A 72,089-nucleotide genomic window follows, 5' to 3' on the forward strand; every position below is an offset into this window, starting at 1 on the left:
GTAAGTACCATGATTTCACTGAGAATTTCCAGAAAAAACTCACAAGTTAGCAAAATTATATACAACAGGAAGTATTTTCATACTTTAAAGCTTTTCTTCTGTAACTTTTGAAGTTTTTTAATCTATTTGATGGGCAACCATGCTTATGTAACACGATGACTTGCAAGAATCTGTGATTACTTCTGTCTTGGATGTAGCGGCAGTTGACACAAAAGCTTCCCTTTGCACCCCGCTCCTGGGTGCGAGAAAAGAGGAAACGCAATTTGGTTTAAATCTGGGGCCCTTTCACTAGCCCATGCTTCCAGGGATGATTAAACATCAGTAGGACGTAGATCAACAAGCAAGTTAATTTGAAGTTGGATTTTTGAGTAGATAACCACATACATACTGCAACAAGGGGACCTGTCTTCCATAACTTCCAAACTACAGGTAATTGAGAATTTGAGATTCCTTTTTTTTGTTTCTTTGGGGGTTTTTTTTGGTCAAATACACTGACATGTAAATCATATTGTCCTGAAATTTAAGATGTTGTGTTGATGTGTAGTTTATAAAAGCTGCCCTTGCTGATATCAAAATGAGGGATAAAGAAGCCCATCACCTCATTTCTTCACAAGAAACATCCTGTTTTAACAGGATGTTGCTTAGTTAGTGTCTGGTTGGAATATTTCTGGACATAAAGAACACATCTTTGGCTCTTAAATGCCTCTATTTCTTGTTCATGCAAATGTAGATATAATAAAAAAAAATTAAGAATGTATATAGTGTGGATAAGGACACATACTTCTCTGTGTGATTCCTCAGATGGAAATTTTGGAGATGACAGAGAATGTTATCATTTTGTTACTATATAAACTGTAAGACATCTGAAATAATTATTTTTTAATTTGCTTTCCTAACATAATTTTTGTGAAATAGTTTTTACAGTCAGTGTCATGTAATTTCTCTTAATTTCTCTATGCATGTTTATAAAATGTACTTAAGTGTATAAACAGTCAATGGGCTCTTGCTCCTCTCTACACTCGTATTATTTCATGAAAATGCCTTCGTAAAAGATTACCACGCTACATTATGTCTTGTCTGTTTCATAGTGTCACTCTGACAACATTGTGTCCTAACGTGGGCACGTTGTATGTTTGTTTGAGCTCAGCTTTTAGAGATGAGGATGACACAGCGGGAAAATCTTTGAAGTTCCTCATGGGATACTTCCTCATTTTTAGTCACATGATATTATTTACAATATATTAAGAAAAAAAAACCCTATGAACTTCTCCAATCTTGCATCACGGGAATATTGTTTTCAGAGCTGTGCGTGTGCAGGTTCGGGGCTGGGGAGGGGGAAAACCGTGTGTACATGATGAGCTATAGGGCAAAGAGGGTGGACGTGTGTAAAGGCCTCATGGGACGATGAGTCACAACCATGATTAATAAGTAGTATTTTCTCCCCCAAAGTAACTTGAATATCTGTCAGAAATGATCCTAGAAAGGAAATATGCTCAAGTGAGGAATTACTTTTATTTTCTTTTCTTTTTTATGAGAAAATTAGTGTGCAATAGCAGAGATGTGTGCATACACAGCCACACAGCTGTTTGTATGTTCAGAGGACGGGGTGCAAACTTGGTGCAGTGCGCAACATAATGGAAGTGTGCAGCTTTATTTTGACTTTGAGGTTTGTGCACAGGGCACTTCAAGACTTTTGCAATTTTGAGAGATCATTCTAGTCTGAGTCATGGCTTGACAGAAATGTCATTTAGAAACTGCTGATGACACACACGCCTTCTCAAATATTTGAGGACTTTTTTTTTTATTATTATACTTCTGCGGGGGCTTAAGTTGCAGTTTCAAGAAGGAAATAATAAAAATGTCTTTATTTTTAAAAAGTTGAATGGATGCATACAGCACCATCTTGTGGTTACTCTGGAAATGACAACTTGGATTTGCATTAGTGTGTTTAGTTATGCCCTGTCCATGTTACCCTTAAAATGAATTGTCTGGGCTTTTGTAATAATTGTAGTAGTAGTAATAAAAATAATAATAATAATGAAAACTGTTTTTTACATTTTTTATTTAGCATTTCAGTCGTGAGATGTGTGTGCAGCACTGGGCGGGGGGGGGGGGGGGGGGGGGGGGGGGGGCGTAATGTACTGGAGGAATGTAAACATTGTCTGCTCTGAGGGCTAACTTCAAAGTCAGACTGCGGTAACCTCCTCTCAGCGGTGGCACACACCCTTGACCAATGAAAAGTGAAAGTGAATGTTCATCCACGGTCTACAGCCTCTTCCTGAAACCAGTCTTTGAAGTCACAGAATGGATCTGATTGACTTGTGAACTAGACACATATAGAATCTCTCTGTTTTCCTCGTCTGTGTTTTGCAGAAGAACACCACACCTGTGTGTCTTCCACATTTTAAGAATAATGTCAGAAGCTCCTCTGTGCTCTCTTTCCTGCACATATTGGTTTCTAACAATGTCCAAAAATTAACTAGAGTGGATAAAGACTACAACAAATGATCTTTGGTCTCTCTAGGTGACTGGTGAGAGCATAAGGTGTTTAATGAGAGATTATAACTTCAGTATATGATCATGGGGCCTTGTATGTTACAGTTTCTGTTGTAAAGATTTTTAAAATGACATATAAAAGCAATAAGTTCATCTTTGGAATGCTATTTCATACCTGCTTGCGTCAGTAGACCACATGGATATTCACTAGATCTTGCAAGCACCAGCAACCTTTACGAATTAAGATGCAAATTTGTCTTATGAGCATCTACATTAGATATTCATAAAGTTCTGGGACAGCTTTACACTTTCACCTTCACACTAGTATAATGGACAAATTATTACTAGAAACTTGATTTCCAACACATTAATTCACCTCAGTCAGTTCAAGAAGAAAATTAACTGTTACTGTGTCTAGTATTGTTTATTTATGTCACATGGCACTGGTTTAAGCTGCTCCAGACATATCTATCTGTTTACTTTCCAGCTTTCCTCACAGTTTGCATTTCTCAAGATCAAGAGTCTGTTTATGTTATCATTGTATATGAGATTAGTTGCTATAATATTATTATCATCAGTGAGGTAAATGTTATGGGTTTTAAATCCACTAATTCTCAAAATAGCAAGTCTAATGCAGTTATAGCTGTACAGAGGCTACATGTTGAGAGGTAATTAATGTATGATGTATAATCCTACACACAGTGATGATAGTAGAAGTTCAACATCCCTGTATTTCAACATCCCCAGTGCAGCTTATTAAGTTTAGAAGGAACTAAAATAGAGTCAAACTATTGGGACATAGTGCAAAATATTTTTTCTCCTACACATTTTGCATGGCTTCTTTAACAAGTTAGGTCACATCAAAGTCCCATTTTAGCAATGGGAATCAGAACAAAACAGTTGAGGAACAGCTGAACCACACAGGTTTAAAACACAACTCTAAATGGTGACCTCAGCTCTTCACACAAACTGAATGCTCTCTGGAATAATGACCTTGTCCAAGGGGTGTATGTTAAGAAGACTTTGCTGGTGTGATCAGTGATAGAGGCTGGATCTCCTGTGTGTCTGAGCTCTTCATCATTATCTTGGCTCACTGACTCATATCTTGAGCGCAGGGTGCAAAACTCTTGCAGCGGCCTTGTTCCCGACGCGATGGGACGCCGGGCAGGACAATAAGAGAGAATTAGCGGTGAAAAAAGCAAATAAATAGGTGCTTCAATACATGACAGCCCAGCAACAAAGTCTGCTGTGGATGAGAGGGAGAGCGAGAGACATAGAGAGAAAGTAGGAGAGAGAGAGAGGCCTTGATGAAAATAAATAGTGGAGCTCAAAGGGAGGCAAGGGTTGAGCGGATTGGAGGTGATGATGAGTGGAGAGCTGTACAAAGTAGTACATCTATGGGAAAGGTTTTAATGAGGCAAACGTCAGTGTGTGTGTGTGCTTTCTCATCTGTGACACAGACACTCAGAAAATCCTCAGCAATGATACTCCAAACTTCCTGTCTCCATGTGGGTGGGTGAGGATTTGCGTTAGCCTGTAACACAGACACATGGATGGAGAGATGGATAGACAGACAGACTTCTTACTGGTTTTAATTAAGATAATAAGCATACCTTTGCACATGTCATAGGGACTCACAAGTAAAGTACCGTCGTATCAACATTACCAGCCTAGCGACTCCTTCACCATTTTACTTCCACAAGTAAATTGGATTTACACTCAAGCACGAGGCTTAGAAAGTTTATGACTATTTTCAAAGTTAGTACAGCAACGCTCTTTGCTGTGTCACGGTGATGCTAGTTCTGTTCAAGCTGATAACTATCAGCAGTCAGCACACACCTGTAACTCTGACCCATTGAAGTGACGCAACACACACACACGCACACACACAATTGACTGGAGGTATGACTCACATTTTATGAGTTTACAACTCAAGTCTTTGAAGATTGTGGGTTAATATATTTCTAATTGATTAAATTACTGATGGTGATTAACTGATAACTGATTACTCACTGACAAACTGCACCCAGTGGACAGATAGACAGACACACAGGAAGACAGACACACTGGGCTTACTAACAGTTTTTTTTTTTTTTTATTGGTTTTTACTGTACTATGTTACTCATGTAGAGAAAATTTTGCCACTGACAAAAAAGTCAGATCCTAGAGACTGGAACCACGCCTGAAGCCTAAGCAGCGTAGCATTGTTGTCTATTGTCTTTCAGCAACAACAAGGCTTTGTGTATCTGTAAATCCTACCTGCAGAGCAGCAGGACGCCTTTAGTTAATTGTCAGCTCTCAGTTGGAATAAAAGGAAGTCAAACAGGGGTAACACTTGCTGAACAACCAAGGGATCATAAGGTGCTGGTCTCATGAGTTAAGGACATGACAGTCACACACTGTTTATAGCTTTACGTGGCCATTTAGCAAACAATCAATAATGAGCTATGCTGGCTAAGGTAAGCTAATTAAAGAGGAGAGGACTCTCAGGACCAGCTTCCCAGTCAGGATTTACATTAAGCTAGATGTGGAGATTGTGTCTTAGAAAAGTGGCTTCCTAGATTTTGCTCAGCGACTTCTTGACTTTGGAGTCCTGGACTAAGTTAAATTAAATTAATTTAATTACAACAACCAATGTTAGTCGCTTGTGATGAGAGTATGAGAATGCTGCTGTGGTCTGAGGGTGCTCATGACAGGAACACGTCACAGACAGTCCATAGTTTGATGGAAATGGAGAAGTAAAGACAGACAAATCTATGGAAATAGAAAAAAAACACACATTCACAAGCACACTACTGAAAACATAACACACGCAACAAAAAAAAGTACTACAAGTATTATTCTGATCAAGAACAACACAAAATGACTATCGTTCAGAAAATAGTGACGTATAATCAGTATCAATCCTCTGTATAAGAAACATTGAGATCATGGACAAGGTAGAGGTTAATGCATGAGGATTAATGCTGCAGTAAATGGTAACTGTTAGTGCGGCTCCGTCTGTTATTTCAAAAATGCCCACTTAAGCCGTAGAGTCCATGAGTGTAGTTGACGCGTGCATCAATAAAAAACTCCGTTCTCAATTTGTTCCGGGTTTATCTTTTACTGAAGATTTTCTTTGTTGAACAAATACATAAAAACATAAACTTAAACAAGCACGGTCAAAAACTAGTCTGCTCTCCTGGCTCCACAGCTTCAACTAAAAAGTCAAATAAGCACACGCAAGCTATTACGTTTACAGCCAATCAGAGGCCAGCGCTGTGGAGACACTTGTTCTTAGCCAATACAATAGTTCTGTTATAAATGGCCCTAACAGTAACTGTATTTAAATTTGGCATGTGACTATTGTACCACTAAATAACAAGGTAAAATGCAGACTTAAAATCTGAATTTTAGAAACTAAAATTCAGATTCCAGAGACACTTCTTGTGAAAAAGGATTTTTATTTGCTGAATGACAGTCGGAAGGCAGTGCTGCAGACAGTGGATTAACATTCCTCACTTATAACACTTTCACACAGGAACCCTGTGCAGGACGTGAGATAATGAGCACAGGTTCAGTTAGCGATCTGCATTTAACCGTTCACACCAGACTGTTGTTTTTGGGTAAACAGGTATCTGTTAACTGTTAACTCAATTAAACCAAAGTAAACAGCAATGTTTTACACTGGAGATGATAAGATCAGAGTGTAGGATGAGGGGTTAAACCTATAGTCATTATAAAAAAGAACCTGGTCTTAAACCCAGGTTGGGATAAGTCCTCATTTAATAAAATGATTATTTTTCAGTCAAATGGTTCAGTACATTCACATACAGGCATTCACATTCAAATGTATGAAATTTAAATATAATCCCTAAGGGGATGTATTTCATTTCTGACCCTGGGCCATTTGACCTAACTATGCACATTATGGGCTAGTAATGGTGCAGGGTAACTGGGTGACAAAAGCCTGGTTGAGTGACATTCCCATACCCATAAAACACTCTTCGTGTGTTAAGCCACTTAATTGTTATTTAAGAAAGATGCCTTGCTCATGGGCTAACAGAGAACCTCACAAATCACAGACAAAGACTCAGGCTAAACCCACACAGACAACCACACAGTTGTTCCAAATGACCATTGTTGTAGGAATGCAGCTAGGTGGACAAAACCCCGTCTCTACGTTTACAAAAACCTGTTTTCTCACGCCTGGTACACGTCATACACATTTTTACAGATAGTGCCTAGAACTGCCTGGCAAATTCTGCAGTGGAAGGCATTCTGCAATGCTGGTGACAGAATAAAGGCAATTAAACACTGTTTGCACCATGCTTGGACAGCCAGGCGGCCATATGCCTTGCCAATTAACCTTCCACATCAGGAGAAAGAAGGAGAAAAAAGACACAGAGGCAGGAAATAGACACCAAGATTATAATCACACACATTCTTCTTTTTTTTTTACCTACATTCTCTTTGTGCTCAATCAGTTCTGCATTGTAGCAAAAAGTATAAGTCTCCTACTTTGCATGTATTCTCCATTAGTACTCCAGTGACAGTGACAGCTAATTTGCACTCAAATATTGTAATTTAGATATGAAGTACTAACTTACTTTCATACTTGCGCCCTTGGCTCCCCTTGGGACCATCGGCAGTTGATGACTTATCCCTTTCTAATGTAGTACTGGGCAAGTTTCCTTTGGAAAGTGGGTAATTTTCAAAGTTCTTAAATCTGACAGTAGACAGCAAAGCACCCAGGTAGAAAGTTAAAAAAGGAACTGAGGCAAAGTCAGCATAGTATCTGTACGTCTTCGGGTGTCCATTGATGGTAAATACATCAGATGGAGGCAGAAGACAGGGAACATTAGTAAGTAGTGCGGATATGGCAGACATACCATGATATGTGCTAATGTGGTTGAAAATCTGCAAAGTGTTCCTTTAATGCCTTTGTAAGAAACTGGCCAGCTTTCAAGATTAGTGACCAGACCAAACTATAGAGACCAGTGCAACACAGTGTGGAGCACAGTTATTACTACTGAACATACAGTAAATGCATACACACAACCACATCCACCCGTGCATGTCTCTCCTGCCCTCTCGTTTCCCTCTCCTGAACAAGTTGTCCACTGAGAAATTCAAGAACAAATCCTGATTTAATAAAGATAATATAACAATTTCATTACGTAATTGGTTAATTTACTGACTAATTGATATTTCCTTTTTTTTTTTTTGCTTAGAAACAGTTTTGGGTTGTCAGAAATGTTCCAGTCGTGCTCCGGTCCGAATAACCAGTGGGTGATTAGTCAGAGAGAAGACGGACAAGGCTTATTTAATTCTGGACCACATCCACATAGCTGGCCTCAGTTCCGTACCCCTCCTCCCAGCGGCACCATTCATCATACTCGCTCCCAGTGTCCATATGGTGGAGCCTACAGCAGAACACAACCCCCTGTTTGGTACCATTCCCAAAACACATGGAAGGTAAGTACACACAAGTAGTAACATTTTCCTAATTAGAGTGTTGAAAGCAAATTATTAAATCAGAATCAAACTCCCTTTGTTCCTCTCAATCTCTCCACATTACATTTCTATGACGAGTAAACAAAGAACTGTGATCACAATATAAACAACTAACACCTTCAGTTTAAAAGACCCACTATTAATGTGATGCTTTCTTGTCCACACACTTCCCCTAATAGTCCGCGTATTACCACAGTTAATTACTGAACTGTCAATGTTGTCACATGTTTAATTACAAAGCTGCATCAAATACATCAGCTGTCATAAATATGAAAGCCAACCAGGTCGTAAACACAGCAGGCCTCCTCTGATGAACCTCCTCCTGTCTGCTGCATGTAAACAACATCAGTGACGCATTGTAGTCTATTCATCACAGCTGTTTAGAGGCATTTGAGAATAAAAGGTTAATGAAGCAGGGATGTGATCACTGCTGTAGAGAAATAAATATTTTATTGCTGCTAGTCTTTTCCAAATGCTTCTTACAGTGGCAGCATGTGTCTTCTTACAGCATGTGTGTAACCATCTGCCACTAATACATACTAGGCTGATTGTGGCTATATTGCTGTTGTTCATGCATGTTGAGAACCAGTTGAATGAACTCTGTGTTTTAGGGGTCAATTCTTTGGAATTTGTCTCTGGGGATTGCACCACCATTGTCCAGGCAACTAAAAATCCCTCACACAATGTGCTGACAGATCACTGAGCCATAACTGGCCACTGCAATTACTGTATGCTATTCAATGTATGCATTGCTCTTGTATATGTGTGCTTTCTTTTTTTTTTCTTTTTTTTTTCTTTTTTTAGATTGCACAAAGATTGCAGGCCTCATCTGGGATTTTAGAAAATCTCGTTTATTTTCCTGTGTTGCTTTGATGCAAAAGTGAGACTGAATTTTGCATGTTTGGGATATGTTGGGGCCATTGTGAGAAGAGCCAAATAACTCCCAGATTGGCTGTCTTTTAGGCTTTAGGGAGGGAATCTCTGGAAGGGCGATATGAATCAGACTTTTAGAGAAGGAGGAACAGAAAACATCCCTACAGTAGATGGATGACTGATAGACTTCAAAGCATTGTTGCAGTATGTTTTTCACTTCTGTAGGAGGCCTTTCATGTGCTAAAGTTGGTCTTGTGTGTGATGTGTTTATGTGTATGTGCAAATGCATGTGAGTGTTTGTGAGTCGATATCTGCCTCAAGGTACAAGCTGCCCCCATTCAATACAAGAGGAAGAATGGTTTGGTAGATGCAGGTGGAGGTGCTGGTGTGAGGAGGGAGTAGATTTCCTCTCCAAATTAAAAGACCAAAACTTGCTAGAACTCAGCTCTGGCCTGGAGAACTGCCTCTATGGTCCTAGGATGACAAAAAAGTCCATGTGTTTCATGAACTCTGAAGTTTGACTGAACTCCAGATTTCACATACTAATTTCTTGTCTTCCCAGACATAGTGCACATAAAACTACCTGGAGTGGGGTCCAAAAGTCTGAGACCACATCTCTAATATTTTCACGGAAACCTGGAAATAATTGGACAGTCTGCACTATTTCTAGGTCAGCAATCTAATTTAACCAAATTTGCGGCATTGACCAACTTAGCTCCTTTGCACAAAAGGTCAAATTTCCTTGAGCTGTATCACTTTCATTGAAGCATGCATTCAGATTTGATCTACTCATCAGAGACTTGTTCAAGTACCTCAACTTGCAGCCAGTGTTCACCTGTTAGAAATAAGGCAGCACCTCAAGTTTCCAGCAGATCATTGCTCACTAAGTAGCATTGTGATAGCGGGATAAATGGCATCAGACCTAAGTGAAAGTGTCAGAAGTCAAATTATTATTCTAAGCAAAGCGGGACTCTCTCAGCGTCAACTCATGGCTAGACTAAGGGCTTCTGAGGGGACAGTGTCTGGAATTCTAAAACGCTTTTTGTAGAAACTGGATGAGTTGTATACAAAGCACGATCAGACAGAACAAAAGTGACCACACTATCAGAAGATCAATACATCAAGCTTAATATACTGAGATATAAAAAAGCAACTTCATCACAGATACAGAATTTGCTAAATAAAGACCGCAAGACTCCAATCAGCGAAATCACTGTCAAAAAAAGCTGCCTTGTTGTGGTTTCAGTGGAAGAATAGCAGTTCCTAAACCACTTCTCAGGAGGGGAAACAAGGTCAAACGCTTTGGATGGGCTAAGAAAAACCAGCATTTCACATTGGAAGAGTGGAAAAAGTCTAATTAACTTATGAATCCAAGTTTGAGATTTATGGCAGTAAGAAAAGGGTGTATGTAAGGAGAGGAAACGGAGAGAGAATAATACAACAGTGTATCAGACCACAGTGGGGTTTTTTGCCTTCTCTTGGGTTCAGTTCGGACACATGCACTGAACTGACTGCACCCTGACCAGGGAGAAGCTCCACCTCATTCCACTGCCCCCCAAACCAAACCAAACCAAACCAAACCAGATACTAAGGTATTCTGAAACTCATGTTTTTTCAAAGATTCAACTTTTCATTCAAATTGTTAAGTTGATATCATTTGTATTTAAAGTAATAGTATTACATTCAAAACAGATGCAAAATAGAAGTCTCCTGAAACACTTTTCGACCCCACTGTATGGGTGTATTTGCCTCTATACACACTACAACTCATGGTTTGTTTGTCTAATATCTATGGCAAAGCCTGTGAGTCATGGTGGAAACAGACACGTAACTTCACTGTGTTGTTGGGAAAATTTCCAAAAATGCATCTGGCCAACTTGTACACTGTTGAAATCAAAGGCAAATACAACGGTTTGACAAATTCAATTTGCCTGTAAATCTTATTACAACAAAACATCATTAAAAACAAATTAACTGTGAGGAACCATTGTTTTGCAGTGTGGAATTTTTGATTGTAGATTTCAAAGTGTGGTCAAATGACTGATTCACACTGGAAAACCATTTCTCGGTCCATACACAAGGTCAACTACAGCTCAGTGGCAGGGACAAAAACTATTCAAAAACCGGTGAGAAATAGGAGCCAATGCTGTTGCTAATGCACGGGCGGAACTGGAAGGAGAGAATCTGAGATATTAAGGGGAATGGAGTAAAGACTTAGCCAAGACTGGTGTGAAGGAAAAGAGGGGAAAAAATAGGAGGAATGCATGAGACAGGGAGAAGGCAAAGAAAAAAAAAAGAGGAGGGTGTCAGGGCAGCAGGGACACTGGCAGGCCAAAGCATGGGAGAGCAGCGGTGATGGGTTTGGACCACCCATTTGGACTGGCTGAGCGCCTGGGCTGGCTGGACTGCTGCTTGCCTGCTGGACTGGGTGCTTGCATGAATGAGGGAATAGAGACAAACAGAAAGTCCTGTGTAATAATTCAGGCAGATGGAACAATGTGCTGGAAACATTAAATATAAAATCTGAACTACACATAGAAATGCACTGAAGTAAGGAAGCCAATGAATGCAGATTTTTTTTTTTAAAGCTGTTGGCATCGGACTGTTGTTACATGTGTAAAGGAAACATTGTTTTCTGATATTCAATAATGCTCTGAACAAGTACAGTGTGCTGGAAGATTAAAAAGAAAATACATACTAAACAGATCTTATTTTAAATTTGCAGCAATAAAAATTTATCCCTGTCTTCAACAACATAAAATATACATAAAAACCACTGAAATTATCTTTTGATGTTAGAAAGATAGATGTCACCCTTTTTTATGACTGGGTGATGGCATTGCTCATTTCAGAGAGATTTTTTACTGAGCTCTTTCCACTGACCCCTTCTGATATGAAAGGGCTATCTAAGACACTAATAGGATTAGACAGAATAGCCCTCTTAATGCTTCATGTTCATTTCTTTAGTGTCTCACACTGGACATAACTCCATCCTAACAACACACACATACACAAGCATCACCACCCCTCCAGCTCACCCCTGACCTCTTCCTACGCCGATTGTTCTTACAACAGTAGAGATCAAGCCATTAGACTGTCCCGATAATTGACACACAGAACAAAAACACAGAGCACTTCTGGATAAAACATATCATAATCCCTCGAGGTAGGGGTGCTGGGGGGTTTCAAGGCCACCAAGATAGCTATTCACAGCATCCAGAGACATGGAGAGACCTCCGGGACAGACATTGTGAGGTGTTGGTATGAGACTTGGTATGACACTCCTGGGAAGAGTGGTGATTAGTAACGAAGAGGATTGACTATGCTCTAGGGCATTTGTTACCATCTGGTAATACATTTGGAAACATATGCGTGGCATTGACTAATGCAGTCTTAATGCTGCTGGTGGTAGTGATAGATACGTGAAAAACATCTCTGCTGATTTCGACGTTAGCTAAGTCTGATTCTTTATTTGCATCATTTCCTTACCAACTGGTAGAGATACGGCCAGTGAGGGCCAGTGATTGTTACCAGAATTCACGTCATCAGCTGATGTGAAATGTGGCTGTTCCAAATTATTTTGAGCATTATGGCTTTATTCTGTATAGTGTAACCTCAGGAGCCTGTCTGGGGTCTCAGATTGGTCCTTAATTGACGTTCCAAGTTTAGATTGAAGACCTGATTGTATCTTTGCCATTTGGGCTCCTAGATTTTGTAACTGCTTCAGGATGTTTTTTGTTTTGTTTTTTGTTTTTTGTTCTAATATTTTTACTTCCTTTAAGTTAAATTTTGTTGTTCTGTTCTGTTGTTTTTAGGATGTGTTTGGCAAATCAACTCTTTCATCTTACATCTAACCCTAACCCTAACTTATTATATAGTCTGTGCGCACAACCGTATTCAGTGGCACACCTGCTTTATACAAAGATAAAAACTTAAAATTATTTTCCAAAATATTTCTTCATATCTCATGTAAGCGGACGGGATAAGTGAACAAGTGATTAGGTTTCGTGCGGATAAGATCAAACAGTAAAGCAATCAGTGACATGATAAATGACCACTTGTCTCCCTGTATTAAGAGACAATGACTGTTAGTAATTATCTTAACAACATGGGCCTCATCAAGTCCTTTACTCTCTACTCCCACTCTTATCTATCCCCATCTCTTTACATTTACATCTTCCTTCCCTTCAACCACCATCCCAAACATCTTCAGAATAGTTTTGTGTCCTGGGGCAGTGTTTTTGACCTCGGTCCTTCAGGCATTTCTCAGTTGCCACAGAGATTTGTTGGACCTGTGTGGAAAGATTTTGATGGTGACTGTATGGATAAATTGCTTGTATTATGAATCATTGACAGAAAATGGAAGCTAATGCTTTATTCATGCCATTTCAGCAGAATGGGAAGAGAGGGGAAACATCAGATTTTTCCATCTTGGGAGGGGTGACACATTACCCCAAAATGGTGGCCTCCTTTGCTAGCCATGTAGTCACACCAGGTTAATGGAATTTAAGCAAAAGATAGATATTTATTAATCATTTTGCACATTTGTAATGATTTGTTAATGAGTAATTATTGTTGTACAGTCTGTATGATATGATGTAAATGTGGCATTTTAAAACATTAATAAGGATTTTTTCTGACATTTAAATACATACAATATTAATAATAAATAATAATATTGTATTAAATTTTCTGCCATTTACTTTTACACATGACTGTGTGCCCTAAAGCAGATTCAGTGCCGATTTCAACAACATACAAACTGGCTAATGTACCTGCTGCCGTTCACTGATGCCCTGTTTCACCACTGGGCCACACTTCCTCTGGTACTAATGCCATCAGAACTGAAACCCAGTGCACCTAATACAGCCATTCATCCAACCATTCAACCCTGGGCATCACCGGGGCCCCTGCATACTCCATAGCCTTTATAAGATTAATGCAATGGATGGAGCAGGTGTCTGCCAAAATTCCATTCCTATTTAAACCTCCAGGCCCATACCAGCAACCTAATCCTATTAGGCCTAATTGAGTGAAGTCGACAGTCTTTTTCAGTTAAACAAAGTTCATGCACTAATAGGATTCAAAAGGGGACAAAAAAGGTACAATGTGTAGAGAATAGTAGCTGGGGAAGTGGACAGGGTGCATCAGGGAGCAGGTAAACAGGGACTGTGTGTTGGGGGACCAGCAGTGGCTTCCCGCTGGGTTTGGGGATCTGTGTTTAAGGAAGAGGGAGGGAGTGGGCTGGAGGTCTCCCCGGAGGCTAGATAAGCTCAGAGGGGGGAACAAGAACAACATAACTGGTATTTACAAACCCCTAGTGTGTTTGTGTGTGTCTGTGTGCATGTGTTTATGATCCATGTGTAATAAATTGTGTGATGTATGAGGAAACTCAGTGTGTACACCTGGGTAGTAGATCACAAAAGAACATAAAAATTTGATGTAAAGTCCAACTTATTGCATTTATGTGCATGTGTGTGTGTGTGAGTGTGAGTGGGACAGTACTGTATGCATGAATGCACCTAACTACATTGTCATATCGCACGAAACACTAATAGAACCATGTTCTGGCAAAGGAGCAGAGGAAGTGAAAACAAACTGTTTTAAACGCATTAGTGAAATTGATCTCAATCTAGAAAACATTCATTTGAATGTCAGCGCGTGCGGTTTGAAAAGTCATAATACATTGACATATTAGGCCATATTATAACCATTAAGCATATCATAGGGCTAAAGAGATTTTTTTTCAATGAAACTGCCATTGTAAAACCAGGAATGCAGCTTTAACTCTTTTTTTTCAACTGTAATTTGAAAGCTGGTATGTTCATACAGCAGATTCATGCAAACATAGGTAATAGTGCGCACTGCAAATATATCTAGCTTTCTTTGGCTTTTTATGGGGCAAAAAAAAAGGCCAAACCAGCACTTTCAGTTGCTTTACAAATATTTATACTTCCATCAAAAACTTCCTGGTAAGAAAGCAAACACAAGATATGATCTACAGCAAAACGTCCTCAAGCCAAAAGACAGTAGGAAGTGCTAGGCTAGGCCTTAAAAAATAAAAGTTTGTCACCTCATTGAATCCTTATTGTTTTTGTCTTGTGGCTACTACATGATCTTATCAAGGCCCTTTGTTAATGTCTCTCCCCCTTTGTTCCCTGCTGAAAGACAAGATGAGCAGTTGTGATAGGCAAAGCTTCACACAGTCACACACACACCAAATTAGGGAGATCAGAGAGGGACACAGTGTTTAGCCAGTGGCGTCAGTGACACAGACATGGCCTGAGGACGTAACCTTTCAGGGCTGCCCATAGCCAGAGGTGCTACATGGGACTCCCTTTGAAGAAAACACATCCAAAAGGACTTGAGAGACAAAAGGTTAGCATGGGCTTTCAGTGATCTTACATGGTCTCCTTTCTTGAAAGACAAATAGGCAACAAGGGGACTGAAGGGCCAGGTGACATCTAACTGGAAGTGATAAAACAGATGTAATCTAGGTTTATAAAGTAATAGCACTCAGTTAACAGATTAATAATTGTTTTATTATTCGAGGAGCCTGATTTCTCACGGCCGTGTTAATTTCAGCACATCATTTTGTTTTACATTTTGGTCACTTGATTGTTTTAGTTAGTTTTAGTATAGTTTTGGTAAACAAAACTATACGATACAAATACATTTTCACCAAATGCATTAGTTTTGGTTTTTACAGTGTAGTTTACTGTGGAGTCTACTTCAAGTGACCTTTTAAAAACAATTCATTTGGGATACAACCCTCCATATTTGTGGTTCATATAAAGGGACTAATAAACTGTCTGACAGATAATTAAACCATTATATGCTGTCAATTCTGCTAATCTTGTTAAAGAGGGGTTGCCTTCATAGACATTTCCTAATCTAATTACATCTCCCCTTTGGCTCTGTTATCACTTGCGGAATGGCATTGCCTCTATTTCCTGTACTTTCATAGAATGATGTGTAAATGCCAAAAACTTCCTCCTCTGAAGCTGACTGCACAACCAGTTCTTTTACATAGAAAATAAAGAAAACAGCAAAACCAAAACAAGAAGAATATGTGCAGTATATGCCTAAATTAAAATGCCATTAGTTGTATTTCCTGCCCCTATTCCCATATTAGAGATAAGAGCTGGGTACTTTGTAAAAATGTAGCTAGGAATAGTGATGTGACTCACAACAGTTCATCTTCATTCTAAACTGAGTAATGCGTTTCCAATGGCCCGTTAAAAGTGGCTCAGACTGTGAAAAATCCAGAGGCACAAACTCTTTTCAGCAGTTATGGGAACTCTGAAAACAAGACTTCATTCAGTTTGAAGACAAATGTTCAAAGGAATGCCTTTCTGGAAAAAAAACAAAACAAAAAAAACAAACAAAAAACAAAAGGACATTTTTCAAATGTCAAAGTTTCTATTAAAGCTATGATTTGACATTTTGGGAAATTTGCTTATTTGCTTTCTAGATGAGTGTTATATGACACGACTGATACCTCTCACCATTGTGGTTTTATGGAGGTTTATGTGCGGAACAATTTCTAAGCTGGCCTGCTGCAGGTTGTAGTTTTACATTAGAAGTAGAGACATGAAAGGGCTATCAAACTAATGCCAACTCTTATCGAGAATCTAACGTGCAAGACTTTAAAAAGTAAAACTGTGTCCTTATAGCACCTTATTATGTACAGATACATTGTAGTAAGGCTAATTTAATGTTTTTAACTGGCTTCATTGCAACATGTGAGCGCTGAGTGATTTACAGTACGAAAAAATTATTCACAATGTAAAGATAATAAATGATGTAAAATAGTGGCCTGAGGTCTGCAAAGATCTGACAGTGATCAGCTAGAGTTTAACCTCAGCTGTCCTGAGTCCACCTCCAATACCCCAGATCCTTGCCAAAATACTTGTATTTGTTTGTGTGTGGTGGGCGTGTGTGTGTGTGTGAGAGACTCCACTGGTGGAAAAGTCAGAAGTGGGGGGGGGGGGGGGGGGGGGTGTACAGCTTTGTACAATGATAGAACAGACAGAAGGAGGGGGAAAAAAATCAAAGAATTGGAATAATTGGCATAATTCAAGGTGGCTGGGCACAGTCAGGGGGAGTGTCAGTGTTGGGCGAATCTTTTGCCATCCTCAAAGAGAGACGGTCTGCACAATTAGCCACACGAACTCTGACCCCGCTCAGAATAATTAATGAATAACAGAGGGGATAAAGACAAAAGGCACAGAGCGGTCTGGTTGAGTGGCGAGCGAGGGTAATACATCAAAGAATGCCGTTAATTGGCCCTGTGGCTTTCATTCTTTGCCCTATTTCTTTCAATTCATTGACTCAAAATAATGGGTTCAGGTTCATTATCAACAGGTCGTAAGCCCTGGGAGTGCCAAAATTCAACAGGAGAGTCAGGGGTGTGTGTGTGTGAGTAAGTGTGTGCATGCTTGCCAATGCATGTGTACAAAAATGTGTGTAATGGCTTAGCTTTTTGCCTGGCCCCCCAAAGTTCTGACGACATCAATTCCACACAGGGGAAAGTAAAAGGTTGCATAGCTGTGTAGAGAAGAGAGCAACGGGCCACAATTTTTACGTTTTTTTTTTTGTTGTTGTGAAAAAAAAAAAAAAACTCAACAAGTACAGCTTTCATTGTGTCTGTGAATGCTGCAAGTGTCGTCACGATGCTGGAATATAACTGGTACGGACAGGTAAGTGAAACTGAATCCACCTACTGCTGTGGTGATGCTCTCAGAAGTAAACTGAGTGTAAATGTCTCCTGATTTGACAGAGCGATACTGAATGTAGTCAATGTCTGATATGGCCTCAGAGCCGCTTAAGTCAAGTGATGATATTGGCGCATACTATGAAACTGTATAATTAATGCTGATGATCACCAGCGATGGCTATATGATGCACAGCGTGCACTGTAACTTAATCAAATCATTTTCAAATATCACAGACTTCCAACTATGTTTCCATTACTTCAAATCAAATTTTCAAACAATACAGTATGTTTGTGTCATGTGCCTGTTTGAATGCTTCAGATAAAGAGGGGCCTTGTTTCAGATAGCTGGCACATCAGATAGCTTCTTTTCATATGTAACTGAGTCGTCACGGTCCCTCCGTAATGACTTAGTTACATACGAAAAGAAAAGAGGCACCTGGGTCATATTTAAAGCTGAATAATGTGGATTTAAATGGCATTAGTCTCAATCAAATTGAGAGTGGTATTAAAATAATTCAGCCCTGTTGGAATACTAATAACAGACTAAACAGAAACAAAGCACAGTACTTTGATATTTTATTCATGTCCAGTAAAAAGCATGTATCTTAGTATCAAATAGTCTTAAATTTGGTGAGTACAGGCTATGAAATATCTATTTTTATGTTATATAAACCATTTGAAAACTCACTGGTTTATCTGAAAAATGCATTGTTACACCACTGAAAACAGGGGTGTGTTTTTTTTTTAAATTCATGAAATTTTGGAGACAAAACATGACGACATGGTTTTCGTAGATTGTGAGTGTCAAATTAGTGTAATATTAGTGTAATATTAATATTAATTCATGGTGTACTGGAATTGAACAAAAGAAAGCAGACTCTTCAAATCATACATTTGGAAAAACTGTGAGAACTTATTAAAATCTAATATTGATACTGAAAAACTTTGGGCTTTCATTCACTCTTAATGAATCACAAAATTCAACAGTAATTCTTGTAACAGCACATTAGAGTCTCTGTAGTCTGTCTTTTCTCTGGCTGTGGTGGAGTTCACAATTTCACATGTCCAGGTGACATTTTCTGTGAAACAGCATGCAAATACAACTCCGGCACAAACTCAAGTAGCTACTCCTTGTGATTGTTGTAATGTTTCATGACTATGCTTCACCTTCAGTTCACTTCAGGGCACCTGTTTCGTTTTATCTGTATGCGGCTCTCATTCTTTTGACTTTTCTTGCAAACTTCATTTACTGATCACTGTCAAAGCCAAAGAGAGTGGTTTTGGAGCAAAAAACCCAGGTCATGTGAAATTACTCCCACTCACGTACAGAACCAGACACACCATGAAAGAGAGAGGGGTGAGGAGGGGTGGTTAACTCAATTACCGTAACTTTGTCTGCTCACGACACGTGATTTTGTTAGAAATACCTCGCCGCTTGTTACACTCTCTGAAATATTTCAGCTATCCTCTTGGCCGACCACAGCACGTTTTTTTCTCTCTTCTGGTCCTTTAATTGCCATACGAAAGGTTTCCCATACCTGGGTGAGCCATGTCAAGCAATTAATACCCTGAAATACGCCTTTTAAGTGAGTCTTTTGGTCTGTGGGGCTCCCCATTGTGATGAAAAGATTGGTGTCGTCTCACGTTAGCCTCGCACAGGTGCCTTCTCTGCCTGCACATCAGATTATTACGATAACCAGAGATGGAGAGAGAGACTGATATAGATAAACAGAGAGGGAATGGTATAAGGCCTAGAGAGAAGGAGACAGAAGGAGAGAGCAAAAAAGAGAGGGAAAAGGTGGAAGAATAAATCATGGTCCTTTGCTTGGGTGGGACTTGCTTTAAGTGTTTCCTAAGCACAGAAAGCACTCATGACCTCTGCAAAGTTCAGAATGCTAAAAACACACACACAAACAACAAAGGGTGTTAATGTAGGCTAACTCCACTCACACAGTTTGCCACAGCTTAAATGCATTAAGGAGCAAAGGATTATCACGTTTAAGCCCAGTAACTACAAATCACGTTTACTTAAACGTATACTGACACACGTGTGCTACTATGCCCCCCCCCCCCCCCCAAAAAAAAAAGACCAGCAGCATTTTGAGACTTATTGCTTGGTGGCGTGTTTAAGGACAGTCTGAGATTGTCCTGAGATTTTAGAGTATTAAATTCAAAAGCTACAGTATATCATAAAAAAAAATTGAATCCCTCACACATTTGTTGAAAACTGTGCACACTTTGGATTGTGTTGCTGGATGAACATGATCAGACATAATTAGAGAATTACAACAGTTTCACTGCTTTTTGGTTCACTGATGTCTATCAATGTGAAAACTTTACAGACTGGAGGAAAAAAAAAACAGTAAAGCAAAATTTGTTTTAGTTCATGCATGCATTATCAATGCACAAATAGAATAAATGGAACTAATGCTTGAACACTGGCACTGGTGGGAGCAGAGGAGAGTGAGCAGCGCTCAGAGAGCTTCAGTTGGATTTAGTCAAAAACATTTGTGTTAGAGAGGCTTAAAAATGCCCCATTTCTTAAATGTAATTTAGTGAACTGAAATGACAATATGTAAGTCAAAGAAACGCCAAATGTACTATTTCTCAAATATGATTTTGTGGTGTCTCAACTAGTTTGGGTGCACACTAAAAATGGACGAAGAAGAAGGAGACGTCATTAGTATAATTTCTGGATTCTTGATTTTTGAATGAGGCTGATGAGTAGATGTAATTTTTAAGTAATCTATTTTTGTAGAAAAACAAAATCAGGAATGAATTATTATTCAAAGCGGACTCTTTTATATGTCTTAAAACATGTCTGGATTGGACATGCATAATTGGCAGTACACTAATCCACACATATTCTCCTGATGCTGATGAAGGAGGTTGGGGTGGATGGCTGGGTATTCAAAGCGCATTGTCCTTACGAATGTGTAGTTGAAATGTAGTTGCTTTATCTTGGCTGATGGTTGATGAAGGCGAACAAAGGCCCTGTGTCTGAAGTTGGCAAATGATGAGTTCCGAGTTGATTTGTGAAGCTGTTTCATTCTGGTGAACCTTATTTGGCAAAAAGAAGTGCCTGACATGTTCGCTGGAGGCGGCACATGGTAGTCTATAATGGAAGAGTTGGCAGAGGCTCTTCAACACACTTAGAACTGGCAGTGACTAAATGATGGAGAAAATAAATTGAACTCAGGCACAGCTAATTACTCAATTTACCCGAGACTGGCAACTGGAGTGATGAGAGACGGCGACTGGCGGAGAAGCATGATCCAATAAAGGGACCGGAAAATAAATAGAGAAATTCTTAAAAAATGAATATTGATTATATTACCAAAGAAGAGAAAGAGGAGATTTACATGCTCTATACTGTTACTGTGCAGCTTTGGGGTGGATGAAGAGGCATTTTCATAATGGTCTAAAGAAAAAAAATAAACAATGTTGAATGTGCTCAAGAAGCACATGGTATTTGTTTGAAGTTTTGGAAAATATGTTACCACAATGCAGAGAGGCAGAAAGTCAATACAGAAAGAAGTGCATTATAGTTAGGAAGCATTTCCTATAGTAAGAACATGATGTAAATGCAGGTCAGTATACAAACTGACCAGACCTGCATGTGATAAAAGAGTGAGTTCTTCTGGCCTTTACTTCTCACTGCCCTGGCTTTCATTTTTTGGTCTTCCTTCTTGCATTACTGGGAAGAGGAGCACTGGCACTCCTCCCTTCGTCACAGCAGCCTACTCGTTCAAACGGCAGGGACACAAAGATAGCTGAACAGAGCAAACAAACCGCTCTTTGTCCACACCACAAGCCATATATTATTAGTTCGGGTAAGGTCAAAGTTGATTTAATTTTCTGCTTAGTTCTCATTAAACAGCTATTGCATTATTTAATTTCCCACAATCAAGTTAAAGGAGGGGGGAGTAATCAATATATCTCCACCAAAAGCTTTTGAACAGTGGATTGCAAATTTAGCCCACAAATGCACTTTATGTTGGTTAGGGAGAGCAGGATCCTTTTTCTGATGCCATGTTAAGCTTCAAAGGTCATAGGAGCTGCATTGAAATATTTTTGATTTTGATCTTCACTCTGTTCAGTTGCCTGACACCTGAGTTAGGTTGAATCAAAACTATTTTTCTTTATAGTTCTCTTTTAGATCTGCACAAAAAAATAAGAACGTTTGTAGGAAATAAAAACACTGTGCCTGAAATCGTTCATTTTTTCCCGAAAACTGTGATCCAGCGATTCCAAACCAGGGGTTCTTCAACTGTGGCAGTTGCCAGGGAGTACACAGAAACATTGTGGAGTAGTTTAGTTAATTTAAAAAACAAAAATTTTGATTTGATTAAGAGTCAGCCAGAAAACTATGTGAATGACAACTACTTAGCAAGCAAGCAAGCAAGCAAGCAGAGAAGTCAAAACAGCTCGCTAAAAGTAGTGGATAAACAGCTGAAATGGCTGAAAGTATTGGATAAATGGTTGTTCTAGTCAACTGCACTGCCATTTTGGAGCTTTGTCCAAATGTCTTCTGAGAATAATGAATAGAATAAACTGTAAGACATTAGTTTACTAATTGATGATTGACAACTGCATTGGGCACATTAAACAACAAAAATTAACAAGTGTCTAAAACAGGTTGATTTTGCTACGTGATGCACAATTATACAGTACATATAAATAGAATTCACTTCATGCAGAAGAGTGAATAACAAATGATTCCAGACACAGCTTTAGTCATGCTAAAACTCAGTTATAATGTAAAGAAAATAAGAGGAAACACCTCATGTACTGCTGACAGCGACTTCTCTAAGGGATGACAGATTTTCTTTTATAGTGACTCACATTAACAACATGCCAAGAAGAATGTTCGCCTCTGCAAAAAATGTGAGCTAAAGGCAACTTCTGAACAATTAGGCATCAGACAGGAAATACAAATTTATAAACTATATATATGTTAGTAAAGAAAATAGACTTGCATCACCTAAAACAGCAGAAATAGTCGAGACGAGAAATAGTAGATGTCTAATTATCCACTTACTCGTTATGTCATGTTGTCTCATATTTTTATACTGACTTAGAATAACTTGATCAGTGTCTAATAGGTTACCCAGGACTAAATTAAAGAGCTTGGAAAAAGACACCAGCCGCAACAGGGTGGCTGGTGTCATTGTCACCTGCTGAGTCTGAGTTATAGGCCTTAGGGAGGGAGGCCATTTTCGGAAAGTGAGGACATGTGAGGAGATGCAGTTAACTTTACAGGTGTGTAGTTGAAATTAAAATGAGGGCCAAGGGGGGTTGGAATTAGGGAAGTGGGCACTGCAATAACTGTCTGGACTGTGATGATTTTATAAAGCTTACTATTGATTATGACGATTGACTATGTATCTACTTACTTATAAATGAATAGAGAATATTATTACAGACTTATACTATGGAGATTTTACTATACTCTTGTGTGACATGAAAGAATATAGAGTAACAATAACAGAGCAAAGTACAATGAGACCCAAGGTTTTTTACCTCAAAGTCCTTAATTGCTCTGACAGTTGACTGTCATACATCCCACATTTTACTGAGAGTCAAAACACTGGATATGGGTGTGGACAGGAATCAGTGGCCATGTCTGTCTATCTTTCTGTTAAATCTACACTCTGTCGTCATCACTTTGTGACTTCTGCCACACTTTCTTACACTTTTTCACATTTTCTCCTTTCTACAGCTTACTGTATTTCATTGTGACTAACAACATTACTAAATTTGACCTTTTTCTTACTTATTTTTTAATTCAGTTACATTTCAAGGGCTCTCCATCACTGAGCTAAGTAAATATAGAAGTTGTGATCACATTAAGTTTTTATGCAAGTACATTTTGCAGTGTATGTTTAGTATATGTTAGGCATCACATCTAATACACAGCATATGAGATACATGTAAGACTACAAAACAGACTGAATTAACAGAGTAAAGTTGCTTTCAAACATCATTCACTTAGGTTAAACATTTAGACTGGATTTGACATGCATTTTTTAAGTGTTCTTTGGCTCATGCTTAAGTAAACATATATGTATATATATATATATATATATATATATATATATATATATATATATATATATATATATATATATATATATATATATATATATATATATATATAGATACTTAAAACGTGCTTAAACACTGAACAGATTCAAGGCCATAACAATTCCTTTTGACAGAGAGATAATCACTGGTTCCTTTCTCTGTATCCTGAGCATTTTGTCTTTAGGTCTTTACCCAGGCTTGAAAGGCCTTTACTTTGGTGAGCTGGGACTGTCTTGCAATCAATCATGTGCATAATTTTAATAAGACTTCATCTTCATAGTTATAGTTGGAGCCCACCGGGGCTTCTTTTCACTGTCTGCCAAAGTGAGAGATTAAAGTTGTCTACAGTACAGCTTTCTGACATCATTTAGAGAAGCAACGCTAAGCACCGGTCTATCCTGTTCTAGCTCACTGGACAGTGAGGGTCAAGGATGAGGTGCCCCTTTCAGGAGCACAGCCACTTCACAGCAATTCACCCACAATCCTCTGCTCTGCTCCTACTGCTCAGCAGCTTTGCAGCCATAGCTTAAACATGGCTGTAAGTGGTCACCAAAGATCAGGTTCCGTTTTCCTGGTTAGTTCATTGTATGTGTACATTTATCACTGTGATTCCAAATTTGGTGATTTTAATATTTCGATTTAAAGGTGTCCCCGTGGACACCTCAGTCTGGTCCAGGAAACAGACTGTACACATGAGAAACACTATAGATTCTGCTTAACTACTCTTTTCTCACCAGCATATTATATCAAACTGCAATGAAGACATGTCCATAGTTAGTCTCTTTTCAGAATAACGAATTCCAGTAAGTAACAGGTTGCAATAAGAATATCTCAGACACTGAGATCCTGCAATCCTCTCGACTGGACAGTCTGGAATCACAGGTCCCTACAGTGACCCTCATGAGTTGCTACAAAAGCCAGTTGAAGACTATAACTGGGTGGCAAAGTAGACATTGGACATGACGCAATATGAATGTACTGAAGTTGTTACAGTCTCTACCAGTGCTACAACATTGCCAGTGGTCGGGCAAAAGTGGTTATATTGTGTGCACATAAGCACACTCACTAATTTAGGTAGCATACTGTACATACAGTAACATAAGATGACAGGGCATCTAAGAATATACATAATGAGTTAACCTTCATTAGTGTTTGTGAAGCACTGTGTGCATATGTGAATATGCACATTTGTGTAGAGGGTCTACGATCTCTCAGGTGTTCCTGTGAACAGGCTCCTTTTCACTGCTCACAGAGAATAATGTGTTCTATCTGATTTAGCAGCATAAATTGTATTATTACATTTTGACTAATTACATCTCCTCGGCGCTGACGGAGAGGACAGGCTGCACTGCATCCTCCTCCTCCTCCTCCTCTTCTCTCCCCTTCCTCTCTCCCTCAACTATGTGAAGTCCTTCAGTTGACTGAAACTGTTTATGTAATGTTTGTTATTAGTAAAATTGGAAGTAATAAAGTAGAAATACTTTGTTGGTGAATTTTAACGTGTTATTTAAGATTTGAATGCTCATATACATTGCATATTTAGCTTTTGGTCAACTTTTAAAATAAAACTTTAGCACTGATATGATTACTCTGACTACTGCTTGCCACAAAATTAACTTATCTAATCAATAAAACTATTCTTACAGTTCTATCTCTTGTTGACAGTAAAGTAGAAAAGTAAAGTATCTACTAAGTAGCAAAGCTTCTCTACCAAACTGCAGAGAAGCTTTGCATCTTCTTTCCTTTTTCACTTAAACATATTATGGTGTTTGCATTTCTACCGGTACAAACACACGTGAGCATGCCGAAATCACAACGCTGACACTTGAGTACAGCAAGCTGATATTTATAATACAGGACATGCATTTAAAATCTCTATTAGGCCTCACACCAATTGTGTTTTTGTTGTTTGTTGTCTTGTTGTTTTTTAAATACAGTAAAATCATGTTTGTTTACAATCATAGCTCCGTACAATACCTTTAAGTCAACAGGGTATCTTTACTTTAAGTTTGAATCTTAATTATTTTTACACCACTGTCAAGGTAGACCATTTTCATAAATTCAATATTTCATCAAGGTAACAAGCACACACACACACACACACGCACACACTCACACAAAGTTTCACATGTAATCCAGTTAAAATGGCTGTAATATTTAATTCATATGAGAATCATTAAAAGTGCAGTGGTGCCGTGTCCATTATGCATTCCTTTTCTAGCAGGATAAAACAGTCCTCAGATGTGGGAGCTGCACTTTGAAGTGTTGTCTCAGAAGCAGGCCAACTCTTACAGGAAGTCCCTGATGTTTAAAACATGCCATGCAGGGGGACTAACAAAGGTGAGCACTTGTGGCTTACCCCAAGATGAGCCAAAAACGGCCAGCCAGGAATTTAGATCTGATAGACTGCGTAGACGCAGCGGACATCAAATAAACTAGAAGCAGACAAATATACACGTGGATAATGGTGGTGTTGTGAGAGTACAAAACACTGCAATGTGCATATACCAATAGGCACATGGACATGCACACTCTCAGAGAGACACAACAGATATGAAGAACAGCTGAGCATGTGTCATGCTGACCTTTAAAGTGAGACAGGGACATAAATAATACTCATCCATCCATCTGACTGAGACAGTACAAGTTATTCGTTTGGCTATATTGAGAACTTCATTTTGCAGCAATTACAGTACATATAATATCAAGACTGCCATTCTCTACGCAATGAAATCATCCACCATGGACATACGTGGGGCAAACTGCAATTTAGCAGCTGAGAGGAGACATTAGCTTATTGTGCTTGACAGTGTTATACTGATTCTTTAAAAACATAATCTGTACTGGCTTGATTTAACTGAATCATTGTGATTCGATTTGCCTTATTACATTCAATGTCCTAAAATTAAGTTGTGATGATGGGTTGATTAAAGTGTATCAAAAGATATAAAACTATCAGTTACTATTTGTAATAATGAATGAATCGGCAGCGAGCATGAAACCGTGGTCTCAAACCTAAGGAAACAGCACCAACCTGGATTTCACTCTCAGCTTAAAATCAGGGACTAATTTATGCAGGCCAGGTAAATGCAGTTAATGAGATGGAAGGATAGAGAAACCAGCAGCATTCTGAATTGGCACTGTTAGCTGTGACACTAATACTTTTGTAGGTGAAAACGAAACAAACAGTTGTCAAACAGGCAATTGCTTTAACAGAAATATCTTAAATATACCGATTTGTCTTGTAAACCTTGGTAGGACTTTAAAATTGGACTCCACTTTCTTGTGCTTACTAAATCCTTGGCTGCAGTTAGCCAACTGTTTTTGTTATCTAAAGGTTGGGACTATATGGAGGACTTGCAGTGACCCTGTTCAGTTTTGCTGTGTCCAGGAATTCTCTGAGAGACATTGCAGGAAGTCCTGGACTGGCCTTTGTTGTGGCCTGACACTGACTGGGACATGATACCAAGTTTGTGTGAGTGTACATCTGTGTGTTTTAGCATATTTGCACACATCCACAGATTACATTTTTGTGCATTTCCCTAGTTGAAGCCATGGCTATGGTTTGATGGCTAAAAAGCCTTCCAAGGGAAGTGGGTGTCACGAAGATAACCTGGGAGAATGTGCTGAGCTGGGCTGGATGTTCTGCAGGCAGGAAAGTGTGGTGATCCACAAGCAGGAACTCACATTCTGTCAAGTTATTACACCCCTACAAACACAGACACACACACACACACACACACGCTCTTCAACCCCCCTAACTGCCATCTGTATTTCTGCCTCTGTCAGGCCTTTCTCTGACCAAAAAAACACGCACGTACTAACACACACACAGGAAACGGCCCGTGCAGCTCCCAAATAAGCTGATGTGTCATGCCTTCCTTTCCGATATCTCTGCAAAATCTCAGGAAGGAGGCTGCAGCACCTCTCTTCTTCTTCCTCTTCTTCTCTCCCTGTCTCGGTGAGAGATACAGCTGTAGCTGTGACAGTTCTTGTTCTTCTATAAGAATTTGCTGCTCCTGTGGTGGGAGACGCTGCCACTCTGGGGAGCCATGAGTCGTTGTTGTGTGGTCAAAGTGATCACCTTGACAGAGATTCAACTTCTACAGGTAGGGGGAGCGACTAAGCTACAGGCCAGGGAAATCTGGATAAGATCAGATATAGAAAAGCATATACCTGTGACTATGTGTGCATCTGTTTGTGTTTGCATGCAAGAGAGATTGTCTGCTTTTTAAAAAAGGCATGCACTTAAGACCAGAATAACTGACTAGCCACCGTGGAATGCAAATTTTGTGATCAGTTTGCTATCCCAGTCTTATCTTCCCTCACATTTCACAATCTAGGGTGTGTGGTTACAGCTATTTACTGGTTAGCAGGCTCAGCAAAAATATAGTAAGCATGTCTGAGAAGGCTTTTTGTTCCACTTTCATCTTATCTCCGTAGATTCAAGATGGAAAAAAAAGATAATTAAGCATTGCTACTGCGTTCTGGAACTGTGTCAGTATGCTGTAAAATGCAGTGTTTTGGAGAAATGAATCCAAAGCTCCTACAAGGTTTTGTCCGTAATTTGTACAGCTTCTTAATGTCACCATATCCCGCTGTTTCATAAGCAGTTGGATTTTTCTGAAGTGAAAGGAGAACTTGAGCAAGACTGAAACTGAGTGAAGCAAGAGCTGTTAACTTAGAAGAAACACCTGTGAGTTTGTCTGTTATAATGGCATTGTGAGTGCAGCATTACAGTGGAACTAAAGAAATATATCTTTTAACACTGAGGTAAATCAAGGCACTATTAATCCATCTCACAAACAGAGGCTGAAGAAATCATGCTTTGAGAGAATACATACAACTGGACTCTAAGATTAAGCATTGTGCATGTGTTTCTGTAATCCAGGGTTGTGTTTTTATCTTTTATTGGACAATTTGTGATTTTAATTATAGCATAATTGTGTGTGTGTGTATATATATACTGTAATGGTAAGAATGGGAGGCTATTTTCTCTTGAGGGGGAAAGATCTTATTAGAGAATTGCTATGATATGCTTGATGGCTGCAGTTGTTGTATACACTTGCTTGCATGAATCAGATGTATTCTATATAACTGCTGGGAAAACACATGTGATTTCATGGGGGAGCCAAGCAGAGTGTTTGTTGTTTGGATTTGATTAACCTGCTGCATTCATGTGTGGTTAAAATCACTATGAAGACTGAAATAATGTGTAATGAAGTGAATGAGTTAGGGGAAGTATGACTGAGAAAGAAAGAAAGAAAGAAAGAAAGAAAGAAAAAGAAAGAAATAAGGCATGTGTGTATAATGAGGGCATTGTTTGGTGGTTAATGGTTTAAACATGTGTTGTGAGGATAATGAAATTAGGAAAATGCAGCTGATCTCCTAATGACAGCCAAGTGTATATATTTGAACTGGATGCAAGAAGTACAAAACCTAATGGAAAAAATATTATTTTTTCAAATATTTTTTTAGTCAAACATTGTGAAGCACTGAAGCAACTATGCTGAAATAAACTAAAGGGATACACTCAAATTTCGTACATATGCAAAACTATAAGAAAGGGGAAAATCGACAAATGCATTGACAGGTATCATTACTCTGATATCAGTAAATTGGGAGTTGACATGAGCCTACATGCTCAGGTCAGAAATAACTGTGCGAATGTGTGAATGGAAAGTGAACCTGTGACCTCTTCTCTGCCAGTAACCTCAAACACTGCCTCAATTGTTGCAGCAGGTGCCTGTAGCCATATTGAGAAAGAGAAAAAGTGAAGTGTCTGAAACATCAGAATAGCCACAACAACTTCAGCCTTGATTGATCAGATTCTTTTTTAATTCCTGTCCTGTATGTATTATGGGCATTGATAATTTTCAGCATGTCCTCTTCACACATGCACAGGCCTGGCATTGTCAAAGTTGGCCTTGGTGACTGAAGCGCCATTACCTCTCAAATCTAATCAGATTCCCTTAAGTGGATAACAAGCGTGTCTCCGGCATTTACAGTAGTGAGAAAGCTGAAGTGAAACCAGGACAATCTGCTGTCACACAAAGCAGATGTGGTTGTAGCGGTCCTGACATTCCTCCTACTATCCGTAGTGGAATAAAAATGTTGATTGGCTAACAACTGGCATCTTGTTTGGCCTGGAGAAGTCAGATAAGAGCTCTCAGTCACTGCTGACAAGTTGAGTATTGTGATGAGCCTGTTCTTATGTAGGTGGATGAGTGGTGAATAAGAGCAGCTAGTCTAGCTGACAAGGTTGAATTTAATGCTTAGTATAAAGTCTAAAGTTGGCACAGCTAAAAGTCCTTATGGTTTAGCAGAGCTGACAACTGGCTCAGAAAAACTTTAATTCCTGCTAGAAGTCTGAAAACATAATGGGCGACATACCAGCAAGTTACTTATTTAATCAGTTCCATCAGTTCTGAGATACTATAACTTATGAGGAAAGAAATGACACATTCTTCCTCTTAAAAATTAAAAATTAAAATCACGAGCAATAAAACTCACTGTTGATTAATTGAATTCACTCAGGAGTTTTGCTGCTACAGCCTCACTTGATCTGGCGTGACCAGTAGCTATTGGTGGCTCATTTTAGCAAACTTTAGGTAAACATAGCTGTAAAATAGACATTACTGAGAGAGTTAGCAGACTTTATGACTGTCTCTAATAGCTGCAGTGACCACTGTTCAGTTAAAGTCGCACAGATGCCTTCATTATCTGTGGTTTTGCTTGATAAATGACTATTCAAATGACTATTTTTACGGTTGGGTAATGTGCTCTAAATGAGATACCATGATTTTGAGAGCAGATACAGATAAGATAATGGAAAAAGTAATTCTTCTTTAATATCACATTTCCTACAGTTAAGGAATCTGTCTACTGAATCTGCTCCTACACCTGCATTGTTGCTTATCTGAGTTTCTTTTACTTCCAACTGATTAGCTGAGGTCAGTCATGGAAGAAGAATCTATTTCAGGTCAAAGCATAGAGCACACCTCTGTTTTAACCACTGAATCACATACTTTTAAGGCAGCTAAAAAAAAAACAACTGTAATGGACACAGACAAAATGACCTTCAACAAGACTAACTTTATAAAATCATGGCTAACAATGCATGTTTTATCATTATTATTGTTTTTAAATACTCACAAAAATACTTTACAGGCTATAAACCAATAAAGCAAATTATAACACTGAGCTTCTTTGTGAGCCCCAGACCAATAAGTAAATTAGATGTTTTTAGGTGAGACGTTCTTTCTGAAAATAGCCCTAAACTTACAGCAATAAAGATCTCAGAATAGCTTTACTGCAGTTATTGTTTTTGGAAACTGATAATGCTAAGTTGTCTACATTGAAATCAGCGAATGAATGAAAAAGCTTGGTTAAAAATGGCATTAGAGTTATTTAAAACCCCCAAAGGGGAACAAGGGTCAATTGTGCTGCCGCAAACCCTGGAGCAGACAGCAGAGGACATTGGGAGCTGGCCACTGATTGGTCAGTGAGACAGAAAAGGGAGGTCCCAGTGAATTAGTGATAGACACTAAAGGCAGATATCCTGCAGTGATCAAACCCTGGGTGATCTGACAGTCCAGTGTTTGAAGTGATTATCATGCTATGCAACATAAAGGCTTACCCCCAGCTTTGGGCCTAATTAGTTCACTTAGGGCCCTTATAAGACATTGGTAGGGGACTGGAAGGGACAGACACTCACTGAGAAGTCAGCAGATCAACAGGATAGCAGCAGCAGACCTGGATCCCTACAGTTGATCTGCTGCGACACTAAAACAAACCAAACTGAAGATTATCTGCTTTTCTGAGAATGCCACACTTAACTGACTGCAGCTACTACACGATGCGGGACGCAACCAGAGCTTCAAATGTAAGAATATTCAGATTTAGAAAAATTCTGAATTACTTGGTAAAATGTTTTGTTGAACAGTGTTGTCATGTTTTCTAATGTAAACTATTTGTGAGGCTTCTGTTACTGGTTAGGCAATCTTGACTGCTGGCTGAATGTATAAGTATGTGTGACTGCACTTTAACACAGTATGAAGATAATAGAAAATTCTGCATTTAGTTTGTTAACGTTAGGTCAGTTCTAGATTAAAAAAAAAAAAAAAAAAGGTTTAGCTATTGACAACACTTTCCAGTGAGACGCTGGTACTAACACTACAGAATACGACAGTAAACTACTTGAGAGAGGACCTTAAGAATGAGTCATATTTTTCATAAAGAAACATGCCACATAAGAGAAATATGATTCATTTTGTGAACTTATATTTTACAAAACACAGTGAGTGACTGATAATGGGAATCTGTGACTCTAAACTATTTATGTCTATATACTGAGATCATCTTTTCACAAAGCCGACAGCAGCTGTGAGCAAGTCCTGTGAACATACTTGGTCAGCACTTTTTCAGTAGCGTGAAAAACAATGTGCTATCTCCCACCCAAAGAACAGATTTTCAGCTCACTCAACTAACTGAACGTATGTATGATTTGATTTTGCTGCAGGTACAGAGCCACCTGGAGAACTCCAAGTTCCACCTCCACCAGAGCCAGAATCAGCAGGTCAAGCAGTACCTGACACTGGGCTCCAAGCTGGCTTCATCGGGCGGGCAAGGCCACGCAGTGCCGCATCCACACACCCCTGGCCAGCCGCTGGCCACCGTGCCAATCATGAGGAATGGACACATGCCCTCTGTCAGCGACAGCAGCAACCCCAACAGCCCCGTTACCCTGCTCACTATGGCCAATCACGACAGCGAGGTGAGTGAACGTCTGGAAAAAGAAAGCGTCTGAATTACGACGCTGCTGAATTTATGGAACTGAAATTGAGAAAACTGAAAATGTGTCTGGGAAAGTGATGACTGGGAACGAGTAAAATTGCAACAAAAAATCTGAACCACAGACTGGATCACATATGAACAAACTGTAGGTCATGATTTTTGTAGATTTCACAACCTTCTTGGCACGCTTCCTTGTCAACACTCTGCATTCCTGTCAAAAAAATATTTTGTTCTGTGTTAGTTTTCACAACCACGTGTGAAAGATTTGCTGTAGTCCCACTGAATTCTTTCAGAATAAGAGAGATAAATCATGGCTGGCACTTTGTTGGGATGGACAGACAACATGCAGTGTAATTCACAAACACCAGTGACTATGACTAAATTCCAAACTGGACTGAATCTCCACAATGCAGAAAGCAGTTCCAACTAACCGTCTAAACAAAGTGATGCCATTATTGATCTCTGTGTCTCTCTCTGATGTGCTCATCAATAACTTCAGACATGCAGTCTCTGATGAGAGAACCCTTTGAAAAGAGGAAACTAGTTTGATAACAGATGCATGTATATTCCCGCCAACACTGCTACCTAATTTCAGAACATGATGGCAGAGGACTCATCTGTTATTGGATTAGTCTCTCGACAGTCCCTCCCCTTTCTCGTGTCTATTTTGGTTTGAATGTTGAGATTTCAAAAGATCAGACTTGGACAGTATTGAAATTCTGGTACAAACACAATAAGTCTGTCCATGAGTACACTGAAATTACTGTTTTCTTTTAGTTTCCAATGGATGAAGTTATTGATGACCTAATTAGTCTTGAATCCGGTTTCAATGATGGAGGCTTGGATTGCATGGAGCCTAACATCATAATGCAAAACAATGTAAGTATGAATCACATTAACTACTGATCTAACAGCTACACACTAACACTGCTTGAAAATGCTACAGACTATCTATGGTATGAAGGTCTCTTGTATTGATTTCTGCAACATATCCCTTGTTTGTTAACACACACTCTTTTCCATTAGGTATATGTCAACTTACGTATCTTAAGTCGTGACTTTATTTTTAAGTTGATTTGGGACTTGAAAGTGAGGGTCCTCCACTCAAACATTTAGGTGCAGGCTTGACTAGCTTGGGAAAAGGGAGCCCTGTCTTAGTTTGAGGGCAGCTTAAGTCTAGAGATGAGTCAAAGTTCACTGGGGCTTAGCAACATTTCTCACATTACTCAAGAAGTTTAACAATGAAGATTAAGTTTAAAAAGAAGGATGATTAATCCCAAAATGGCAATATGGCAAATAGCTAAAATTTAAAGTAACTGTCTTACAAATGTCCATTCTTGGGAAGACTGGAACTGACACCATGGACAAATACTATCAGAAGGATTCATAGCCAGGAAGGAATTTAAAAACTCTGAGCAAAAATCTGGGACAAGAAGTCCATTTGGCCAGTGGACATAGCAACACCTGAGGCAAATAAAGAGAGAGTTTGTGGGATGGCGACATTGGGAATCTAGCCTAACTCCTCAAATACAGGGAGAGACACAGTGGCAGACAAAAGAATCATACACATAGATAAAGTGACATGGAGCAGAACACAACAGATACTGTGAGGCAGAAGGAATGAGAAGGGCGAGGAAAAGATAAGGCAAAGGGGGAGGGGGTGGCGCAGCAGGTTTCAAACAAGGGCAGAAGTGCGACCGAGAAGTGAGGAGCGGGAAATTTTGTTGGAGAGAGTTTCTGAGCCATTGGATAGGGCTAATGCACACACTCCCCATGGGCTTGTTCAGAAATGATACCATGCTTAAATGGATCAATTCATCCTAATTAGTCATACAGTACAATGCATCAAGTCGTTTCGCCGTGTCAACACATCCAGGAACACAGACAGGAGAGGGATTGAAGTGATTACAATAGGAGTAGTAGGGGAATTGTTGCAATCCTTCATTTTGATAAGCACTTTTGTCCCCTCCTCCTCCTCCTCCTCCTCTTTCCTCCCATCTTGGTGAGATAATGAGAAAAAACGCACATGCAAACTAAACCAGCTGCAGATATTTGAAATGTCTGCAGTTTTCTCCTGTTTTGTTTCCTCGTCTCCTCTCTTTTCCCTCTTGCTCTCCATTCCTTCCCATCTCTTGACTTGACATGCAGCCTTATCACATTCACCAGTCTTGTACTTAGATTTGACACACATGTCGTGGATAAAATTGGCCGTGCGCATATTTGAATCCATGGTGGCTTCTGTAGCATTTTCCCATAAATACACAAATGCGAATTAGACACACATGTGTGTCAGCACGCTATATCTTGACATCTCCCTCGTCCGTGAAAAGGCATCGTTATCAGAGAAGTGATGCATGCTTTCCCAGACGAGAAGAAACCCGTAGGAAAACAATTTTGCCTCTGTTCAAGCAGTTGACCTAGCTAGCCTTTTCATCTAATGGGATGCTATTTTCAACACAGAGCACATCTCTGTGTTAGGACCGCTTTCAAGCCGTAGGGTTTTGAAAATGGTGGCATTAGCAGATCAAGACCGAAGTCTGGTCAAACCAAAGCTAAAAGAACAGCAAAGCCCGGATCGGAGGTCAGGGTTAGATGGAGTAAGGCTGGAGCACAACAGCCTTTTACTGACTTAGTTTCAGCAAGGTTAAGACCTTGTTGTTTTTAACTCTTTGTGATGCAAGATGAGCAAGCAATCTGAACATGACAGCAATTCATGTCCACAGCACTGGGTTTGCCTTGTCCTGCTGTGGCAGACATGTGGGTACTACAGCTCCCTACTGGGAGGTCCAGAGCGAGAGGCCTGAGGGCTGAAAATCCACTCTGCAAGGCTCTGATCACTCTACTTGCCTCTTGTCATTTTTTGTAAATGCTAAACAAAGCCACACAGCAGCTAAAAACAACTATTTGTGTTGTGGCTTTTGTTCATGGGTGTGAAATGTAAATGTGCTTCCCCTGTGACTGACCCTTTCTGTTTCTTCTCCCCGCCACTCCCCTCTCTCTCCTCCCTAGGTGTCCCTCAGTAGCAGCATGCTGGACGTCTATGGGGGTGAACAAGGTATGAACGCCCCTAATGGTGGAATGAGTCCCACATCTAACCCCACAAAGCTCACTGTAAAAAGGGAATACACAGGTATGAACTCATACCATAGCACTGATCCAACAACTAACCAATTAATGAGTTATCACAAGCTCACATGGCTATAACAGTTACCAAAATCACACAAAGCTCTGGTTGTTAGAAGAAGGGATTCAGGGGAATTATAACCAAAACAACAGTTCTAAATATCGAAGCTTTGGGTAGATGAACAGAGTATACCTGTGTTAGCTATAAATGGCAAAAAGTTGTGTGTGTGTCTGTCTGTCTCCTACTAAAATCGAGACCAATTACGTGTGTCAGGCTAACAGTCAAGCATGTGAGCTGATTTGTGTCCAGTGTTTGACAAACGCTGTCCTGCTTCTGTTAATAGGCCGTAGAAACGTGTAGACTTTTCGTCACAGTGCAGAAACAGAAGGCCCTTTAAGACATTTCTTATTAATGTCATGCATCAAGCAAAGAAGCCTAATTGATTTAGGAAATCGAAAGGATGCCTGAAGAACCCTTCACTCTCAACGGGAAAATAAGTAAATTGCCATCTAGTTCATTTGAGTGTGGGCAGAGAGGACAATGGGCTGTTACACAGAGTTTAAATTGTCTTGATTGAATCAACAGAGACAAATTGGGAAATCCAATCTCAGGTCCCCAATTATGTAATTTGGAAGAATGTGAATACAAATATGGATGCACTGACATTTTTGTCCCTCTCCAGGACAGATTAGTGAATTTGCTAAACTGTCTTAATTATGGAGTAAGTAGTTTAAAAGTGGTCACCATTTTTTTTTTCACAATGAGCTGCAGATATGCTGGAGGGGATAAATTGGGCTCTTTCAATGCACGCGTGTGTGTGTGTGTGTGCAAGAGGTCAAACTTGTGTCTGTGGTGCAGGCTAATGCACGGAAACTCCACATTCTGGCTAACCCCAGAACTGAACTCCCTCAAAACAACTGACTGTGTGTCTCCTGACTGGACCTTTTGTGGCGTTTTGTCTTCGTTGTCTTTCAGTTTCTAAATTAGTGTGCGTTGCTAATCAATTCGTTCCCGTCTGTTTTGACAGAACACGACACAAGGGTGATGGCCAAAGAGAGACAGAAGAAAGACAACCATAATTTGAGTAAGTGTCTCCCGCTGCCTTTCAACTCCTTCACAGTTTATGATCTGAAAATGAGTTATGGCTAGCCTTTAGCACAGCAGCTGACAACGCTCTAATCATCTCTTGCTCTTTTTTTTTTTTTTTTTGCTCAGTTGAAAGAAGGCGAAGATACAACATCAACTACAGGATTAAGGAGCTGGGGACACTCATACCAAAGTCAAATGACCCGTAAGTTGCAAAATCCGAAATGTATTTACTGAAACAATGCCCTGCTTCTCTTCACTTTATGTCACTGAAACAACTGCCAGAACTTGTCTGGCAGGAGCAGTGTATTAAATTCTAAGCACAAAGACACTCCAAACGTTGTTCATTGAATTCAAATGAGTACTCAAGCACATTTCAGTCGTATTTCAAGGGTGCACTTGAACTTCCATTGTAGTCTACGCTCCAAGAGCTGTACATCCTCTTGCTGGGTCCCGGCAGTTCAGCTCAAAGCATGAATGATGAGGAAAGGGTCAAATGCAAAGAAGCAGGCCACACCATTTGAATCAAACTTTGAAGCACAATTGGAACATAGAGATGGAGTATGGAGCTGAATTGAAATCCACCGGCCATCTTTCGCAATTGAACTTTGCTTCAAATTTAAATGGAAGGTTAGCGTTGTCATCGTGCCATTAACACGGGATAAAAGAGATTATTAGCCGCTGATCAGACCAATGTCTCACTTGTGTGGAAAAGGACAATTTTACTACAGTTCCCCCTTCCTTTTTAAAAAAGCAATAAGATCTGCAAAAGAATGACTTGCACTCTAGCACCTTAAATCCAGTGCTCCATTTTCCCCCCTGTCTTCCTACTTAGCTCATTTTCCCTCACCTATTTTTACTCGAGGATTAATTTTACCGAACAAGGAGGTACGAGAATGGACTTTCCACATAGCTACTTAACTATTCTATTAAAATTCCCATTCAGTGTCCCCATGTAATGTCCAAGGATGAATAATTGCCCAATGTAAATCACCATTTCTTATTCATATCATAAAAGGGGTAAAAACCTCTGCGTTAAAACTTTTCCCCGTTTTTTTTTTTTATTGTGGAGGATATTCTGCCGACATAAGGGTGTTCTGAGTAAAAGGTTATCTTTTACATTTCTCCTTTCTGCAGAGACATGCGCTGGAACAAAGGCACCATCCTGAAGGCCTCGGTGGAGTACATAAGGTGGCTGCAGAAGGAGCAGCAGCACGCTCGGGAGCTGGAGAGCCGACAGAAGAAGCTAGAGCAAGCGAACAGGAGGCTGCTGCTGAGGATCCAGGTAATAAAAAAACAACAGGTCTATGTGTTTAGTGTGTTTTGTGGTATATAGAGTGATAAAACTTATGACTGAGCCAATGAATCATAATCACGCTGAGAGGAAAAATGAGGAAAGAGAAGGTGACAAAAGTAGAGCTGAATAAAACTAAACTCCTAACTTTAAGTGGTCCAGACTCAATGTGAGTATTAAAAAAAAAAAAAAAAAAAAAAAAAAAAAAAAAAAATATATATATATATATATATATATATATATATATATATATATATATATATATAGGCCAATCATCTTACTAATGTCTTAGCACTTAGTCCTTCTGCAGCACCAAATTATACTTCAGTTCTCACATTATTGAGCTACTAACAAACAGTCTCCTGTTTCATTATGCCAAAGATCAGTTTGGTAAAAACAGAGGGTTCACTGACTCCATCATCCCCACGTACTTCACACTTCTGCTAATTTCCACCTCCAAAGCTTTACGACCCCAAAACCTAAACTTGGCTTACTCAGCCCCCAACCTCCCAGCCCCCCTGCTGTTGTTTACATGAGTCCACCCTCCCTCCCTCTGATCTAATCTCAGAGAGCTCAGTGCTAATTACCTGATGAATAAAGACAATGACCTCAGCTCTTTGAGTGGAAATAGAAGCAGGTTAGAAAGAGATGATGAGCAGTAACAGAAGAGATGCCTAATGACACATGCATGCACAGAGATCAGCACACACGCACACTTTTGTGCACACACAGACTGTGTTTTTTCTGAGTTTACCACGGTGATGGGAGGGACATGAAGATCTGTAATCATCTTCAAAGATGACAAAGTATCCAGGAAATCTTCACCACCAGTGACGATAAAGGGACAGTTAATAAAGTTCATTTTGGGTTTTGTGATGACATTGAAAGCTGATTAGTGTTAAACATGTGTGTGGGAGAAGAGTGCGTGTCAAAACCCAAACCTCCCCAACATAACCTCAGTATGTGGAGGAGATGTTAAGAAGGTGTGGTGTGGATTGTCCCAGTGTTACTCCATGCTATATTGTCATGACAAATTGGCTCATAGCTGAGGACATTTGGGTATTCACACATTTTTAGGTATTTATTCAGATCATATCTAGACTAACATAATAAGTGAGCAAGTAATTTTCTAAGCAACACTTTAGAAATTCATTTAATCTTTAACTAATGGTTTCTTTTCCTTTGTTTTCCAGGAGCTTGAGATCCAAGCACGAGCACATGGCCTCCCAAACATGGCCACAGCCTTGGGGACAGTCGAACTATCCTCCCATCTCCTCAAACAACAACAACAACAACAACAACAGCAGCAGCAACAGCAACAGCAGTCATCTCCCCAGGCCCAGCAGCCTCAGCAGCCGCCCCTCTACCAGGAGGACCCCAACAGTGACTACCTCCAGAGGATAGCTGTGGTGGCTGGGGTGCCTTCCATCCCCTCTGCCAGCGGGCCACAGGATCACATCACCGGCGCTGACGGCTGCACTACGTTCTCTGACCCGCTGTCCCACTTCACAGACTTTTTCAGCGCTACGCTCAAGGAGGAGCACCGGCTGGACGAGATCCTGATGGATGACCCGCTCTCGCCGTTCGGCACCGACCCGCTCCTGTCGGCCGGCTCGCCTGGAGCTGCATCCAAGGACAGCAGCCGTAGGAGCAGCTTCAGCTCTGCTGGGGGTGACGACCTATAATCGGGCCCCTCTTCAGAACATACTCCTGTTATCTCCTCATGACAACATGCTTGTAATCTCCAGTGTTAAAGGGCATACACAGAGCCTTTAAAAGACTGACTTATGGCTACGGGCATACAATAATGACCACTCACCAGGTTGCAAGTAATTTAAATGACAGCTGACACACTTGACGGAGCCCCTGAAAGTGCCTGTATATAACGTGTGTAGTTCTTGTTGAACTGTTGGCCTAAAAACTTGCATTCAAGTTCGCAACATCCCAAGGATCTTCTGCTGCACCACCTGCTCTTTTTAAACTTTACTACAGACAATAAATATGTTTCTCTGCCTCCCAGACAGAGCGGAACCAGACTCATAAGAAAAAGGGAGACATTTATCAGTCTTTATGTACATAATGTAAATGACCAAGTCTGCTGTTTTTTGTTTTTTTGGTAAACACTGTGGTAGCTGTACACTGTAACATACAAAATAATCACTGAAAACCTGCCAAAACTGTCAGTTTTTAATGACAATAATACTACTTTACAAAAGGATTTTAAACAGTTGCTGCCAGGATTGTGATTGTGTGATGTGCCTTATTGAAACTCCCAGTTTCGTCTTAAAAAAAAAAAAAAGAAAAAGAAAAAAGAAAAACAATATGAACATGTAACTCACCGCAATGCCTAACATGTCCTGGATCTTGTTTGTGTCTTTTAAGTGTTTTTGTTAAATAAGTTTTTATGTATTTATATATGTTTTAATCCATGTATTCATAAAAAAGATATATATATATATATATTATCTAACATGTTACCTTTTTTAATTCTTAGTACGGGGTGGGAAAAAAAAACACAATAAACCCCTTTTTTGATATACTTGATTTTGGCTTCTTGTCGTCATCTCAAGCAAAAGACATCACTTACTTGAGGTCTGCACTCATACACCCTCACGCAACAATACTTTTATTCCTAACTGCTACATATATTCCCATAATAAACTGAAAATAATAATAGTATATTTCTAAGATGATAAAAACAGAAGCACTGTATGTACCAGTGGTAATCTGACAACAGGACTCACAAGAGTGAACAAAGCCAGAAAAGTTTCGAGCTGGAAGGTGAAGGGCCGACATACAAGGTGGCTGATTGGCAATGAGTAGCAGAAAGGAGGAGAGAGGAGGGAAATTGGCTAATAAAGACAAGTAGAGGAGGAGTAATAATTCTGATGAGCCTACTGTGAGCTGATGAGCCCTTGAGGATGAATAATGGCGAGGGATAAAGAGTTGCTATGAGAGCTGTTAGCTGAGAGCTAAGAAAGTTTCCTTTGAGGTAAGCCGGATGAGGAGATATGTCCTTTCACACTGCAGGAATATGATTACAAACTGTTTGTATCATGGATGAAGTTTGCTGAAGAAAGTTTGTTTGCAACATAGCGATAAAAACTTTGACCTTATTATGTTCACAAATCTCTAAACTAGTTTTTTTTTCTAGTTGTATCGTTCAAAAATCATCAGCATGTAGTTTCTAATCTTGAAGTCATGCATTAATTATACAACAAACAGATGAGTATAAAAAAACACACACCAATACTTCCCAAATGGATTTCTCATCAAAGCCTCCCTGAATTAATGTTTTAGAGTGTTATTAGCGTGTGTTTCTCTGTAAAGAAATCGAAAAATTCCTCGCTCGCATCTCCTCTTTAGCCGCAAATAAGACTGAACCAATCAATCATTATGGAGTGTAGCCACTCCAACTACAAAGTGGTGAGTGATGTTTATGGGTAATTTGCCAAAGCAGTTATGGAAGGTAAATATAGATTTTCATTATGCTAAGAAAACACGGAGAATATCTAAGGAAGAGTCAGCATGACTGAATTTTCAAGAGGCTCAATTTACATTTTGATTTTCGATGTTTTTCTTTTTCTCCTTTCTCGTTTAACTAACTAACTAAACTTGAGAAAAACACACAAACCCAATTAGTGTAGTGAAGGTATTGATTACAGTCAGAGTCAGGGGTAGAATAATATGAATGAATACCCTTTACCTTAATGAAAGTATTGACAGAATACAAAATAAGAAAAAAATAATACCCAATAATACCCACACACATCCACATAACTCTTTTCAGGCTGCCCCAAGAGGCAAAGCATTCTCCCCTAAAAAGGAGAGTCAGATTAAATTTCCTAACTAATTCATTTCTCTCCATATCAAAGGCTATCATGGACAAAGTTCAAGGCCAGTTATGCACACGCTTCAAAAGGAAATGTGGTCGGATGAGGCAACGGTGACATCAGAACAAGCGACTTTTTATTTGGAATATCACAGTTCATCAGCCCAGGGTTTGGAAACGCACAGGAACTGATGTGAAAGTGAAGTGAGATGTGTCTAGAGTGGATCGAGAAAACAGCACGGGTATCCGATACCGCCATTATGTTAGAGACATTAGCCGCATATGTTGAGGAGGAGAACATAAATTTGAACATGTAAAACAAATTTGGAAAAGTTCGCAATCCTACAGCCGACATTTCTCACTTCCTCTGCTCTTTAGCTAATCTCTTACATGAGAAACAGATTTCACGTTTTGGGCTTGTTACAGTATCTGCCAAAAACTGTACACCTTGTAAACTAATCTTTCCATTTCTTTTTGTGTTACTATTGCATGCCCAGCAAAATGGTCTCCCTGAATGAATTACCTCACTCATAGGATAAAAGGGGCTGCTGTGTCATATTTCCTACAGCAGGTGGCAGCAATGGGCTGTGTTTTATCCTCACACTGTGCAGTGTGCCGATAAGAAGAAACCCAACACAGGCACATGGTACAACAGAGAACATCTGAGGTGGATTATTTAAAAAGGCAGATAAAGTAAAATTCCTTTTAGTGTATAACAATAGTTGGTAAATAATACTTCCACATATAGAATAGTGCCTTTGCAGGAAATGCTAAAGTCCATGGTACTCCCTATACTTCCCAGTATAAACTGACAAATCTAAAGAAGGCAAGTGATGTCGTGAACCTCACAGCGGAGTCGTTCTGTCACCAAAACAACGTTGTCAGACCTCCTGCCACCCACCAACACTGACACCACCACTGAGCAGGAGAAGCTGTCACCTGCGCAGATGCCACAGCTGCCAGCGTGCTACAATGCACTCACCTGTCGAGCCTGCCATTGGCAACTCTTAATCACCTCCCGCTGAGGTGACTCACTTTGGAGCACAGCAAACACACACACACGCACAGGGCCGCACACACTCGGGCACACAAACAAGCCTAATCAAATGTGCTTGTGTGCAAACACAAACGTGCACACGCAAGCGCAAACACATAGGCACCCATATGCATAACACACACTCACATACACACACCGAACTGTGCATGCACGCACAGGTGTGTGTCTCATTGCACCTCATTGCCACACATACGAGAAAGCGAAGGGAAAAAAATAACCACCTAAAAGCCCTCATCAGGATCTGGACTGTGACAAGACTTGTGCACAAATTAGGTGAAATTTGAGTGGGAATAACAATATGACAGTCGGCAGTGAGGCACCAAACATCAAGTGTCATATCTATTTTCAGCCATGACTCAGAGCTGTGTGACAAACAACACCATGGTGCTTCTCAATCAGTCAGCCCGTCTACTGGAAATGTGGCAAACTAGGCCCTGGATGAGTTTTCCCTTCAGGAAAAATAGGAAATGATGTGAGGTTAAGGTCAAAGTTAAAGGTGAAATTATAAAACTTAGGCAAAATTTGAGCAAATCCTTTAATGATCCGCAACTCAAGCAATCAGTATCGTCTCTCCAGTGCGCCACAGTAATTCATCCCTTGATTCTTTGGGGCATCGGCCTCCGTGCTGTTTTTTATTAAGGACCACACCCTGACCAGGGCTCGACAAACTCCCACGTCATTAGACTAGCAAGGCCCCACGTGCATTAACAATGGAACACAAGAGAGACGAAAAAAAAAAAAGTGGCTGGGCCTTCTCGAGATGCTATAAAATTAATGCGATTTCCAGAGTTTTTATGAATCGAGCCAGATGCCAAATACATAACTTCAAACAAATTGACTTCCAATTATTGGTGCGGCGCACCACTTCCAGATGTGCAACAGATGGGGCCAGGGCGACCAAAGGTGTCTCAACCCGCGCTTTGTGTTATTCTGCAGTAAAATGGCAGTACAGTTGTATGTGTTTTAAATCACCGTGGGCTGTGGGCTGTGGGCTGGAGGTGAAGGGAAGGACAGGGGGGATAGTGAAGGAAAAATGAAAGCACATCATTAGGAAAATGTAAATCTACACAGCACAGACAGAGGAGCTCCATATGTAGCATTAATACAGCCTGATATTATGTAAAGGCAGATGAGATGCTGGGGCTGAAAGCTGGAGCTGTATCAAGGAGGTGAGGGATTCAGAAATGTAAATGTTAATGTGATCTCTGCTGTATCTTCCAGTGCTGGGATTAAATGGTAAAAAGGAACAATTATGGGGCTCGCTTTTTTTTGGTGCATATGTTAATAGCTTACAATATCCTTGCATACATAAAGAACATTAGATATGATTAGAAGATATCCACTGTATATGGTTTTATATATTAGAAGGTTTTACAATAGTCATAAGTAGAGCAGCACTCTGTTCAACTGTTAATGAAGTCTCTTCCTGGAAACTTTAAATAATTTGATTAGTCACTGTTAAAGCTACATAAAAGTAAAACAAATGTGATTCTGAGTGAGAAAAGTAGCTGAGCACAGACTTCCTTTCACTGCAGAGGAAACTAATAGAATATCCAATACTGGTATGGTGTCCTGGGAGGGTCATGGCTCTGATCCCATTATAACCACAGACGTGGGCCCTAAGGGAGCCAAAATGGCTGTGTATCTTTCCCAGAGCCCATATTGAAGATGTCTACTGGGGCCCTATCTGCTTCACTAGAAGTCAGCTTGAGCACCACAGGTCCCCCCCCTTCTGATCCTGGGGGCCAAAGAGCTTTTCCTCGCTGCCTCTCTGTTTTCACGTATCTTAGACTGTCTATTCAAATACGGCAGAGAGCAGGGACCATTTTTTGCTTGGCCATCGTAGCTCTGTGCTGCCTTTAATTCCCTCGCTCTGTCAGAGTTGTATGCTAATCCAACTAGTGACAGCCCCCCCCCACCCGCAGGTCTGTCTGCATGCACACACACTTTAACCTTGTGTAATCTGGGTGACCTTGGACTGAATGGGAGGCTGCTGAAGAGAAGTTCCTGATTGATTTGTAATTCAAAAGCAGAGCGATGGCCACTGTGCCCCCGCCACCCCGCCACCAGGAAAGCCTTCTGCTATCCCTCCAAAATAAAATGAAAGAAAAAGGTCAAACAAAATGAAGAGCAACGTGTAAAAACAGTTACCACTTCAGCTTGACTCTTCTCTCCTCTGTTTTGGTGAGCAGGGCCCATGGTGAGGTGCAGGGGCAGCTGGGTAAATGTCAGATTTAGGCATGGGGGTGTAGGGTGGTGCAGTGGTGGGGGTGAGGAGGGTGTTGGGGGAGGGCATTAAGATGATCATCATTAGCAGGGGAAGATAATTGGCGCTGCATTGGGCCCCTGCGTTTGGGTGCTCTGATGGGTATCTTGTCTGCATTATTCATTCATCTTCCCTCTGTCTCTCTCCTGTTCTCTCTCTCTCCTGTTCCCCCTCTCGACCCAGGCCAGGCGCTGGGCCTTAGGAGCCGGACTCATCTATTATAGATGGGTAATTGTTTATTAAATGCAGGCCTGACCCTATTATGCCTATTAACCATGTGCTGCACACCAGTGTGGCTGGCAAGCGTCTGTGTTTTTCCATATTCTAGAAGATCTGACAATCCCCTGTCGAGGACGTGAGGCCGCTTTGGCATGAGTGAGTGTCAGCATCCACGGCTGAAGACAGAGAAAAGAGGGGGGGGCAGATAGAGATAGGGAAAGAGAAGGAAGCCAGCAGGGAAGAGAGGAGAAGAGGATGATGAAAAATAAAGCCAATGCCCGTGTGGCTGCCACTGGCCAGAGAAGTATCTCTCTCCTTCTCCTTCAAGGCTTTGGTGGATGGAGGCAAAGACAAAGGGTGAGCTAAAGAGATGCTTTGTCTCTCATTACACTGACTCCTAATCTACCTCTGCCCTATCCTGGGCAATCCCTGCTCCAGGCGTTTGGAGGCTAAAGCTTCAAACTAGGCAGTTTGTCCAAAGCGGATTCATTACCTTAGATAGGACTACCAATGAGCCTGCTAAAATGTCACATCTAAAACTCACACAGCAGCCAGAGCCGGGCCAAACTGACACTAGAGGTCAGTATTGTAACAGAGTTCAGATGCCCCTTTCTTTCACTGCCAGACAACAGTGGGCTTAAAGCAGAGGCAGACATTACAAAAGATAGGAGAGACTGGAAAAATAATTCAGGTAATGGAAATGAATTGAAATGAAATGATTAAGTTCAGTTAATTACTCGGTAGCTTAAGCAAATCAGCTTAACTTATATCAAAATCGTTATTTCAGCCACAACGGCAGATTCACCGGGAAGATATTTAGCCAACATGTACTTAAACCACTGTATATAAAGTAGGATTGGGCAAATGGATTAGATCTAATACATGTGGCACTCGTTGTGGTGACAAAAATAAATGTGCTGTTAGAAATTATAGTGCTGGGGGAAACATACAGGATCAATTTAAAGTAAAGCCACAGATGGTTTGGAGGAGCATAGGGTGGTGGTGGTGGTGGTGACATGTTTCTTTGTCACCGTTCGAGTATTCATATCACCTCAGTATCACTTTGTGAATGACAGCTGTGCTAAAGACCAACTTCCTGTTCAGGAAAACACTTAAAATAGTTCAGGGTCATACTGTGAAATAAGTCAAAATACTCACTGAGATGCCTCCACAACACAACACTGAGCTGAAGGGGAAAATATCGCCTGACTTGGATGGACTGCTGTGCTGTGGTATGATGTAATGATCTGCATGATGGCATGTCACTGGTTATTGGCTGGGTTGAGAGTGATTAACATGGGGTGTTAATTAGTGGGTCGTCAGGAGTGGGTGTGTGGCTAACGACATGGCTCCGAACAGCTCGGTCACACATAAACACACAGCACAGCTCAGGCCTTCTTTTACAATTAAAATGAATATGACAATTAGTGCTGAGGAAAATAATTTAAATTACATCTCTTAATATATTTGGATTAATCAAAGGCAAAAAGGAAGCTACTGAAAATTAAATAATTTCTACAGAAACACACAATCAGAGGATATATTCAATAAAATTCAAAGAAACATTGTAGGAATAATATGAATTATGACTTTTACTAATATACACAAGGAACCAGTTTAGAAACAACATTTAAAATGACGTCAAATTATGTATTTTGAGCAGCTAACACAAAACAGGCTCAGATCAATAAAGATGAAACTATGGTTATCAAGAAGGAATCTAGTGAACCATTCATTAATTTTTATTCTTCATGAAGTGTTATTTACTGATAAAATTAACAGCGGGCAAGAAAATGTCATTTAAAATTACTGACCAAAATAATAAGAAATGTAAACGTAGTTTTATATTGAGTGGCGCACAAAAAAACAACTAAACTTTAACAGTTTATCAATAATAATAATAATAATAATAATAATAATAATAATAATACTAATAATATGCATCAAGGCATTGAGTGCAAATCAATGTTGTATTATTTACAACCTTTTCTAACTTAATAACACTCGTACAGAAATAGAGCCGGACAGCAGGAATTCCGGTAGCAGACTTGCCGTAATGCTGTTGAGTTGATTAGAAGAGTGAGAGGAGAGTGACTGAGAGAGTGAGTGAGTGAGTGAGTGAGTGAGTAAGAAGTGAGGAGGGAGTGAGTGAGCGAGTCAAGCCGCCCCTCTTCCCAAAGCTTATTTATTCCTCCTGCATTCAGCCCACTGATTAGGCAGCTACAGACACTCTTAATGCCTCCCCACAATGAACGAGCTGCCGCAATTTCAATGGGCTTATCTGTTGTGCTGTGTTCAGTAAATAATGCTGCAGCTGTCAGTGGCCTCAAACACATCATCCATGTAGCTAATGCTATGTTGGGATTAGCCGTGCTGAATGAAGTCTTGTCACCGAGCAGGGGAAGCTGTGCCAAGCTCCAAACAGTTTACAGGACCCTCCGCCCCGAGTGGAACAAATAGAATGTAATTAAGGAGAGATGAGAGCGCGGAGGAAGTGCAGTTAAACAGGGATGCACACACACGAACATATGCGCACACAAACACATGCTCTCACAGTTACTTCTGCAAATGCAAATGCCTCTTTGTTAGTTGCCGTGCCTTTTAATACCCAGAGAGAGTAAAATACCTTTTTTTTCCACATTATGGAATTTGTCATGTTCAGTTGGAGCTGTCATAGCTAGAACAGTGTGCGCTAATGTGTGTAATCTGCTTTGCAACACATCAATTATGATGGATATTGCTCCACCGCCATGCTTCCAGGGTTTTTATACAAGCCTGCAGGGGAATCAGTCTTTTCTTGTTAGGCAACCTGTTTAGTAAATAATGATCCACTTTGAGCCTGGCTGATGCCGTATAATGTGATGTGTGTGCTTGTGCGTACACACGTGTGCATACAGTATGGCATGTGTGCGGTGGTGCTTCGGTGCACAAGGATCAAGTCAACTAGATCAAAAAACACTTATGTGCAGGCTGGAATTCAATCATGCCTGCGCTGTGCGAAAACCAGTGTCACGGAGAAACCTAAACCACTTCTGAATGTGCTACGCCCATATGTAAAAACTATAAATATTATCAGTGACTTGTAGAAGTATTTCCAGAGCAGTCTGAGCTAACAAAGAGACAGAGAGATAAATATTTAGATCTTACACTGTGTCAAACTAAATTGATTCTTTTTCAAAATCAGCTTTTACCAGCCTCTCTGGTTTTTCTTGCAGGGATGCTCCGGGGTGCACGTACTCCACCTCTCCTCCTACCTGTCATCTTTCCTATCCCATCCAATAACACCACCTCTGTTTGTCTGTTTTGCTGCCTTTATCTTCCACTGTCCCTAACTTTCCACTCCGTTCTGAACTCTTTGTTTTTTTGTGGGTGAGTCCTAGTGCTTTGTTTTTTTTTATTTTTCAAGCAAGATTGGTTTCATGAACTCCCTTCACTTGATGTTCAGGACAGGGCAGTAGAAAACATGCAGAGAGCGGCACAGATTTAATCTTGTATGTGCCCTGAAACCACTGGGTGCACTAAATTTCTCTCTTTCCCTCTCTGTCTCTAACAAAGTCCTCTGTTTTCTGTGGACCAGAGCTTTGAAGAAGGCCAGTCCTCTCCAAACAGTCCCTAACTATTGCTTGGCTTTGAATCATTCACCTCCTGGTTTGCTCTCCTTCACAGACGTAGAGGAAAGGGCAGAAACATCTAGTTAAATTATCCAGAGCAAGCTCCAATGACCGAAACAGTGGGGATAATAGTGTTTCTTTAGGTGAAGTACACTTTGACAAAACACACTCGTTTTTGGGACTTCTCAGTTAAGGTACAAGGCTCTCTAAACTCAGGGCCCGTCCCGCAAGCCAGCTCCACACAGCTGGAGTAATGTTTCGCCAGCATGCTCGGAAAGGGCTTCAGCTTTGGGCCCTTTGGGAGCTGCTGCGGATCGCATGAAGATCGCTGTCAGATCCCTACTACACTGCTCTTCATTCAGTCAGTCAGTCAGTAAGTCGGTCCGTCGGCAAGGAGGAGAGGCAGGTAACAGACAGGGAGAGAGAGGCCCTTCACTCCTAGATGAACACATTCTTTAGTGTCAGCATAAAACCCTTAGCTGCACTGGGACCCACTCACAGACACTGCTCTGTGTATGTGTTTTTTTTTTTTTTCGAGTGTTGAAAGTGTGTGGTAGAAGGGTATGTACACATTCATGTGTCTTCACATACTTCTGTCAGAGTGAAAAACCGCTGAGATTTTGGTGGCTTAATCTGAGATTGGGACAGACACCACTGGATATTCTATTTACGCCGTGGAGCTGCTCCCCAATGTCCCATAAAGCCCCTTGCCTCTGAACTAAGCTGGTCAGGGTTAAAGCTCCCCAGCGACGAGAGACTGAGTACCTGCCCAGAGTGTGAGTGTCAACTTGTTTATGTGTGTCTGTCTATGTGAACACACAATGCTGCCCCCCACCCCCCTCTTTCCAGTTGTAATGGCTTTATTTATGAAGTGGCACCAGCAGTAACAGGCAGGCAATAAAGGAGGAGCTAGTGCAGCAAAGCCGTGTGCCATGCCGTGGCCTGCAGCCATGCTGTCCTCGTGGCTTTTAAAAGATTGATACTATTTGACGCTGTGTGCTCATCATGTGAGTGAAGAGCAGGAGAGATGAGGTAAACACTGATGCTAGAGAAGCGGGAGGAGGTATAGGAGGTGATAACTCACTCTCTGGCGGAATTTGTTTACCTTGAACGATTTTTCAAATTCGATGTGAATGAAAAATTGTTACATGATGTCTGAATTTTCATTTAATGCAGGAAACTATATCCTAAAATTACAGGAACATGGTTAACATAGCCAGTAACTTCAGTTATACCCACTGAAAAACACAGAAAAGCAGTGTTTGCTAGTTCATGAAGGCTTTATCTTTCTCTCTATGTATAAGGTATATGGAATTATTGTGTTTTGACACCACAACCGGCAAGAAAATACTTTTGAAGTTATAATTGTTTACCAAACAACAGTCATATAAAATGTCAGATAATATCAAAATCACTAACGTCATTTCAATCACACAGTCATTTAAAGCTTGTTATTCTTATTTATTCTAAACAACTTAGACACAATCAGCCTTGAGTGAAGAAAACTTTCTCCCATGAATGAATGAATTTTCTAGAAACCCCACCTGCACCTGGGGTACTTCAGACACCCACACACACACACATACACACACATGCATAGAGGTGCGCCTCCAAAAACAGAAAATGAGGACATTTCCTCAGTATTCCCCAAGGCAGCGGCCTGCTGGCCAATGAGACCGGCAAGTTTCCTAGAGATGCAGAAACCTGTTGGAACACACAGAACTCATTCAAAACTCTTCTGCTTGTCCTCTTCCTCTCTTCCCTTCTCCCCTCTTTCCACACTTCCCCTCCCCTCTTCGCTGCTCGCTGTACTTGAAAGTTTGTGTGAGCTGCTGAGGGCATTAACCTCTTTCCTGCAACCTCTGCTTCAACGCACCTGTGCACCGGGTAAACCCGTCATTAAAATTAACATATGACTTGCCATTAAATGAGCACATTCGCCGTGTTTTTCTTTCTCGTTGTGCCATTGAAAGCAAACTACTGAGTGAACTCAACAGTTCTCTGGGGTGCTATTCTCCAAGTTGTTTACCTGAATAACTAATGTGATTTACTATTTCTTTCAGACCCGATGACACTGAATTGATGGCGTCTGACCATGACCAACAGTGCATGACAGCAAAAACAGCGATGCATTCACATGCACAATGAAAGCAACGTTTAATTCAAACCAAATGCCTGCACAAGTGCTGAACAAAATATCTGCCAGCAAAGTGGATTTGTGAGGGAAGGCTGCTGTCATCACAATCACCTGATGTGTGTATCAGAAGAGACAGACACAGAGTAAAGAGAAGAAGAGGTGAAGACTCTTTCTCTCTGCTCATGACACCTCAGGACTAAATATAGAATTTGGCTTTTGTAGCCACCGTTAGATCCCATATTTCAGTCTGACCCCGATCTGAAGACAAAGCCGGAGCCCACTGATTCTCCCCTTGTCTCTTTTTTTTTTTTTAACTCCATGATCCCCCCCTCTTTCCTCTTCCCAGTGACTGAATTCTGCCTAAATTTACAGCTAAGACAACAGGACAGGCCCCCTCAGATGTGTCATCTCAGCAAACTGCTCATTTGTTAGCAGAGATGTTATACTCGCTGTCACGCCGAGGTCTCATCGTGTTTTGCCAGGTGGACTGGGGCCCTTCCCGCCCGCTCCGGCTGACTGTTTTGATCCAAAGCAGCTGGTAGGACTCGACACCCGTTTAGTCTGAGAAATCAGCTTGTACAAACAAACACCTCTCTCGCTCCGTAGCCTGGCGCAGGCCAGTGCATCTGCCAACCATTATAAGCTCATATCTGCCTCGTATCAGCCTTCTTGCAAAATAAGCCAGATCCTGTTTCCAGGCCAGCAAATAAACAAAACAGGCCTCGGGCATCATTATTCATTATTAAAGATGATACGGCTGAGGCAGGGGGCAGTTTACAAAGTACACCTGCAATGCCCACAGAATTCCAAAGTGGCCCAGTCTGCATACCCCATCTCTCATGGGAAATGCCAAGTGCTACTCACAGGTGTGGTGGCCTGCACATGCCGCAACTGAGAAGGAGTCTAGGTGACATGTCTTTAAGATGTGCCTAAATTTATGGAATTCATTCATTTTCATTCATTTATTCATCTTGTCATCAGACACAAAAGCCAATTCAAATCCAAGTTCGTGTATGAAGAGCACAACCTATGAAAACTCACAAACTTATGGAAAACTCTTGTAGTCCTCCTGACACATCCGAGGTACAAACATGCAGCTGATGGCTGTGTGTTGTCAGTCATTCCAAAGCAAAACTGCCAGGCTGATGAAAAAAAAAGTGCTGCGTTAAGCAACTCTGGAGTGTCACAGTGGTTGAAGTTAACTTGTAGGCCTACTGAGCACTTCTCCCCAGAGTACAAAATAGTTACAAAGTAAGGAGGAGCTTTTGTGTTGATGGAGGGAAACTGAAAGCCACTGTGGTTGGTTACAAGGACTTGAGGCTTGAAGACACCTCGCTACACTGTCAGGGAGAGACGGGAAGAAAGAAAGAGCAGGAAAGTGAGAATGAGGGCAGATTTGAAGGTAAAGAACGAGGCAAAAGCGGGGGGAAAGAAGCGTAACATTAGAGATGGACTGAAAGAAGAATGCGTGTGTGCAAATTAGTGTGGATGTGTTTAAAGGGGTGAAAGGGAGGGTGGGTAGTTTTGGCTTGTTTAGCTTGGCGCACCTGCCCGGAGAAGCAGCCACGAACAGGAAGGTCTAAAAGTTAATTACATCAGCTGTACGAGCCAAAATAAATGTCAGCCCCTGATGGACGCTGCAACACGTCCTCGCCTCTCGCTTCCCTCTCAGCAGGCACTTCACCTGCTTTAAGTTAGATATGTGAGTGCCAATGACCTGGATACAAATCTTTGCAAAATACACTCTCTGAAAGTCAGTGAAATATATGTGTGTTACTTATGCTTTTGCAGTTGCTATTCATATGTTTGGATTAGAGTTATTTTTGAAGGTCTTTTAAGGTACAAACCACAGGTGGAATCCTGTTTGTCTTACTCTGTACATTTGGCCCAACTCTGTATGTTTTCGTCCATCTCTCTGCTCATTTGTCCACATCTGTTTCTCTGACTGCCTCTTTGCATGCATATGAGTCTCCACCATGCTCTTTTTTCCCCTAGCTATGTTCATTAAGCAAACCCTGCTCCAAAGCACTGCTCCTGGTCTTTCTTGCCTATTAATCATTCTTGATTTCATATAGCACCTAAGGGTGCCCTTCCTTGCCCACTGCTTTCACCAATCCAGCCCCTCTGGCTTCGCCTCCTACATCAGTGAGCCTCTGCTCCTCACACTCCCCGAAAGACTGTCTTTACCAGTTCAACCCCGAGCCTCCGCAGCATCAAACCTCCAAGCGGTGTGGACCTCAAAACACGTTATCTCCCAGTACACTCTGATGATCCCTGCAACATTAGCATAACTTAATCCAGCACCTCTGGTCACCCTTTATAAGTTACTACAGAGAGAGTGAATGCTTTGACACTTAGAGGAGTATAATGCACTCCACTATGGGGTCATGACTTAGAGACATATATGAGGAAATCTTGTAGAAGAACTTAATATGAATTTGATGTGTGTATTGTGTGCATAATAAACACTACATTTCCAAAAGAAGGCCAGTCATCCTCTGTCATTTCATGCTGAGTTCAACAGTTGACCATAGCCTATACCTCTAATTTAAACCTCATATTCCACCACTTTAACCAGCACCAGACTGACCAGGCATCTAGAAAAAATACTTCTTTTGCCTTGGGTTAAAAAAACAAAACACAACAAACAACAAAGGGCTTTTGTTGTTTCCAGAACTAGTGAGATGATGAAATATGCAGGTGTTTTGAGTTATAGAGCTATGAGTTTGACAGCTTTATAAGATGCCAAAATACTGCACAGCAGTCTATAATACTATGAGACAGGATTTCACAACTCTAAAAATATATCACAAGCAGCAGAAATATGGCATTCACATCAGAAAGTAATCTACCAGGAATGTGCGCTTCTGTGTATTTGATTGGCCGACGTTTTGTCCTGCTGGATGATGCTGCATTGTGCTAATGTTTTTTTCCTTGCCCAAATCCCTCTGTCCTCAGGGTCCAGATGCAGAAGAATCCCGCAGTAAAAATCCAAGGTGAAACTTGTTGAACTTTTGCCGCAAAACAATTTAACATCGTCCGACAACACAACTGTGCATTGGCCAATCAAATTCATGCATGCAGACTTGTAATAGAGGTGTTCCTTCCACCCTTTTTCTAACTCTTCAAATTAATAAATCTGTTGCTCAAACTGGACTTCCTGGAACTTATTTCATCTTCTCACATGTGCCTTTAGCAACACACAAATCCAGTCTTTGTGTCCTATTTTTGATGCAAACTCCTGCTACAACAAGCAAAATACCAGCAGTGCCCATCTAAATCAACTCAGACCGTCAGCTGTTGTTAGCTACTTGTGGGCTGTTTTATTTTACAAAACAAATATTTACATGGTTTAGAAATTTAACAAACATTAAACTGCAAAGTTTCAACTTGAAAAACCAAAAACACACTTGAGTTTTTGCTTTCAAGGAAACAAACTGCTAGCCACAATTGATATAGTAGCTTCAATGTTAGCTTGCATGCTAATCACAAGTGCTTTTAACAAGATGGAGATTTAATTATTACACCTGAAGGCCCTTCATATGCTAAGGAGGATAGGTGATCTTTTCACTATGATGAAATACAGTGTTGCAACATGGTGAGGGAAGAGTGGGTGGGCAGAAGGCGGCACATCTCGCATCTTCCTCACGCTGTCAATTCTAGCATCCTCTCCTGTCTTCTCCTCTCCTCTCCTCTCTAGCCCCCTCTCCTCCTCTCCTCTTTCCACTTATGGCGGGAGCAGTGCGTGGGAGTTGCTCAGGAGACATCATCATGAGCCACTTCACTCGAGTGCTGCCTTCAATCAGCCCTCGAATTAATATTAATCATTTCTCCATCCCCCACACAACAAGCCTTTCGTCTCCACGCTGCTGCTGATAAATACTGATGTGAAGAGAAGCAGTTACAGATGTAGCATGTGGACGTATGTCAATGACCACACCTTGGCAACGGGCAAAATCTTGTCCCTTTCTTTCTCCTTAAATCTTTCTCTCCCAGTGGCTTTAAGGTTCAAACTGCCTTTCAAGACTTAATTGTCCCTAATCACTGCTGAAGGTCATGGCTACTCTGCAATACATCTCCCTTCCTCTGCCCTGTCCTTTTCCAGTCCCCTCCTTTCCTATATTACCTTCACAGAAGGAAACACTGGAGCCCACTGTCCATTTGAAATCTTCAAAAGAAATGGAAAAAGGGAGTGAAAGTGTAATAAGGACCTTCGTTTTCTGACTTTTTTTCTTCCACGAGAATGTATTAGAGAGCTATCAGCTTCGAAACATCTACAGCCTTGCTACAACCGACATGGAAGAAAATATGAGCACTAAAATCAGAAGTGATCATCCAGAGGAATGTTTGTGTGTGTGTGTGTGTGTGAGAGAGAGAGAGAGAGCGAAAGCACTGAAGATGGCTGAAGGTCAGGGAGACACTGAGGCAATCACACTAATGAAAACAAACGAGGGAAACAGTTGGAGTGAGAGAAAGAAAGAGAGGAAGGGACACATGGAGAGATAGACAGAAAGAAAAGAGAAAGGGAGTGTGTGTGTGTGAGTGTGTGAATGTGTGTGTGAGGAGAGATCGTCTACCTTGCCTCAGACTAATCAAACACAGCACTGTGCTATAAAGGCTGGTGAGAATGTACAGATACATAAGCGAACTCTCACAGCCTGCCATGTACTGTTCTTTTATTTACATGCCCCCCTAACCTTTAGTGAGGCTTGAGGACACACACACATACATACTGTACTGTACATACACAGGCAAACACGCACACAAACACACACAAGTACACATGGCAGTAGCAATATGTGAAGGTTATTCCTGCAGAGGGATGACAGTGTTTATTCAGGGCTAGCAGGCAGACTCTGTGACATTCAGCTTGGAGAAAATGATTAATGCTACAATATACATAGGCACGAGGAAAAAGAAGAGGAAGAAAAAAAGTGTTGCACTCTTCCTTCTCAGAGAGCAGAGGCCTCTGTAGCCACATATACATCCAACTGTCTTTCTGTAGCTCTCTGGGCTGCATGTGTGTGTCTGAAAGAACGGAATGAAATTACAGTGATTATGAAATCTGATATCAGATGCTTTGTCAGTTTTCATATCAAAAAACCCCTAATTCATTCTAACATGTTTTAATATAAAGAGAGGGAGATGGAGAGAAATATGGAAGGAAACAAAAGTTTGATTCTGAAGAAAAGGGGCGGGAAGGAGAGACGTACATGAGACGTAAGTGAATAAAACCTCCATTACCAGAGTGAATGTAAAGGAAGTGGGTTTTTAATTAACATTGCTGCAAATTAATGAGTGGTTATAGATCAAAAAGAGAGAGATACAGAGACACATGGAGATGTACAGTGCGCATACACTCGCACACATACATACTATTATGCAATTACAATGGAGTGCTCCACCTAATCACACACTACCTGAGTGATCAGTAAGCATGTGGACCCAGCAGCTTTCAACCGGGAGATTATTGAGACATTGGTAGTGATCAATAAGCAGAGGGCCTGCCACTGCACATAAACCTTCTCAGAGAAGAGGCACCGCCTCGGGCAGAGAGCAGAGTGACGAGCTATGTAGGAGCATCCACTGCAAAACACACACAGGTCTGAAATGATCATTTTCTCAGAATAAATGGTTGAAAAAAAAAAAAACTACTGTTTACTTGCTGAATTTTTTTTAACTTAATTTATCTCATTATGAGAGCATCATTTATAGATAATTTTCAGATCAAATGGTTGATTAAAAATTTGAATAATCTTTGATTAACCACCCACTGTTCTGCCTGCGGGATGCTAATCTTACGTACCACGTTCACAGCCTCCAAGCACTATGAAAGGATGAATGAATACTAACATATATTTTATGTATCAATAGACTAGATTCTCTTCTTTCAGGTTATTGTGGTCATTTTCAAAAGTAATGCCTTCATGAGAAAATAATCCAGGTACAGTGTACAACGAAGTGGGCAAGTGAAATAAGCATGGTTTGGTTTACATTTCACATCTTGTCAGTTAAGATGCTATTGTTTTTATCCAGCGTCACACAAAACCAGTACAACTAATGTGAACCAGCCACCTCGATCAGCTAACCATATAGTTGAGTGAACTTTAAGAAAAAAAAGTCCATTACAGACATTATTCACTTTTACTGTTTTTCTCAGAGAACGTTCAGCGCAGAAATTCCTCAAAACGAGTGCCAGCACCAAAAACTGTTTCTCCCCAATCAAAGTAGTGAAACAAGTTACTTTTAAATGGAAACAAGTGAAATAAAATTACATCAGCCAGTTTTCACTTGCTCCAAGAAAAGTAAAAAATTACGGCTCTAAATGAATCATTTGGGATGATAAATGCAAGACTTATTTGGGTGATTGGCTCAGTCAACTAACCAAGCAGTCCGTCAGCCAGTCAGTCAATCCAACAGTCAGCAAGCCGTTAAATCATCCAACCAGCCGATCACCCAGGCAACAAAATAAACTGACTCAGCAGCTCTCAGACAGCATCCTGGCTGAGCTGAGCTGAGCTGAGCTGCTCTGCGCCGGCCTATTCCACTTCAGAGGAAGCCCTCTAGTTTATTTTTCATTGGAAGGGGATTTGGCTGCTATCAAGTGGTAGCAGCCCAGTATCAAACGTACGTCTGGCTTGTAAACAGGCAGCTGGCAGCTCTCCAAACTCCCCACAGCGTGCAGCGCGGCCGAACTGAGCGGAGTAGAGTTGTGACACTGATCCCACCCCTATCACTCCCCGACAGCCTGCGCTAATAGACCCTTCAAACACTCTCACCTCTATCTATATTTTATTTGAGACATGCCAAGTCTGTTGTGTGTACATGTGTTTATGTGTGTGTTTGTGTGCTACGATTCTGGATGTACGTCATGTCGTGTGTGTGTGTGCGCGCGTCTTCTGCCTCCTGCGTGTCTCTCTGGATGAGGCATCTTCTTTATTGCTTGTTGTTGACATGGATCCCTTTAGCCCTTAACAGGAGTCAGCGGGAGGGCTAAGCTGCTAACCAGCCACTCTGAGACACACACACACGCACACACACACACAGAATCACACACATTGCACTGCTTCACCAGTCGAAAAGCATTATTCAGCAGGTCAACAGCCACTCTCGCTGCTTGTGTGTATGTTGGTGTGTGCTTGTGTATACAGCATGTGTGTGTCTGCGGGGTGTGTATGTGTGTGCTTGCGCTCAGCGCTTCAGGCTAAGGCACTCAGAGTGAAATTATGTTCTCAGACTGGCTCCGTGTTACCCTCTTTATCCTGACAGGCGAGGAAACAGCCACAAATAAATAAGCAGAGAGCTCTCTCCCCAGACGTGACCGCCATGGCATACTAGCACTCCAGAAGACGGCGTGAAGAAAACGGAATTGTATTTTATTGTAGGGGTGGCAGGGGACTGTGACTCGATAAGCATGGTGTATTTGTTGTATTTGTGCCACTTAAAGTAAAGCTGCTTCTGTGGGAATAGATGTCAAAGGGGGGCGTGTGAGGACACAACAAGCATGGAGAAATTTATTGCTGGGCTAAGGACCATTTACAGTTCCAGGCAGTTTTTTTTTAATGCAGTAAAGATCACTAAATATTACTGGAACAATACTGTACATTGGAAAAATGCTACTTATTTACTAATTATTTTTTTAATTAAATATTTTACTTATTATATAAGACTGAAAATAAGGTTTGAATTACTTTGCATTCTTTTTTTTTAAACATAACTGTCTCATTTAAAGCTGAAATTTGCAATACTTTATATATCCTCCTTTGTATCTTGGTGTATCACAAAACAATAAAAATGTAACTAAAGGTGCTCTCCATACTTGATCAATATTAAAGGCCCTGCACACCCATACAGGTTAAAGGTCACTTATTCGGGCAACATTGACATCTGCTCAGGTTCAAGCTGGGTGAAGTTGTGCTGGAATTACACGAGGTCACTGAACTCCATGAACCAATCAGAAAGATAAAGGTATAATTTCCCTGCCCTAATAGGTGCAGCAAGCTAAAAGGAGGGTCAGGGAGCTGTCAATCAAGCAAAATCTTCAGAAGAGGTTGAGAATAAGTACAAACACCTGTGCAGGAGGGCCAAGGGTGGGTAGGGCCTTTTAAACCCTGACAGTTCAGCAACAACATAGGCTCCTTCATACAAACACTATCATCTGAACCCATGTGGTTTTCCAGAAGGACATTAGTTCATTCCTGTAATCCTGAAAGCTTGTCTGGTTTAAGAGATTTGAGGAATTTCATGATGAAATGTGCAAATCAAAATAAAATCCAGCTGTGACGTACTGACAAGAATAAGAGTGAAATGTCATACCATTTTTTATATACTAGCATTTTTGATGAGGATTATAGTAAAAGAAAATCAGAATTCCTTCTCTAAAGCTTAAATATTTTCTGATTTCAGATCAAAAATAGGATCTTTAGAGTTTAGAATATTGTATTCAAATGCCTCCAATCATGAACCTCCACAACACAGTGAATTCTGACCCAGAACAACCTCACTACTGAATTAAAGTCAGACCTTCATCTTTACCCAAAGGTTTCTAACCCCATCATTACTCTAAACAGCAATAAGCTAATGTGATGGCTGACCTTAGTGGTTACTCAGTTCATACAAACAAGGTCTTGTTAGAGAGACTTATTGGACCCACAGTTTCATAATAAGCTGCCATTTTGTTTTTTTGCTTTTCTTGCCAGAGGGAATCTGATCGATTTTTTGTGTTGACAGCGGTTTTATTTAAATGTCCACAGCCACAGAGCAAAAAAAAGAAGAAGAAAAAGTGAGTGTTCAAATGGTGGCTGATGATAATGAAAAGAAAACCCCTCCCCAGCTGGCCTATAAAAGACTTGCAGAGAGACATCTTTGAAGGTTCTCCTTCAAAGCCCCGGCTTGCCTCCACAGCCGCATCAGGGGATTTCTGTTATTAATTGAAGTTAATTTTCTGGGATATCAGTTTGCTGGGCACGTGGGAAAGATTGATAGCCCCCACGCGTCTCCCGAGTGTTGGGATGTGGAGGGGGACGGGCGAGAGGACAGAGAAATGACACTGTTCCCTCACCATCCCAGAACCCAGCTTTCACTTTTATCAACCCCAAATCAAATTACAAACATCGGAGGCCAACCTTGGCTGGAGGAGATTTCCATAAGATTAATTAGGCCGGCTAGCCAAAGACAGAGTGGGCAGGGAAAATATAAAATAATAAATATGGGGTGGGTGGGGGGGGGTTAGTGTGGGGATGGGGGTTGGTAGAGGGATAGCGAATGAAATGCGTGTGTCTGTGTGTGTCTGCGTGTGTGTGTGTGTGTGCTGAATGTGTATGAGAATGAGCAAGTCAATTGGACAATGGGTAATTAGTGCAAGCAGCAGATTCTCAAAGGCACGGAGAGGACAGCCGAGCAGGGTCTCTCCATTGGCCCTGTGATGTGGAGGGCCGTACGGCAGGGCCCACATTTAATTAGCGCCACTTTGATACCCACAGGAGTGCCAGGGGCCCCAGGGCAACCTAAACAGTGACTGACAACCCCACACCTCCGGACGCTCCCTGCTCTCCAATTATAGATGCACCAAGCTGAGAGGGCCCAGTGTAAACCCTCATACAGAGGAGCACATGTGTGCACGCACACACACACACATGCAAATACACACCTTTGTACTGTATGTGCACAAAATGCCCAAACAAGTCATCCAACCAGGCAGCTGGCTGCAGCCTCTTCCTATTTGTGTGCTACAAATTGGCATTTGGATTAAATGGAGCTTGAGATGCCCTGAAGGCGAGAAGAGAAGACAATCTCTCACCTGGCCTGATCTGCTACCAGAGCAGACGTTTAAAATGAGGATTAATTTTGGGGGGGTGGTGGTGGTGGAGGAAGGAGAGATGGAGGGAAAGAAGGAGCGCAAAAATCCTCTTCCTCTGTTTTCCGAGACAAGGGGCATTAGCAAACAGGCTGTAAAAACACGCACATGCAAGCGTGCACACACGCACACAAACACCCACACACAAAGCTTTGGCGTGCTAGTGTACAATCTGCAATATTAATGTGCAGAAGTGAGTCTGAATAAGTGACTGGAAAGCAGGAGCTTTTGCTGTGTTGCAGTAGTCTATTTTTAATGTGCAGGGATGTGTCTGACACCAAAACATTTTACAATGCTTGAGCTACGTGAACAAACAACGCCTCGCTCTATGAATTATGCAACTGCTGTGTTTTCATCCAACCCAAAACACATATTTAGTAAACAAACTGCTTACTCTTCAGCTAACAAGATGTTTGTGTAAATAATAGATATTCAAATCTGTTCTCCTGACACAGAGGAAGAAAGTTGCCATGCAATTTGTTGTATTATTTAGCACATTCTCTTTTCCTCTCGCTCTCTGACTCCCTCGTTGCCAATTCATGGTGCCTCATTGACAAACACATAAATGAAAACATCAACAGCAACACGGTACTTGTTCTTTCTCAATATGCCCTGTGAAAAAAAAGTCGTTTTTTTTTTCCTTTTTTTTTTTTCCCCGGTAACAACCCACAGCCTGTCATAAATGAATTACCAGACTTTGAAATATTAATCCACATGACACACATCCCTCACAAAGGAGGAAAATGTGAAGATTTTCTCAGTGACAAGTCAACGCTGACTGCTTAGATTTTTAATCAAAAGAAATCAATAGGATAAATATTGTATGTAAAAGATGGCAGCGCTAACAATATGGCATCTAATCACATGCCTTTGCTTGTGCTGTCAAAGATAATTCCTCTACAAGTCTCTTATGGGGAAGTCACAGCGGCGCTTTCAGACGTAATGAAATGTGGAGACTTTTTCTAGAACAGATTGGTGTCGTTGCCCCCAACAACAGCAGCGCACACAACAAGCCGTGCTGTGTTTATCCAGGGACCGGGAGGTTGTGTTGTTTCATCAATAAAGCTTGTTTGATTGGGGATTGCCTTTAATCGATAGAGGAAATCAAACAAACAGAGACTGCTAATGGCTGGATAATCAGTGACAGTGAGATCTGAAATCCACTAAAAGCCCAGGGGTTTAAACCACCTCACACGTCCATGCAACAGTCTGTCTACACATTAATGAAAACACACAAGTTAAGCAAGGACACATGCACAAGCAGGTTTTATACTGTGCCAGGACCTGTTCAAACAGGTTCAGTGCAGGAATTTGACACCTAAATCTGGAGTTTATGTGTGTCCCGTGTTGAGTTGGCTACACAATCATTAAGATGTGAACTACTGCTCTGACAGAGGAAACTGAAAAAAATATGATGAATATGATGATGATGTTGTCAGTAATTGTTTTGGTGAGTTGGAATCATTCATCCATTACCGGGTCTCATAACAGTAAATAAATGTAGCATTTAGCATCTCACCGGGTGTAACCATATATGACGAACACAAAGAGCACTGTGTATGGCTGTTCACTACCCTGATGGTAACACCCTCTCCAGTAATACCGACTCACTCATGTACTTCTTTCACTTTTTGTACCCAGTGCAGATGATTTGCATTTCAGGACACCGTGCTCATTTCAGAAAACTTCGGTCAAGGCTCCACACATGCACAGATGCAGTATATATTCACTAAACCCATCCTACAGGGATAATGTCATGCCCACCCATCTCTGCCACTACCACATTAGCCCATTTGTCACACTCCAGGCCCCTGAGGTAGTCCATAGAGTCGACCCTCTTGACCCAGACACTCTCTCACCCGACTGCCTCCAGAGCCTGAGGTGTCCCTTCTGTAACACCCCCACCCAGCCTACCCTCCAACCTCACGTACTACCACTGCTCCCCCCCTTCGCCAGCCTCTTCTCTGTCTACACATGGAGCCTGGGGAGCCTAAAGCAGAGCCAGATGGGGCCTCTCGTTACCACAACAGGCAGCCATGCATTTGTTGTAAAGCAGCCTCTCCTGCTCTCACTCTCCTTTGCCCTCTCGGCCTCTATGTTCGCCTTATACATATTGATGTACAGAAACTTGGCATGACACGCAGAAGTTGACTCAATTCGTGTAGACCCCCAACAGCTGTCAGACATTACGTCCAATCAGTTTGGCTCTAACCAGCTATTGGGCAATGAGCCCAGACTGTTGAGCACCAATAGCCTTTATTGGAGACGACAAATTGGACCCTCTCAAAAACTCGGCCATTTGCCCTGTAATGCAATTTGTCACCGCTTCGCTTACATTTTTTGGTGGTCGACAGTATATCACCTTTCCCAGAGGACATGTTTCCATGCACTACATTAGAAGAGCTGTCATAGTTTGCCTTTTTTACCCCATCTCCTCTTTTCTGTTTGCTCTCTATCAAAGCTCCTCTCATCCAGCCTGTGTCCCTTCCAGGAATGATTTTGCTAGAAGTGATTGACAAAGGAAGTTGCCAGCATCTCCAATTTATCTCTGTCTCACCTTCCTTGAGGTGACAATAGAGGAAAAGCAGCTGTCACATCATGATGAGCATCTGTATCCTTCCATTGTGATTTGTTGTTGAAAACAGGATCTACATGCATATAAATCAGTGATCATCCAGTTACCAGCTGTTCAGTCTTGCAAAGGTATAGGCAGTCATTATTGTTTTGATGTGTTTCAGTCACACACTGGAAGGTATAATCAAGGCTCTCAACTTTAAAATAGATAAAGAAATAAATAAACAAAATCAATCTGTCTGTGTTTTCAAGATCAAATCAATACCATGACAGCAGGAAACAAGCTAAAAAAGACTGTGCTTCAATGTGACATTAGTATTAATTTTTTCCAAATCTCCTATTCAACATGCTTTTCCAAGACACTGTTTACTTCACTTATCATCCATTTTAAAATCAACAGTGGATTGATTGCACTTCACAGTTCTTGATTTGAGCTTAGCTTGCTGCTGTGCTTCCTTGAGCTTCCTCAATACTGTATTCACCTACTCACTTTAATTCTAAATCCCCCAAATTCAAATCCATCTGCCACTTTAGCCTAACTGGACATTATAAAGAAATCATAAACTTCACAATAAGACAGGTATTGTTGGGCGGAGAGCAACATTAGGTTTGGGCACACAACTCATACTGAAGCCATCAAGCCATCGTCTGACACCATGCCTCATCCATCCCACAGCTGCAAACCATTATCATTTGTTATAGATTCTGTATATCAACAAGGAAAATATTACATAAAGGGTTCCATATGGTCAAGAAACACCATTTTGTGTGTTGGACACTAAACGGTTTGGAGTAATTTCACATGATCCCTTTGGAGAAGGAATCTTGGCCCCTTCCAATTTCCAACCAAAGACACAGAAAACATGTGGTGTCGACGCATGTGAGCGCAACAACATTTACTCTGCAAATCACTACCACATTGGGCTGTACTGTGTCAGGTAAGTTGCCTTAACATTAATCGTTCATACAGTAAATTGCGCTTCATGTTTCTATTAATAAAGGAATAGTTTGAAAATGATCCACCAATGTTTTTGAAGCAAATTGAGCAATTAATAAAATAAGGCTACAGACATTTCCTGTTAGAACATATTCGGTCAATAATAAATCTATATCAATGCCATTTTGACTTTTAAGAAGTCAAATTTACAATTTACAAATGTACAATATATACACGTCACTCATGTTGGAAAATGGTACTTGTGAATTTGTCATTGTGCATTTGTTTGTTGGCAGCCCTGTGTGCCTCAGACCTGTTGTATCTTGGCTGCTGGTGTTGGCAGGGGCCCAGGGCTTCCAATTAAGGCGAAATGCCAACAACACGTGCAGCTCTGGCTGTTGTATCATCATGTGTGCCAGACAAAACAGGGGCAGTCTTTGCTCTGTGATGCTGTGCTACATTAAGGTTTTAATGGCTGTCAGTTCGTCACTTAACTGTTGTAAACACCCTCTCGGTGAACTGTGAGCAGCCCACGGCAATCTGTTGGTAAATTAATGAGGAGGGGGCATTCCCGCCCAGTGCTGGCAGTTTGCCAGGCTCAGGCTGTGGAAGCAACAGGCTGGTATATAGAAGTGTAAGGATGGAAGGGCCAGCTAGGGCACAGCAAGGGATCGACTGTGGGAATGAGGGGATGGAATACAGAAAAGGAAAAGAAACTGAGGGATGGAGAATGAGGGAGTGGGTAAATGAAATGTCTGTGATGCGCTGTGGAGGCAGGAGGGGATTAATGTGAGTGGATGAAAATGGAAGCAAGACTTCCTCTAATAACCTCAAATAACTTTGCTGTCGAGAGCGACAAGGATATTAAATAACAATTATTTTATCTACATTTAGCCGAAAGTGAAACAATGGCCATCACATCATAAAATCAACCAATCAAATGAAAGCAGTTCTTCAACTGCAAACTAAACCTGGAAAAAACATCAGCCCAACAATCAAATTTACCAGGAACCAAGAATTACTGCTGCGCTGTGTCGCAATTCAAGATAACTGCATGAGGGTGGTTCAAATTTCACATTGAACAGGGTTCCAGGCCTCGCCAGTGACGCTTGGGCTGAGCTAATTTACTAAATAGTCTGTGTGAACAACCCCTGGCCCCACTCCACCCTTTTTCCTCACTTCAAAGTAACTTTATTAGGGGAGAGATTAGACTGCACTTAACCTCTAATGATGCCATATGAGAGGCTGAAGAAAGAGGTTTCTGCACGACGCTGTTTTATTTGATAGTTTCAATATGAAGAAAGGAAGGAGAGCAGCAGGGGGAGAGGAGGGAGTGTGAAGCATGACAGCTTCATCTCTGAAAACAACGTTCTGTCACAGGCAGCCCGCCACTGCCTCCACCACCGCCTACCCCACCCTCTCTGACGATGTACAGGTGTTCCCCCCTCCCTCTTTCCTTCCCCTTCACCCTTTTCTCTCTCTCTAACCTCCCGCTGTCCCTTTTTTTCTCCCCTCCCCTCCCCCTGGCTTTTTTCCCCCCCACAAAAAATAGGCCAAGGTAACTTGCCAGCACAACCCCCCCTCCACCCTCCCCGGGGGTTTGTGTGATATTTAACTACGGCTACAGTGGCATTTACTAATTTTATATGTGCAGAATTTATGTCAGATTCTTATTCAGCGAGAACAGGGGAGAGGAGCAAAGGTGGCTGGCTCTGTGTCCACTGTGTATACACTGGTATTATGTGAACTATTCACAACACGTCCACTGACACGAGCATCGCTATTTTGTCTATAACTCTGCTGCTTTCCAACCCAGGTGCCACAATTAAAGCCTAACCTTAGCATTTGGAGAAGGAGACATGAAGGAGCCAATTTGTTGTCCACCACGCAGGCCGACTTCGATACAGAGAGGCCAATAAAGGCATTCTCCTTTTTTTTTTTTTTCTCTGGAGCTCACAGCCCAGGGGCCACATCTTGTTGACAGGGGTGCAAGGTCAATCAGATACTACCGATACAGTGACACAGACACAAGGCAAAGCCATGCAGGTGTGTACACATGCAGAAACACACAAAGGCAGGCGCATGCACGACTGTGCAGACACATACAGTATGTGCAGGCCTGCATGTCTACACAGAGGCACACATTATAGGTACTTTCTAAATATTAATTTAGAAATAATTGGTTAAATAATATTAATGTAATGTAATTCTTTAGTTTTAGAGGAAAAAAAAATCAAATCTTGAATCACTGATGGAACTTACACTGCATGCTGGGTATTCACTTTGATGACAGCCTTCTGTGATGATCTGGACATATGGTGTATTTCGCTGGATTTTACAAGTTCAAACATATATTAAAGGGGGTCAAATGATGAAGGGAAAGTACTGACGGGATAAGAGTACTGCCAACAACACAAAACAGATCCTGTCAACTATACATACAGGAGGGTGTGACGTTTATGTGAGTCTGGTTTCATGAAATATTTACCTAAGCGCAGTTCTTGTAGAAAAATGATTGCAGCCATCCAAGTTAAACCCAACAGAACAGGAAATTAAAAATAATGAACTGCAAACAATGTATAGTAACTAAGTGCTGGTTACATGTGTGGAAATAAATGCATTAGTAATGAGAGTAACACGTTACATCCAACACTGAACACCCTGGAAACAGTAAAGAAATGTCATTATGACATTCATAGTCTGAACTTGTGACTGCTGCATATTTTGATTTAACCACAAACCTCCAAAGACAGGCGGCACTGAAAAGAATAAAATCATACTAACAGAGTAAAAAAAGAGTGATAAAGACAGTGAGAGAGAGACAGAAAGGGTGAATGAAAGAGAGAATGATAGAGACTCAGAAAGAGAAAGCAAAGGAGAGAGTTGAGGGATGGGGAAAAAGAATGATAAAAGGAACTGCCTGAAAAGGGGGTTCAGGAGATTGACCTGTGGGGCTTAAAATCAAATTGCAACGGTATTGTATTCCCTCCCATTTCCAGTACGGCTAGTAAGCTCCTTATTGATAGACGAGAGATGAGACCACCCATACCTGGGGCTCATCCCGCTGTCACTGTGCAGGACGGGCACCAGGAGGAGGGAGAAATCACACATCACATGTGGGGCCCTTTTCTATTTTGCAGCCAAAGCCAAAGCCAAATCCCCAGGGTGGGATCCCACCTCGTCCCCCAACTCAATAAAATAATTAGCTTTTGGACGGCCAGGCCGTTAATCAAGCTGCTCTAACATATGCAAAGGCAAAAAGAGGAAGAGAAAAAAAGACATATTCATTTTTTTATCCGTCTTTTCACTTGGCGAGCCGTGGCACTTTTATCTGTAAAAGTCGCTGATGTGAGTTCTTTTTTTTTCAGATTTCTATAAAACATACGGCACAGCCAGATTGCATTTTAATTTTATGTTTAGTCTACAGGAAGCCAGATTATTGCTTCCCGGACAGAGGGGGTTGAGAAGTAAATGAGAGAATCAGCACAAACTGTTTCGTTTCAAATAAATCTGCGAGGTGCTGGAGAGAGGACACGTCATGTGTAAAAATTTGTTTAAATAAACTCATGCTTTATCTCCTCTCCCCGAGATTCCTTAGTGTAATTGTTAGTTGTAAATGAAACATCTGTTTGGCTGTGGCGTCGCAGTCAAAGAATGCCCCAACAATTACAGCAGCCCTCAGACAAATAAGCAGCTGTGAATGGGAAGCATTAAAAGCCAACAACAGATTTTCCAGTAGCACATTTACAAAGGCCTTGTCAAGAATCCAACAGCTATACAAACACTGGCATTATCTTGCTAGTGTAAGATTACCTTTTTAGCTGTGCACTATTTAGCTGTGATTGTAAAAAAAAAAAAAAAAAAAAAGATGCAACCTCAAAACAAAAGAAGAATCGGGTAAATTTTTAGCTCAATGGCTCTGACAGTATCAAGATCTTATGCAAATGAATGAAAAGTGATGCAGAGGTGATAGGAGGCTGTCTGACAACAAGTGAGATGCCTCTTGTCTGTGGAGGCCTTTGCAACGTGCCACTGTTGGAAATGGCACTAAAATATGGAGCGCTAATTTAAGGCCTGACACATTTCAGTGTCTAATTTTCCTATTGCTACACATCACAATCAGGAGGTTGCAGATATGTGTTTTACACTCACCCCTTTGGGGGATTAATCAGTGTTTTCGCACCTACTGTATATGAAGGTCAATTGGGCTTAACCTTAGATATGCAAATAGACCCCTTTCTATACATGCCGTATTCAAGAATGTATTTCAGTTGAAAGCAAAAGGTCACAAAGCTGAGTCATAATGTTGGCAGTAACCAATACAGTCCAGGTTAGTTTTTCTCATACTGGGCCGATCGTAACAAGATAAAGCAACGGTTTAGAAAAGAGAGGCAGAGAGTAAAACCAACTGTCAGACACTCTCAATTCCTGGTGGTCAAATACCTCACACTGTCAAAAACTGAGCACAGATTCAAGGAAAACCATGAAAAAACAGTATTATAGACAAACCTGCTGAGAGAAGAAAACAAGTCAATGTCCAACAGTCAGATACACCGTGGATAACAGCACCCGTGGAGCTCTTATCATTGAGAGAGAATCTGTGAGAACACTCATAGATTTTTTTTCTTTGCAGCAAGCATGAACTAATATTGAAATGCTAAATAACAACAACTTCTATACTGTCCACCAAAACAGAGAGAAACACACACCGGCCCGCCCCCCGAATCTTTTATATTTTCTTTCCATCCTCCTCCGGCCCCCGTCCAGAGCGCACATCTCTAATGCATGAACCCATCGCCAGGCATTGTGGAGGAATCCAGCATCAACCAACAAAGTGTTCAATAAAATATGGAGGCATGGCGTTCAAAGCCATGCTAAACGCACCTGACATAGGGGAGAGAGAGAGCAGGACGTGCAGCTTTTGTCAGATGGAGGGGAAGAGAGCGAGGAGCACATGAGAGAGGAGAGGCTGAGAGGAACTGTTGGGAGGAATATTGTAACTTTCAGATCATAACACTTCCAATGTGGCTTGGGAGCAATGATGGTAGACTGGTGGCTTACACTGATCTTGTCTGTGAGCGTGTGTGTTTGACTGAGTGTGCATGTGTGTGTTCAGGTTGTTGATTTTTGAATGGCGAGTGGCGTGATTTAATGCTGCAGCTAAATTCCATCCTGATTAGTTTCGCCATCAATAAAATGCACTACAGTTTTGACTACAGTTTATTTAAATTAACTCCAAGGTGTACAGTTTAAACTCTGTATAACCACTGTTTAAAGGAATACTTTAACATTTTGGCATGCAGTTATTTTCTTTCTTGCCCAAACTTAGATGAGATGATTAGTATTATTCTTGTGTTTGTACAGGAAATATGTAGCTGGAGGTAGCTGTTACCACAAAGCAGAGATCCCAGATAGCAGTTTCCACTCTTTATACTAAGATAAGCTAAGCTAAATGCCTGCTACAGTACCCCCAGCTTCAGATTTACCATACAGACCTGACAGTGGAATTGATCTTCTCATCTAAACCACAAAACTGATTAAGTGAATTTCCTACAATGTCAAACCATTGCTTTGAAAACTGGGTAATAAAAGAAGCAATTCATTTACTAATGATTCCAATAATTACAGATGCACTCCAGATTCATTGCTGCATTATGATGCCCCACTGCTTTCTGACACTAGTTTGTATGGAAGTGTGTTTCCTTCTATGTGTGTGTGTGTGTGTGTGTGTGTGTGTGTGTGCGCGTGTGTGTGTGTGTGTGAGTGGGTTACTGAGGTAGAGAGAGAACAAGAGAGACAGCGAGAGCAGGAGAGATTGAGCACAGCGGGCTGTGTGGCCAGTGATGTCTGCAGATCATCATGTATCATAATTACCCGCTGCAGAAATTAGAGTAGGGATGTTGAAATTTCCATCATGTCTGTTTTCTTTGGGCCTCGCGCACCTAATCACCTCCAACGGAATGCGGCTGTCAATCACTGCATGACTCCTGTCCTCAATCCATAATTCCAGGGTCCCCCGAGTGGTGCTGCCTGCTGGACCGAGCTGCAGAGCACGTGCACACGCTCACGCATACGCACGCACTGACTGCATGCACACAAAGGTATGCACAATTTCTAGAATTTACACACACAAACGGTACACACACTCAGCAAGATTAGTTAAGAACAAGAGGCTGAAAGCAAGCTGCCAAATGAAATAAATAAATAAATAAATAGATAAATAAATAAAATACAAGCTGGTGTTCTCATAAATTTTAGATGACAGGCTTATATTGATTGGGGTGTGTTTGAAACTAAACAAGCTATATCCATGGCCCAGAGCACTGAACATGCACTCTGTAATAATTATTTATGATATATTTGGAGAAGGGCCCAGTGATGTTTTGGCATAATAAGCTGAAGCAGACTACCGACTGTAATCACCTGGGCTATCCTTCAGTATTGAACACCAAGGCCAGATAGAAAGCTTGCTTTATGAGAAATACAAACTTTTATTTTCTTAGGAGCCGAGAGACATAATCAAAATTTTCTTCCCTTATGAGTAGTTTTGGGGTCAAGTCAAACTGTGCACTTATAATCACCTGATTGAAATGACATGACACAAATTTTAATCTACGGAGGAGCTCTCGACTCGTGTTCTAAAGCCAGTTCAAAGAAAAACACCAACAGCAGATCAAATGCATAACCCGACACCATTCGTATGTAACCGCGCTCCATTAAAATGAAAATACAACTGCCGCTGCATCTATCAGAGGGCCTGAGGAAGAATGGCAGGTGGATGATCACCCTATTTAGTCTGTTCCATGTCACCCACCAATCTTATGTTCAAGCCTGATATCACAGATGAGACTTTGATACATACAACCAGCCTTGTCAGAGGATGCTGCAGTGCATAGAATATCTAAATCTGATTTGCAAAATGCCCAGATTTACTCTGTGTGCATGTGTGTGTGTTTATGTGCTGATAAGCCCCAGGAAGATAAGACGGGGACCTCCGGGTGACAGGTGATGCACTTCACATTTAACAAGCTTACACTCCAGTGTGTCCGTACATACAAACAGGGCGTAAGTAGCTTGGAAATCAATGGCCTCTACGGGGAAGAGAAGTGTCTCTCCCCCCTCGCGTCTGGCCAACGAGAGCTTAGACATTGCTAATCCATGTTTAATATCAAGGCATACGAGGAGGGAGGGGGGCAAAAACACAGCGTCCTCCGATTTCCAATTTGGAACAAATAAAAAATTGAACAGTAATGTAACACTAATCAGGAACTCTTGTTTACATAGCCCTGATCTCTGACTCGATGTGTGATGATGTTCTCCCATGGGGCCTTGGTGTGTGTGTGTGTGTGAAAGTTTGTGTACATGTATGTGTGTGTAGGTCTAGATTACACTGGGCAGTTTTGCTCTGTTTGTTGACCAGTTTCCTCCATCCAAACACTGTCACCGCACAGACCACTCTCACATTTATTAAAACACAGATGGTGCTCTTAACTTGTTCTGTTTCATTTTCGTTGGCAGCAATGTCATTTCCTGGGTCACCCGCATTATGTGAGAAATCTTAATTACCATGAACAGCTTCTGGATTACTCTGCCTCAGAAATCACACACAACAGACCAGGTTTTTCTCAC

At 41.0% G+C, this 72,089-nt stretch overlaps 1 protein-coding gene across 8 annotated transcripts; it reads left to right on the plus strand.

Annotated features, from left to right (window-relative positions):
• The first annotated feature begins 248 nt into the window (after positions 1-248).
• Positions 249-40,504, plus strand: tfec (transcription factor EC). Of its 8 annotated transcripts, none has more exons than XM_041030598.1 (9): positions 249-429; positions 7,710-7,953; positions 32,193-32,447; positions 33,245-33,346; positions 35,477-35,597; positions 36,619-36,675; positions 36,807-36,882; positions 37,815-37,962; positions 39,165-40,504. In XM_041030598.1, the coding sequence occupies exons 2-9, from the start codon at positions 7,732-7,734 to the stop codon at positions 39,654-39,656; spliced, it is 1,473 nt and encodes a 490-aa protein (XP_040886532.1). In that variant the 5' UTR covers positions 249-429; positions 7,710-7,731; the 3' UTR covers positions 39,657-40,504. The 8 variants fall into 8 exon arrangements, with proteins under 8 accessions (XP_040886532.1, XP_040886533.1, XP_040886535.1 ...); XM_041030599.1 differs by having other exon boundaries at positions 35,477-35,522; XM_041030601.1 differs by lacking the exons at positions 249-429; positions 7,710-7,953 and adding an exon at positions 27,647-27,780.
• The last annotated feature ends 31,585 nt before the right edge of the window (positions 40,505-72,089 follow it).

The sequence above is a fragment of the Toxotes jaculatrix genome, chromosome 22 (assembly GCF_017976425.1).
Source record: "Toxotes jaculatrix isolate fToxJac2 chromosome 22, fToxJac2.pri, whole genome shotgun sequence".
NCBI classification, from domain to species: domain Eukaryota; kingdom Metazoa; phylum Chordata; class Actinopteri; family Toxotidae; genus Toxotes; species Toxotes jaculatrix.

Coding starts and splice junctions, on each gene's coding strand:
- tfec (XM_041030598.1), top strand. CDS start 7,732: ATGTTCCAGTCGTGCTCCGGTCCGAATAACCAGTGGGTGATTAGTCAG. Junction 36,676..36,806: donor GAAAGACAACCATAATTTGA/GTAAGTGTCTCC, acceptor TTTTTTGCTCAG/TTGAAAGAAGGCGAAGATAC. Junction 36,883..37,814: donor ATACCAAAGTCAAATGACCC/GTAAGTTGCAAA, acceptor TCCTTTCTGCAG/AGACATGCGCTGGAACAAAG.